Consider the following 72,089-nt stretch of genomic DNA (forward strand, 5'->3'; position numbering starts at 1 on the left):
GTCCTGTATGGACTGTGGTTCTGGCTCTTCCTCCAGCCCCATAGTACTGCGTACGGCAGCCACCAAATCCTCAACCCATTCTGAAGAGAAAAGATACTTCCTAGCTTCAGAGGTTATAGGGGACGTAGGTTCCTCCCGTCGACCCGAGGATGAGGCATAGGAGAGGTCTGATTCAGAATCCTCTTCCTGGATTTTTCTTTTTTTAGCTAGAGAGAGTGGCGGAGGGGGTGGAGGGTAAAGGCCGCTAGGGAAGATTGCACCTCTTGCTTGACCAAAGAGCGGATTTCTTCTAGTAAAGAAGGTTGCTCTGCTCTGACAATCTTGTCAGTACAGGTCCTGCCGAGTTTTTTCTCCCATAATGGTGGCAGCTTAATGTTACAGATGGCACACTTCTTTTTAGTAGTAGTTTTGGGGGCAGACTTTTCTCCCTGCAATGAGAGGGGAGAGAGTCATGACTAATAATACCCCCAAGTTACTAACTAAGGACCCCTGTCCCTGCAGCACTTACTGTGGCAGGGGCAGCGCTGGGCTCTGCAAGCGCAGGGCAGGTACTGCTCTCCATGTCAGGACAGTCTTACCTGCGACGTTTTCTGGCAGGTTTTATGCACTATGGCATGTCCCTGCCCCCAGCGATTGCGAAAATCCTCCTACCCTCCATGGTCCAGGGTGGAGGACGCTGTCCTGCATGACACCGCCGGCGGAAGTGCCTCCAGGGAGCGCAGAAAAGACCGGAAGTGACGCGTGCGATCACTTCCGGGTCGCCAGCGGCATGTGGAGGAGAGGAGACCGGAGAGCTCCAGGAGGACTCCGGTCAGGAACACTAGCCTGCTTTGCCCTCACGGGGGCGCGGGAAGGCTAGGAACAGGTCCCGGGGACACCGCAGCGCGGCTCGACGGGAGCAGCATAAGGAGGGAGGTAAGGTATGACCCCATGCTGCCCGGTTTCATTAGGCCAGAGCCTGTGGATGCAGTAGTTACCGGCCACCACTGCACAAGAAGTAAACCTCTCCTGTCCCATGGGGAACAGGAAAGACACTGGTGAGAGGGCCCTTTAACCTCTCCATTTCCTGTTCCCCATTAGGGCAAAGAGGCAACCTCCGTATGCCGTCGTGGAAGGTGACTAGAGAAAATAAGCCTTCTCTCAACCTGAGATCATGAAAAATGGAGATGCGACGGATATCGGAAAATGGCACGATTCTTTTATACTTTACCTAAAAAAGAAGAGTTATTTTTACTGATAAATGTTTGTTTTGGGTCATTTATTTTCTGTTGGTATTAGGTTTATCCTATACAACTCCCATATAATATTCCATCCTTGAACGCACGCCGCGCGCATCATGTTTTTGTACAATTTGTCAATAATATACAGTGGGGCAAAAAAGTATTTAGTCAGTCAGCAATAGTGCAAGTTCCACCACTTAAAAAGATGAGAGGCGTCTGTAATTTACATCATAGGTAGACCTCAACTATGGGAGACAAACTGAGAAAAAAAAATCCAGAAAATCACATTGTCTGTTTTTTTATAATTTTTTTTGCATATTATGGTGGAAAATAAGTATTTGGTCAGAAACAAACAATCAAGATTTCTGGCTCTCACAGACCTGTAACTTCTTCTTTAAGAGTCTCCTCTTTCCTCCACTCATTACCTGTAGTAATGGCACCTGTTTAAACTTGTTATCAGTATAAAAAGACACCTGTGCACACCCTCAAACAGTCTGACTCCAAACTCCACTATGGTGAAGACCAAAGAGCTGTCAAAGGACACCAGAAACAAAATTGTAGCCCTGCACCAGGCTGGGAAGACTGAATCTGCAATAGCCAACCAGCTTGGAGTGAAGAAATCAACAGTGGGAGCAATAATTAGAAAATGGAAGACATACAAGACCACTGATAATCTCCCTCGATCTGGGGCTCCACGCAAAATCCCACCCCGTGGGGTCAGAATGATCACAAGAACGGTGAGCAAAAATCCCAGAACCATGCGGGGGGACCTAGTGAATGAACTGCAGAGACCTCGGACCAATGTAACAAGGCCTACCATAAGTAACACACTACGCCACCATGGACTCAGATCCTGCAGTGCCAGACGTGTCCCACTGCTTAAGCCAGTACATGTCCGGGCCCGTCTGAAGTTTTCTAGAGAGCATTTGGATGATCCAGAGGAGTTTTGGGAGAATGTCCTATGGTCTGATGAAACCAAACTGGAACTGTTTGGTAGAAACACAACTTGTCGTGTTTGGAGGAAAAAGAATACTGAGTTGCATCCATCAAACACCATACCTACTGTAAAGCATGGTGGTGGAAACATCATGCTTTGGGGCTGTTTCTCTGCAAAGGGGCCAGGACGACTGATCCGGGTACATGAAAGAATGAATGGGGCAATGTAACGTGAGATTTTGAGTGCAAACCTCCTTCCATCAGCAAGGGCATTGAAGATGAAACGTGGATGGGTCTTTCAACATGACAATGATCCAAAGCACACCGCCAGGGCAACGAAGAAGTGGCTTCGTAAGAAGCATTTCAAGGTCCTGGAGTGGCCTAGCCAGTCTCCAGATCACAACCCTATAGAAAACCTTTGGAGGGAGTTGAAAGTCCGTGTTGCCAAGCGAAAAGCCAAAAACATCACTGCTCTAGAGGAGATCTGCATGGAGGAATGGGCCAACATACCAACAACAGTGTGTGGCAACCTTGTGAAGACTTACAGAAAACGTTTGACCTCTGTCATTGCCAACAAAGGATATATTATAAAGTATTGAGATGAAATTTTGTTTCTGACCAAATACTTATTTTCCACCATAATATGCAAATAAAATGTTAAAAAAACAGACAATGTGATTTTCTGGATTTTTTTTTCTCAGTTTGTCTCCCATAGTTGAGGTCTACCTATGATGTAAATTACAGACACCTCTCATCTTTTTAAGTGGTGGAACTTGCACTATTGCTGACTGACTAAATACTTTTTTGCCCCACTGTATATAGGCTCTCCCCATCCTAGTTATTTTTGAAGGTCAACAAAATACGATTTTCCTGTGATTCCTTTCCCACACTCTAGGTATAATAATGACTTTTCCCTGTGTGGGATTTTTGCTGTTTATAAAGGTTGACAACTAGTTGGACAAGCCCTTCTCATTCCCCATGTCTGGTCCTGTTAAAATAAAAATCCTCATACAAACCTCCCATGGTGGCGCCGTTTCACTGGTGTTGGCGCTTGTGTTCTTGGGGCTCTTTTGAGGCTTTTTATGTCATGTGAGCCCTGTGCCCAATCAGCGCTGACGTCACTGTCCCCACCTTCAGACAAATCAAGCATCATGAGGCAGAGAGCAGCCGCGGCCCTGGCTTCCTGGTCATGTTCAATACATCAGAAGGAAGGAGCAGTGAAGCTGCCGCTGATCGGGTGCAGGGCTCTTGTGATGTAACAACCTCACATAAGCCTCGGGACAGTGAGACTCGACACGGCTGAAGTGAAGCCGGCACACCAGCGGGAGTATGAGTGTTTTTATTTTAATGAGGCCAAATATATATATATATATATATATATATATATATATATATATATACACCGTATTTTTTGGAGTATAAGACGCACCTAGGTTTTAGAAAAGGAAATTAGGAACAAAAAATAGAAGCAAAAAATGTGGTCAATACTGTACTTATATACCAGAAGAGGGGTTATTATGGTCTACTCACCCCCATCCTGATACACATGGCCCCTCATCCCTAGTCTGATAAACATGACCCCCTCATCTCTACCCTGATACACATGGCCTTCTCATCCTTAGCCTGGCAAGAATGATCGCCCTCATCCCTATACTAGTTTGCATGGCCCCCATTTCATCCTGGTATGATTGGCCCCATCCCTTTTCTGGTATGACTGGCCAAATCCTTATAACTGCCCGGATAACACTAAAGGTGCTGCAGCCCGCTTCCTCCCATCTACCTAGAATCTGACTTCATTTACCAGAGCCAGCTTCACATCTCATACCTGATGCTGCCACATGTCTGGGGTCTAACTGGAGGTAGCACCTGTGCCCCCCAGGTATTCCATTCTGGTCCTGTTTGAGAAATCTTACTACGGATACCTGGGGCTCCCTAGTTATGTGCTCTTCGGCGTCCCCCTGACCAAGGTCCCGAGGTTCCACTCAAAAAATAAAAAACGAATGTTAACTTCATCACCTGTGCCTCCGCTTCCAATCGTTACAAAACTGTTACAATACCAAACTAGGGCAGTCCCTATTGGAGAAAAACACACAAGAATTATCAAGAATTACCGTATATTGTATTTTCACATACTATCTATTCCTGACACTGGAGTGGCTTATAAACTTACGAAGTATTTCCGTTCGTGTTTATACCATTATTACTTGGAGTGACCTAGCTCCTCTTGTTTGGGTCGCTCTCTTTCAGAGGTTACCTCTTATGTATCACCAAAGGTCATACAGTCTCCCTGGATAGGGGATACCTACATCCGCCATTGATTTTTTTTTTCTTTCCAGATCTTGTTGGACTTGATTGAAAATGATTTTGACCTGAAAGTTATACTATTTCGGGACTTGTTGGTTACAGGTCTTGATATACAGTATAAACAAAACTTCCATATTGTATCATACAAGACGGAAACATGAAGAGATCCCACAAATAATAAGAATTAAAATGTATATTTTATTACACCAAAACATAAGACAAAATTAAAAAAGCAACAATACCGTTAATGGACACCGAACAGTTAAACCCATAAACCGATATAAATAGGTACTCCAATGGCTGCAGCCATAGATCATGATTTTAAATCTGACATGAAAACTACCATGTAGTAGCAATGATATACTAAGGTATGAGGGTGTTACTTTATACCGCCAAATCCTATAATACCCGGGTAATACCAGTATCTACAGATTAATTCCACAATGGGAGAGGCCATACTAACAATCCCTTTTCCTAATGTATAGCAACGATAGTCACCAAATAATCATGATGGTATATGTTCTTTCTTCCTCCACGTAGGATGCTGTGTGGATTCCAACATACGGCTAAACCTTCATCCACATCCCAGTAAACAGACTGTGTTGATGCTTAAGTCTTATTTATTAGGGTGATGATAACCAAAACTATAACGTTGAACAACAATGGTGGACAGTATTCATAGTAGATGATCGAATAGTGAATGATGTTGATGTACAAAGTGGATGTTCAGTGAATAATCATAGTGGATGACTGGTGAAAAACTGTAAAGAATAACAGCATTTCAGTATATGCACGTACAGGGTGCAATCACATAAATAACTGGGACATAACAGCAAGAATTATACAGAGTGCATTACACAGTAATTCTAACAGCACTGCCCTATTCTATAAAATAATGCATCTATCTAAATGCAGAGTACACATTAACCTAACTGCAAGCTGCAAAGCACATCTGCCTAACTATATCTGACTATAGGAGCTGCATAAGGCTTAAATACTAACACAAACATAAGATGCATTAAACCTTTATAAACGTACCGAGATCCGTTAGGACAGGGGTAAGAAAGTAAGCGAGACAGGAGCACGTGTGCCTCTCTGCAGATCTGAGGAAAAATGGCTACTGAAGCTTGTCTTCACAAGAAGAATGTGGGCGGAACTAACCCATAAGACATTGCTCTTAGGAGGGAAAGGTTGGTAAACAACATGAAAAGTAGGCAACTGATGACCTCCAGTGGCCACAACTTGAATAACATGATAATTAACTCTGCACATTAAGATGGGCAGAACAGTATATAAATGCCAGAAAAATGTAAACGTGCTCACCATAACTCATGCACGTGCATCTGTTCGGTGTCCACTCACCCCGACGTACGTTTCGCCGCCAGCTTCTTCCGGGGGCATGTCAGGGTGAGCGGCAGCCAGGTTTAAGTATAATGCTCCACCAATCGGCACACGGCGGGAGAGGTCAATCACAGCCTTAGTTCGCACATCGCGCATATGCGATATACAGTTGTATATGAGATTTCTTTTTGTTCAATACTTTTTATGTTGTTGAATCCTTTGTTCCTTGTTTGTTTTAAAGTTCTTTTCAATAAAAACCAGGTTAAACATAACTGACGAAGTATAGAGTTTGAGGTGGGATCTGCCAATATGTGGCTAGCTTTCTGATTGTTTCTGATGACATGATACATGATTTTATTTTTTTTTGTCTAGTTTCGCTTGAATATAGTTCAATCTATAATATAACGCTGGGAGCGTCACTCTGTCCGAAGCCTTTATAGACTGCGCAAGCGCCGGCGCAGTCTGGGCCTCACAGAGTGATGCTCCCAGGAGATTGCGGTATGCGTAAACACTGAACGCACACCGTGATCTCCAATGGAGAAGCAGGGACCGCCAGGAGGGTAAGTATGAGCTATATTCACCTGGCCCCGTTCCACCGCTGCGTGCCGCCATCTTCCCGGTCCTCGGCCTGTGACCTTCAGTTCAGAGGGCGTGATGACGCGCTTAATGTGCGCCGGCGCCGCCCTCTGACTAACCAGTCACAGCCAGAGGACCGGGAAGATGGCGGCGCGCAGCGGTGGAACGGGACCAGGTGAATATAGTAAGTGCTGGGGGGCCTGAGCTGGCGGCGATACCGGCACCTGACCCCCACAGCGCGCCGGTGTCCCCGCCTGCTCAGGCCCCCCAGCACTTGGCGCCCAGCGACCATAGGTGAGTATGGTATTTTTTTTTTTATATATATATATTGCAGCAGCATACGGGGCATATACCATGGAGCATCTTATGGGGCCATAAACCATAATGGAGCAGTGTACGGGGGCATATACTATGGAGCATTTTATGGGGGCCATAAACCTTTATGGAGCAGCGTATGGGGCATATGGATGGGAGCAGCAAATTAAAGAATGGTGGCGCAGGATGGGAGCAGCACATGACAGAATAGGGCAGCACATGACAGAACGGGGCCGCAGGATGGGAGCAGCACATGACAGAACGGGGGCGCAGGATGGGTGCAGCACATGTCAGAATGGGGGCGCAGGATGGGAGCAGCACATGTCAGAATGGGGGCGCAGGATGGGAGCAGCACATGACAGAACGGGGGCGCAGGATGGGAGCAGCACATGACAGAATGGGGCCGCAGGATGGGAGCAGCACATGACAGAACGGGGGCGCAGGATGGGAGCAGCACATGACAGGATGGGGACACAGGATGGGTGCAGCACATGTCAGAATGGGGGCGCAGGATGGGAGCAGCACATGTCAGAATGGGGGCGCAGGATGGGAGCAGCACATGTCAGAATGGGGGAGCAGGATGGGAGCAGCACATGTCAGAATGGGGGCGCAGGATGGGAGCAGCACATGTCAGAATGGAGGCGCAGGATGGGAGCAGCACATGTCAGAATGGGGGCGCAGGATGGGAGCAGCACATGACAGGATGGGGACGCAGGATGGGAGCAGCACATGTCAGAATGGGGGCGCAGGATGGGAGCAGCACATGTCAGAATGGGGGCGCAGGATGGGAGCAGCACATGTCAGAATGGAGGCGCAGGATTCACAAAACCAGGGATTCAAGCTTGAGGAGGCTAATTTGCATATTCCAGGTGCCTTCTGGGAAAAGCAGGGAGTCTCCCTAAGCTAGAAGATCGTTGGGTACAGCCGGGACCAGCTGCTTGGAAAGCATCACCAAACCAGGGATTCAAGCTTGAGGAGGCTAATTTGCATATTCCAGGTGCCTTCTGGGAAAAGCAAGGAGTCTCCCTAAGCTAGAAGATCGTTGGGTACAGCCGGGACCAGCTGCTTGGAAAGCATCACCAAACCAGGGATTCAAGCTTGAGGAGGCTAATTTGCATATTCCAGGTGCCTTCTGGGAAAAGCAAGGAGTCTCCCTAAGCTAGAAGATCGTTGGGTACAGCCGGGACCAGCTGCTTGGAAAGCATCACCAAACCAGGGATTCAAGCTTGAGGAGGCTAATTTGCATATTCCAGGTGCCTTCTGGGAAAAGCAAGGAGTCTCCCTAAGCTAGAAGATCGTTGGGTACAGCCGGGACCAGCTGCTTGGAAAGCATCACCAAACCAGGGATTCAAGCTTGAGGAGGCTAATTTGCATATTCCAGGTGCCTTCTGGGAAAAGCAAATTTTTGCCTGTAGGACATTATTGCAAGAGAGCTTGGCTGAGTAGATTACACAAGAAGGAAAGCACACAGCAAGTCAGCAGGATCTAGGAGCAACATGGCAGATGTGACAACCTACATGGTGAGCTGCAGCATGTGCTACATGTTCACAGATCGACCAGAAGAAGAATCAAATTTCACCTGTCAGAAGTGTAGACTAGTGGCCCTTTTAGAAGAAAAGGTGCGGGGTCTGGAAGAAAGAATAGCAACTTTGAAACTCATCAAAGGTCACAGAAGGTGAAAAAAGTGTCAGAGAACCTCCAAAAGCAGATGAGTGGAAGCATGTGACCAAAAGAAGCAAGAAGACCATGGAGAAATCACCAACCACGCAACTGAAGAACCGATATCAAATCTTTGTAGAGGATGAAGATGGCACACCTAAGGATGAAGCAATACCAGCAAGCAAAAAAGAAAAGGGCACACAGCAACAAGTGACAGCAAAAAGTACAGCCAAGAAGCAACGAAGAGTGGTGGTGGTGGGAGACTCACTACTGAGAGGCACAGAAGCAGCCATCTGCAGACTGGACATAACTGCAAGAGAAGTATGCTGCCTTCCAGGTGCGATGATCAAGGATGTGACCGAGAGGATACCAAAGCTCTTCAGCTCCAAGGACGTCCACCCATTTCTTCTGATACATGTTGGCACCAATGACACGGCAAGGAAGGACCTACCGACAATCTGCAAGGACTTTGAAGAGTTGGGGAAGAAAGTAAAGGAACTGGATGCACAGGTAGTTTTTTCTTCTATCCTTCCAGTAGACGGGCATGGCACCAGGAGATGGAACAGGATCCTTGATGTAAACAACTGGCTAAGACGATGGTGCAGACAACAAGGATTCGGATTCCTGGACCACGGTGTGAATTACTTGTACGATGGACTCCTCACCAGAGATGGACTACACCTCAACAAACCTGGGAAACACACATTCGCCAGAAGACTCGCTACACTCATCAGGAGGGCGTTAAACTAGAAGAAGAGGGGACGGGAAGAAAAACATTAGACTTGAACAAAGAAGACCCAGGAAAATATACTCAGAAGGGAGGCAAGAACATTTCTAAAACAATCCACAGCGAGGAGATTGGAACAAAACAAAATCCTCTAAACTGCATGCTCGCAAACGCCAGAAGCCTGACAAACAAGATGGAAGAACTAGAAGCAGAAATATCTACAGGTAACTTTGACATAGTGGGAATAACCAAGACATGGTTAGATGAAAGCTATGACTGGGCAGGTAACTTACAGGGTTACAGTCTGTTTAGAAAGGATCGTAAAAATCGGAGAGGACGAGGGGTTTGTCTCTATGTAAAGTCTTGTCTAAAGTCCACTTTAAGGGAGGATATTAGCGAAGGAAATGAGGATGTCGAGTCCATATGGGTCGAAATTAATGGAGGGAAAAATGGTAACAAAATTCTCATTGGGGTCTGTTACAAACCCCCAAATATAACAGAAACCATGGAAAGTCTACTTCTAAAGCAGATAGATGAAGCTGCAACCCATAATGAGGTCCTGGTTATGGGGGACTTTAACTACCCGGATATTAACTGGGAAACAGAAACCTGTGAAACCCATAAAGGCAACAGGTTTCTGCTAATAACCAAGAAAAATTATCTTTCACAATTGGTGCAGAATCCAACCAGAGGAGCAGCACTTTTAGACCTAATACTATCTAATAGACCTGACAGAGTAACAAATCTGCAGGTGGTTGGGCATCTAGGAAAAAGCGACCACAATATTGTACAGTTTCACCTGTCTTTCACTAGGGGGACTTGTCAGGGAGTCACAAAAACACTGAACTTTAGGAAGGCAAAGTTTGACCAGCTTAGAGATGCCCTTAATCTGGTAGACTGGGACAATATCCTCAGAAATAAGAATACAGATAATAAATGGAAAATGTTTAAGAACATCCTAAATAGGCAGTGTAAGCGGTTTATACCTTGTGGGAATGAAAGGACTAGAAATAGGAAAAACCCAATGTGGCTAAACAAAGAAGTAAGACAGGCAATTAACAGTAAAAAGAAAGCATTTGCACTACTAAAGCAGGATGGCACCATTGAAGCTCTAAAAACTATAGGGAGAAAAATACTTTATCTAAAAAACTAATTAAAGCTGCCAAAAAGGAAACAGAGAAGCACATTGCTAAGGAGAGTAATACTAATCCCAAACTGTTCTTCAACTATATCAATAGTAAAAGAATAAAAACTGAAAATGTCGGCCCCTTAAAAAATAGTGAGGAAAGAATGGTTGTAGATGACGAGGAAAAAGCTAACATATTAAACACCTTCTTCTCCACGGTATTCACGGTGGAAAATGAAATGCTAGGTGAAATCCCAAGAAACAATGAAAACCCTATATTAAGGGTCACCAATCTAACCCAAGAAGAGGTGCGGAACCGGCTAAATAAGATTAAAATAGATACAGTGGGGCAAAAAAGTATTTAGTCAGTCAGCAATAGTGCAAGTTCCACCACTTAAAAAGATGAGAGGCGTCTGTAATTTACATCATAGGTAGACCTCAACTATGGGAGACAAACTGAGAAAAAAAAATCCAGAAAATCACATTGTCTGTTTTTTTAACATTTTATTTGCATATTATGGTGGAAAATAAGTATTTGGTCAGAAACAAAATTTCATCTCAATACTTTGTAATATATCCTTTGTTGGCAATGACAGAGGTCAAACGTTTTCTGTAAGTCTTCACAAGGTTGCCACACACTGTTGTTGGTATGTTGGCCCATTCCTCCATGCAGATCTCTTCTAGAGCAGTGATGTTTTTGGCTTTTCGCTTGGCAACACGGACTTTCAACTCCCTCCAAAGGTTTTCTATAGGGTTGAGATCTGGAGACTGGCTAGGCCACTCCAGGACCTTGAAATGCTTCTTACGAAGCCACTCCTTCGTTGCCCTGGCGGTGTGCTTTGGATCATTGTCATGTTGAAAGACCCAGCCACGTTTCATCTTCAATGCCCTTGCTGATGGAAGGAGGTTTGCACTCAAAATCTCACGATACATGGCCCCATTCATTCTTTCATGCACCCGGATCAGTCGTCCTGGCCCCTTTGCAGAAAAACAGCCCCAAAGCATGATGTTTCCACCACCATGCTTTACAGTAGGTATGGTGTTTGATGGATGCAACTCAGTATTCTTTTTCCTCCAAACACGACAAGTTGTGTTTCTACCAAACAGTTCCAGTTTGGTTTCATCAGACCATAGGCCATTCTCCCAAAACTCCTCTGGATCATCCAAATGCTCTCTAGCAAACTTCAGACGGGCCCGGACATGTACTGGCTTAAGCAGTGGGACACGTCTGGCACTGCAGGATCCGAGTCCATGGTGGCGTAGTGTGTTACTTATGGTAGGCCTTGTTACATTGGTCCCAGGTCTCTGCAGTTCATTCACTAGGTCCCCCCGCGTGGTTCTGGGATTTTTGCTCACCGTTCTTGTGATCATTCTGACCCCACGGGGTGGGATTTTGCGTGGAGCCCCAGATCGAGGGAGATTATCAGTGGTCTTGTATGTCTTCCATTTTCTAATTATTGCTCCCACTGTTGATTTCTTCACTCCAAGCTGGTTGGCTATTGCAGATTCAGTCTTCCCAGCCTGGTGCAGGGCTACAATTTTGTTTCTGGTGTCCTTTGACAGCTCTTTGGTCTTCACCATAGTGGAGTTTGGAGTCAGACTGTTTGAGGGTGTGCACAGGTGTCTTTTTATACTGATAACAAGTTTAAACAGGTGCCATTACTACAGGTAATGAGTGGAGGAAACAGGAGACTCTTAAAGAAGAATTTACAGGTCTGTGAGAGCCAGAAATCTTGATTGTTTGTTTCTGACCAAATACTTATTTTCCACCATGATATGCAAATAAAATGTTAAAAAAAAAAACAATGTGATTTTCTGGATTTTTTTTTCTCAGTTTGTCTCCCATAGTTGAGGTCTACCTATGATGTAAATTACAGACGCCTCTCATCTTTTTAAGTGGTGGAACTTGCACTATTGCTGACTGACTAAATACTTTTTTGCCCCACTGTAAATCTCCGGGTCCGGATGGCATACACCCACGAGTACTAAGAGAACTAAGTAATGTAATAGATAAACCATTATTTCTTATTTTTAGGGACTCTATAGCGACAGGGTCTGTTCCGCAGGACTGGCGCATAGCAAATGTGGTGCCAATATTCAAAAAGGGCTCTAAAAGTCAACCTGGAAATTATAGGCCAGTAAGTCTAACCTCTATTGTTGGTAAAATATTTGAAGGGTTTCTGAGGGATGTTATTCTGGATTATCTCAATGAGAATAACTGTTTAACTCCATATCAGCATGGGTTTATGAGAAATCGCTCCTGCCAAACCAATCTAATCAGTTTTTATGAAGAGGTAAGCTATAGACTGGACCACGGTGAGTCATTGGACGTGGTATATCTCGATTTTTCCAAAGCGTTTGATACCATGCCGCACAAGAGGTTGGTACACAAAATGAGAATGCTTGGTCTGGGGGAAAATGTGTGTAAATGGGTTAGTAACTGGCTTAGTGATAGAAAGCAGAGGGTGGTTATAAATGGTATAGTCTCTAACTGGGTTGCTGTGACCAGTGGGGTACCACATGGGTCAGTATTGGGACCTGTTCTCTTCAACATATTCATTAATGATCTGGTAGAAGGTTTACACAGTAAAATATTGATATTTGCAGATGATACAAAACTATGTAAAGCAGTTAATACAAGAGAAGATAGTATTCTGCTACAGATGGATCTGGATAAGTTGGAAACTTGGGCTGAAAGGTGGCAGATGAGGTTTAACAATGATAAATGTAAGGTTATACACATGGGAAGAAGGAATCAATATCACCATTACACACTGAACGGGAAACCACTGGGTGAATCTGACAGGGAGAAGGACTTGGGGATCCTAGTTAATGATAAACTTACCTGGAGCAGCCAGTGCCAGGCAGCAGCTGCCAAGGCAAACAGGATCATGGGGTGCATTAAAAGAGGTCTGGATACACATGATGAGAGCATTATACTGCCTCTGTACAAATCCCTAGTTAGACCGCACATGGAGTACTGTGTCCAGTTTTGGGCACCGGTGCTCAGGAAGGATATAATGGAACTAGAGAGAGTACAAAGGAGGGCAACAAAATTAATAAAGGGGATGGGAGAACTACAATACCCAGATAGATTAGCGAAATTAGGATTATTTAGTCTAGAAAAAAGACGACTGAGGGGCGATCTAATAACCATGTATAAGTATATAAGGGGACAATACAAATATCTCGCTGAGGATCTGTTTATACCAAGGAAGGTGACGGGCACAAGGGGGCATTCTTTGCGTCTGGAGGAGAGAAGGTTTTTCCACCAACATAGAAGAGGATTCTTTACTGTTAGGGCAGTGAGAATCTGGAATTGCTTGCCTGAGGAGGTGGTGATGGCGAACTCAGTCGAGGGGTTCAAGAGAGGCCTGGATGTCTTCCTGGAGCAGAACAATATTGTATCATACAATTATTAGGTTCTGTAGAAGGACGTAGATCTGGGTATTTATTATGATGGAATATAGGCTGAACTGGATGGACAAATGTCTTTTTTCGGCCTTACTAACTATGTTACAATGTTACTAGGATGGGAGCAGCACATGTCAGAATGGGGGCGCAGGATGGGAGCAGCACATGTCAGAAATGGGGGCGCAGGATGGGAGCAGCACATGACAGGATGGGGACGCAGGATGGGAGCAGCACATGTCAGAATGGGGGCGCAGGATGGGAGCAGCACATGTCAGAATGGGGGCAGCACATGTCAGAATGGGGGCAGCACATGTCAGAATGGAGGCACAGGATGGGAGCAGCACATGTCAGAATGGGGGCGCAGGATGGGAGCAGCACATGTCAGAATGGAGGCGCAGGATGGGAGCAGCACATGTCAGAATGGGGGTGCAGGATGGGAGCAGCACATGTCAGAACGGGGGCGCAGGATGGGAGCAGCACATGACAGGATGGGGACGCAGGATGGGAGCAGCACATGACAAGATTAGGGCGCAGGATGGAGCAGCACATACCAGGATGGAGACCATATACCAATATAAATGCTCGCCACCCGAGCGTAGAACGGGTTCAATAGCTAGTATTAAATAGTCTCCTAATGAGTCACCTTTGGTGAGGACGATAAAACCCGTAGAAATGGAGAGTGAGTGTGTATACGTCACCTCACCTTATACACTGAACTGTGGAATACATGTTTTTTCTATTAGTCACCTACTGACTAACCTTCAGGGGGTAAATTATGGGTATAGTTTTACATTTGGAGTTAATAGAGTTTAGTTTTATCCTTTTGTCAGCAAACATGACAAGAGACAACAAATGTAAGTAGATTCAATTTTGCTTAAAACTATTCCAACATTATGAACATACAAAAGGCTTCTCCCCTATGTGACGTCTCTGATGTTTATTAACAGTTAATTTCCAAGTAAAATATTTCCCACATTAAGAATATGAAAAAGGCTTCTCTCCTCTGTGTGACTGCTCTGATGTCTAACAAAAAGCACTTTCCATTTAAAACATTTCCCACATTCTGAACAGGAAAAAGGCTTTTCCCCTGTGTGATTTCTCTGGTGACTAACAAGATCTGATTTCCGGTTAAAACATTTCCCACATTCTGAACAGGAAAAAGGCTTCTCCCCTGTGTGGGTTCTTTGATGGCTATCAAGATTCCCTTTCTGGTTAAAACATTTCCCACATTCTGAACAAGAAAAAGGCTTCTCCCCTGTGTGAGTTCTTTTGTGTGTAACAATCAGTGATTTATGTGCAAAACATTTCCCACATTCTGAACAGGAAAAAGGCCTCTCCCCTGTGTGAGTTCTTTGATGTCTAGCAAAATCTGATTTCCTGTTAAAACATTTCCCACATTCTAAACAGGAAATAGCCTTCTCCCCCGTGTGAGTTCTATGGTGAGCATCAATCAGTGGTTTATATGCAAAACATTTCCCACATTCTGAACAGGAAAAAGGCTTCTCCCCTGTGTGAGTTCTTTGATGTCTAACAAAATGCGATTTCTTGTTAAAACATTTCCCACATTCTGAACATGAAAATGACTTCTTTGCTTTAGGAGCAATTTGTTTTTTAATGCCTCTTTTGTGACTTTGATTTTCCTTAGTAATCAGTATTGAATCAGAAGATGAGACCTGTTTCATAGGATCAGATGACAGATCTTTTCTGTGAATGGATGATGATATATCTCGAGTAATGGCAATCACTTCAGTTGTATCTTGTAGGATCTCAAGATCATCAGATTTAAAAATTGAAGATGTCAGCTGTCCCTCTGATCTCCTGGTACAGTCATCTGCTAAGATAAACAATTATTTTTAATAAAATATCCTTGAGTTTTATATTATCGAACATTTCTACTTAAACTGTCCATAAAAATGGTAAGCTATGAAAAAAAAATTAATTACCGTATATACTCGAGTATAAGCCGAGATTTTTAGCCCAAAATTTTGGGCTGAAAGTGCCGCTCTCGGCTTATACTCGAGTCACGGTGGGCGGCAGGGTCGGCGGGTGAGGGGGAGAGGGCGCTGAGGCATACTCACCTAGTCACAGCGATCCTGACGCTGCCCCTGCCTGTCACACGGTCTTCGGTGCTGCAGCTCTTCCTCTATCAGCGGTCATGTGGGACCGCTGATTAGAGAAATGGCTATGCGGCTCCACCTCCTATAGGGGTGGAGCCGCATATTCATAGTAACATAGTAACATAGTTAGTAAGGCCGAAAAAAGACATTTGTCCATCCAGTTCAGCCTATATTCCATCATAATAAATCCCCAGATCTACGTCCTTCTACAGAACCTAATAATTGTATGATACAATATTGTTCTGCTCCAGGAAGACATCCAGGCCTCTCTTGAACCCCTCGACTGAGTTCGCCATCACCACCTCCTCAGGCAAGCAATTCCAGATTCTATATTCATTTTTCTAATCAGCGGTGTCGGTGACCGCTGATAGAGAAAGAGGCTGCGGCACCGAAGACCAGCTGTACGGGGGAAGGAGCCGGACGCCGGGAGCAGGTAGGTATTTTATATTCACCTGTCCGCGTTCCACCCGCCGGGTGCCGCTCTGTCTTCGCGTCCTCTTGCTCTGACTGTTCAGGTCAGAGGGCACGATGACGCATATAGTGTGCGTGGCGCCCTCTGCCTGATCAGTCAGTGCGGAGAGACGCCGGGACTGGACGCAGAGGAGCTGCGGCAGCGAGAGATGAGTATGGCTTTTTTTTTTTTTTTTATTGCAGCAGCAGCAATGGCACAGCTTTCTATGGTACATCAATGGGGCAATAATGAATGGTCCAGAGCACTATATGGCACAGCTATGGGGCAATAATGAACGGTGCAGAGCACTATATGGCACAGCTATGGGGCAATAATGAACGGCGCAGAGCACTATATGGCAGCTATGGGGCAATAATGAACGGCGCAGAGCACTATATGGCAGCTATGGGACAATAATGAACGGTGCAGAGCACTATATGGCACAGCTATGGGGCAATAATGAACGGTGCAGAGCACTATATGGCACAGCTATGTGACAATAATGAACGGTGCAGAGCACTATATGGCACAGCTATGGGGAAATAATGAACGGTGCAGAGCACTATATGACACAGCTATGGGGCAATAATGAACAGTGCAGAGCACTATATGGCACAGTTATGGGGCAATAATGAACGGTGCAGAGCACTATATGGCACAGCTATGGGGAAATAATGAACGGTGCAGAGCACTATATGGCACAGCTATGGGGCCATAATGAATGGTGCAGAGCACTATATGGCACAGCTATGGGGCCATAATGAACGGTGCAGAGCATTCTAAATGGCACAGCTTTATATGGAGCATCTATGGGGCAATAATGAACGGTATGAAGCATCTATTTTTATTTTTGAAATTCACCGGTAGCTGCTGCATTTTCCACCCTAGGCTTATACTCGAGTCAATAAGTTTTCCCAGTTTTTTGTGGCAAAATTAGGGGGGTCGGCTTATACTCGGGTCGGCTTATACTCGAGTATATACGGTAATTATTTACCAAGACAATGACAGTTCACAGTCTAATAGAAAACCTTGCTGGATGAACCAGAAGTAGGTGGTGTTCAACTGTTTGTTCATTCTGCCTCCCAAATATCGAATAAAAAGAAACCAATCAATGTTATGTAGGTGAAAATAATACCAATTCTCATCTCACAAAAACAAGTCACCACTCAGGTCCATCATCTGTCAATGGAAAAACAGAGGTTCCCACACTACTAGTGGCTCAAAGGCTGTTGAAAAGTAACAGAGTTTCTATAAACCAATCCAGCAAAAGCCGCTCTCACTTCTGAGTCTTGCAGTGTGCTCAAACAACATTTAGGATCCCTGTATTTACCAATATTATAGTGAGAAGAATCCACTTAATTTGCAGTGTGTGTCTCCTGGAGCACAATCTGGGCATTATGTGCTGGGTAATAAAATAGCAGATGTGTAAGTTTCACTCTCCAACATCCACTTCGTGCTAATTTCCAGAAAGTGGCAGTGGAGTCAAAATATTCATTCCTCCTACACACATGGTCAAAATTGTTGATACCCCTCGTTTAATGACAGAAAAACCCACAATGGTCACAGAAATAACTTGAATCTGACAAAAGTAATAATAAATCAAAAATCTATTAAAATGAACAAATGAAAGTCAGACATTGCTTTTCAGCCATGCTTCCACAGAATTAAAAATAAATAAAACTAATGAAATAGGCCTGGACAGAAATTATGGTACCCTTAACTTAACCGCTTCGTGACCTCCAACAGTAGATAAACGTCGGCGCTAGCAACACTTCCTGTGACCCCCGACCTCATCGAGACCTGATTGGTTCAGCTCCTGATGATGTCAGTGTCACACCAGCCAATGAGAGAAATCACTTGGAAAGTTTGTTGTAGCAACTTACTTTCCCGGTTGATCTGCCTCATAAAAACGCAGTTTCTCCTCAGATCTCCTGTCAGTGAGAGATTAGACAAGAAACAGTGTTACAAGTGCTGCTGGCAACAGCTGAGTCAGTCAGCGATCTTGTTATAAAGTAAAAAAAACAGATAAAGCAGGTTAGGGTGAGTGCTATAGTTAGGGTTAGTGTTGGGGATAAAGTTAGGGTTACTGTGAGGCTAAAGTTAGGGTTATGGATACTGTTAGGCTAAAGTTAGGGTTATGGATACTGTTAGGCTAAAATTAGGGCTACTGCTAGGTTTATGGATATTTTTAGGCTAAAGTTAGAGTTAGGATTTATTCTAAAGTTAGGCTAAAGAATTAGGCTTTTCTCAATTGTCTCCCCAATAATTTGGTCACCTCAGTCATATCACGTCAGTCAGTCAGGTCACATCAGAGTTTTCTATTATCGGGAAAAAAAAACAGTAAAATGGCCCGTCAGTATTACAGTGCAGAGGAGGCTTATGCACTTTTATGTTCTGATAGCGAAGATAGCGCAGTGCCGGATGGGGATTTCGAGGGCTTTAGTAGCAGCGACAGTGATAGCTCAGAAATGAGCAGTGATTCTGGTCCATCCTCACACACAAGGTCCAGTACAACAAGAAGGACAAATAGCGCTTCTGGGGAAATGTCTCCAACTCAGGGAACAATGCCCAGTACTAGCGCTGTCCCTAGTGCTCGTGACTTGGTGCACACCAATGTCCAAGGGGCTTTGCCTCTTGATGTAGCATTTCCCAGATGGAAGGCTTCAGATTTGGCTACTCCATTCATCCCTAATTTTAATGTCATTCCTAGTATAAATGTGGAGGTGGAAAATTTTGGACCAGTTAATTTTTTTACTTTGTTTCTGACAGATAGCTTGCTAGAGTATATTATCCTATAATCAATATATAACCAATTCATCAGCCAGAATCCACGATCCTATTATGCTAGGTCAAATTTATGGCCACCAACTAATGTCCTAGAAATGAAAAAATTTTTAAGACTTACATACGCTATGGGGCTTGTTAACAAAACTTCGGTCCTATTGGTACAATCGCCCTGTTCAAGCCACCCCAATGTTTTCTGCCGTTCTTCCTAGGACCTGTCATGAAATGCTTATGAGATTTTGGCATTTTAACAACGATATTCGATGCCTGCCCAGAGATGCCCCAGAACATGACAGACTATTCAAAATCAGACGCATCATTGAAGACTTGAGAGAAAAGTTCTTAAAGATTTACACCCCAACATTAAACATTTCCATTGACGAATCCCTTGTAAAATTGAAAGGAAGGCTGCACCTCAAGCAATTTATTCCTTCTAAGAGGGCAAGGTTCGAAATAACGCTCTATAAAATGTTCAACCGGATACACATCAGCTTTTCACATTTATGAGGGGAAAGATAGCCAACTAAACCCACCAGGATGCCCTACTTATCTGGGACATATGGAAAAATCATTTGGAAGCTGGTAACTCCATTATTACATAAAGGTTACAATCTGTATGTTGACAACTACTACACCAGCAAACCCCTATTTAAAAGTCTGGTTGAATATAACATGGGGGCTTGTGGGACCATTCGCAAAAACGGTCAGGGGTTTCCACAATCATTGGTCAATGAAAGGTTCCGAAAGGGGCAGTCAGGGGCTTCACGCAATGGAGAGATGCTTACCCTTAAGAATAAGGATAAAAAAAAATATATTTTTATCCTGAGCTCGATCCACACAGATGCCACAACGGCCACTGCAGACCAACAGGAATCCACTACTCCAAAACCTGTGTCTGTCATTGACTACAACAAATATATGGGGGTGTGGACCTTGCAGACCAGGTTCTACAGCCATACCAGGTATCAAGAAAATCATATATCTACTATAAGAAGTTAGTAATTTATTTATTTCCGGTGGCCTCATATAATTCTTTTGTGTTATACAAAAAAGCCGTAAATGCAGATACTTTCCTAGATTATCAGGAAAAGGTAATTGAAAATCTTGTTTTTGAAAATGTTGTTCCCGCCAATCCTTTAGAATCTGAAGATGTCAGAAGACTCACTGAGCGACATTTTATTGCACTCATTCCAGCAACTGAAACAAGAAAGAGCCCCCAGAGAAGATGTCGTGTATGTTCCAAGAGAGGAATGAGGCATGATACCCGCTATTATTGCCCACAATGCCCATCATTGCCGGACTTATGCCTCCATGACTGATTTATAATCTTCCACACAGAACCACGTTTTTAAACTGTTTTGACATTCAAGCATTTGGTTTATTTAGTAATGACAGAAAAAAGACTGGCACATCCTCTGGTGCATACCAGGAGCAGCTACCTCCATATTTAATATACAAGAAAAGGTTGCACTCTATTGTGCCAAAGCATGTCTAATACGAAATATGAATAGCAAAATGGCTTTTGAACATTAGAAAAAAATATTTGAGAGATGCTTTGCACAGGATTTGGCCAAATAGATAGAGTGCAACCTTTTCTTGTATATTATATATGGAGATAGATGCTCCTGGTATGCATCTATTCACACTAGTTTGGATGTGCCAGTCTTTTTTCTGTCATTTCTATGTTAGCTTACTGACTGAGCACTCCTCCCGTCACCATGTGTTTTTTAATTACATCTAATCACACTTGGTTCCGGCCAACCCATATGTAGGCTTTGTTGAGAGGTGTCCACATTCACCCAAGCATGCAGACGTTAGCCTTCGGTAAGTGTTCACATTTGGACAGGGAGGTCAGGGACCCATCGGTTTTTAATGAGACCACCTTGACGATGGTCGATGGGCTCACACTATTTGGCCAAACCCTGTGCAAATCGTCTCTCAAATATTTTTTCTAATGTTCAAAAGCCATTTTGCTGTTCATATTTCATGTATTTCATATTAGACAATGCTTTGGCACGATAAAGGTTGCACTCTTCTTGTATATTATATTTGGTTTATTTAGTGACAGACACATTTGAGTAGAGCTGACTTAACAATGTCTGGGGGTAGGTGGGGGGATGTCTCTAGAGACACAAGCTGGGTACAATATATTGGGCACTACAATGACATTTTTTGCTCTAAAACTTCCACTATGTGTTTCTGAAAATCATCCATGTAGTGGAAATGGTCACTATATCCATAGATAAATAACCAGAGGGGTGTCATTTCCAAAATGGGGTCACTTCAGGGGGGGATTCTGTTGTTCTGGCACTTACCAGCTCTCCAAAGTGCCATAACAGCAGAATCCCCCCCTGAAGTGACCCCATTTTGGAAATGACACCCCTCTGGGAATTCATCTATGGATGTAGTGACCATTTACCTATCTACCTATTTTCCAATGTTAAATCTGGGGTTAAAACAACATTTTAGTGGTTAAAATGTGATTATTTTTTCTTCACTGCCCAATGGTGTAATTTTCTATGGAACAGCTGTGGTATCAGTATGCTCACTGCACCACTAGAATTCATTCAGGGAAGTATTTTGTAAAATGCAGTCACTTTGGGGGGCTTATGCTGTTCTGGCAACTCAGGGGCTCTGACAATGTGACATGTCACCCACAAACAATTCCAGCAAAATCTGCTCTCCAATATGGCGCGCCTTCCCTTTTCGAGCTCTGCTATGCGCACAAACAGTGGTTTACCCCCACATATGGGGATTCAGCATACTCAGGACAAAATGAACAACTTTTGTGGTCCAATTTCTCCTGCTACCCTTTTGAAAAACAAAATTGAGGGCAAAAAGATAATTTTTTGTGGAACAAAAAGAGTGATTTTTGGTACTCACCGTGAAATCTCTTTCTTGGAGCCTTCATTGGGGGACACAGGTAACAATGGGTGTATGCTGCTGTCGCTAGGAGGCTGACACTATGCAAAAAAAAGAAAATAGCTCCTCCTCTGCAGTATACACCCACCGACAGGCAGGAAGTACCTCAGTTAGTGTTAAAGCAGTAGGAGAAGCAACCAAAACTCAACATATGTACCAACCAACAACGGAGGCACATACAGTCATGGCCAAAAGTATTGACACCCCTGCAATTCTGTCAGATAATATTCATTTTCTTCCTGAAAATGATTGCAAACACATTATTTGGTATTATCATCTTCATTTAATTTGTCTTAAATGAAAAAACACAAAAGAGAACGAAGCAAAAAGCAAAACATTAATCATGTCACACAAAACTCCCAAAATGGGCCAGACAAAAGTATTGGCACCCTCAGCCTAATACTTGGTTGCACAACCTTTAGCCAAAATAACTGCGACCAACCGCTTCCGGTAACCATCAATGAGTTTCTTACAATGCTCTGCTGGAATTTTAGACCATTCTTCTTTGGCAAACTGCTCCAGGTCCCTGATATTTGAAGGGTGCCTTCTCCAAACTGCCATTTTTAGATCTCTCCACAGGTGTTATATGGGATTCAGGTCTGGACTCATTGCTGGCCACCTTAGAAGTCTCCAGTGCTTTCTCTCAAATTATTTTCTAGTGCTTTTTGAAGTGTGTTTTGGGTCATTGTCCTGTTGGAAGACCCATGACCTCTGAGGGAGACCCAGCTTTCTCACACTGGGCCCTACATTATTCTGCAAAATTTGTTGGTAGTCTTCAGACTTCATAATGCAATGCACACGGTCAAGCAGTCCAGTGTCAGAGGCAGCAAAGCAACCCCAAAACATCAGGGAACCTCTGCCATGTTTGACTGTAGGGACCGTGTTCTTTTCTTTCAATGCCTCTTTTTTTCTCCTGTAAACTCTATGCTGATGCCTTTGCCCAAAAAGCTCTACTTTTGTCTCATCTGACCAGCGAAATTCTTCCAAAATGTTTTAGGCTTTTTCAGGTAAGTTTTGGCAAAATCCAGCCTGGCTTTTTTGTGTCTCGGGGTAAGAAGTGGGGTCTTCCTGGGTCTCCTACCATGCAGTCCCTTTTCATTCAGACGCCGAAGGATAGTACGGGTTGACACTGTTGTACCCTCAGACTGCAGGGCAGCTTGAACTTATTTGGATGTTAGTCGAGGTTCTTTATCCAACATCCGCACAATCTTGCGTTGAAATCTCTTGCCAATTTTTCTTTTCCGTCCACATCTAGGGAGGTTAGCCACAGTGCCATGGGCTTTAAACTTCTTGATGACACTGCGCACAGTAGACACAGGAACATTCAGGTCTTTGGAGATGGACTTGTAGCCTTGAGATTGCTCATGCTTCCTCACAATTTGGTTTCTCAAGTCCTCAGACAGTTCTTTGGTCTTCTTTCTTTTCTCCATGCTCAATGTGGTACACACAAGGACACAGGACAGTGGTTGAGTCAGCTTTAATCCATGTCAACTAGCGGCAAGTGTGATCTTATATATTGCCAACACCTGTTAGGTGCCACAGGTAAGTTACAGGTGCTGTTAATTACACAAATTAGAGAAGCATCACATGATTTTTCAAACAGTGCCAATACTTTTGTCCACCCCCTTTTTATGTTTGGTGTGGAATTATATCCAATTTGGCTTTAGGACAATTATTTTTGTGTTTTTTCATTTAAGACAAATTAAATGAAGATAATAATACCAAATAAGTTGTGTTTGCAATCATTTTCAGGAAGAAAATGAGTATTATCTGGCAGAATTGCAGGGGTGTCAATACTTTTGGCCATGACTGTAGACCAAATAATGGTACAACATATGTACCAATCCAACATGAAGACAAATAGATCAAATAATGATACAACATACCAAATAATGGTACCACATATGTGCCAATGCAACAACGAAAGCACATTAATGGTACAAACAGTTAGGGAGGGTGCTGTGTCCCCCAATGAAGGCTCCAAGAAAGAGATTTTACGGTGAGTACCAAAAATCCCTCTTTCTTTATCGCTTCATTGGGGGACACAGGTAACCATGGGATGTCCCAAAGCAGTCTCTAGGGTGGGAAACAGGAAGATTCAAGGAATAAATGGGCTCAGGTCGGTCAGTGCAAAACCGCCACCTGCAGCACCTTCCTTCCCAGGCCTGCATCAGATGAGGCATGGAATGAACCGTGTAAAGACTAACAAAAGAGGGCAAAGATGACCAGGTTGCGGCCTTACAGTCTGGAAAGCCAAATCCTGGTAACGAACAGCCTAGGAGGTCCCCACCGCAGGGCGGAGTGAGCCTTCAGCTCCGGAGAAGCCTGCACTGTCGGAAGAGGCCGTTTGTCCTGGAAGCGGACTGCCTCACGGCAATAGAGAAACTAGAAGCTAGGAGCCCTTTAAAGGCAACCTTCAGAGGTGATGAGCAGGGAATCAGATTGACGAAAGGGAGCAGTCCTTGAAAGGTAGACTCGGAGAGCTGTGACGGAATCCAGCTTGTAGAGGGACTTCTCCAGGGGATGGACGGGAGAGACACAGAAGGAAGGACAATGACTTCGTTAATGAGAAAGGAAAAGACCACCTTGGGAAGAAAGGAAGGGCCAGGCCCGAGAACCACCTTGTCCTGATATAGGATCAGGAGCAGGGAACGGCAGGACAATGCCGCTAACTTAGAAACTCTCCTGATGGACATAATTGAACAAAGAGAAATGTCATGTGTTGAATGGTCTAAAAACAGGGGCGCGCAGCGGCGTGCCTAAGACAAGATGAAAATCCCATGGATTTATCGAAGGACAATAAGGAGGAGCCAGGTGGGCAACTCCTTGAAGAAAACCAAGAATGAAAGGAAAACGGACATAGGGACCAGACCCTTGTCCATACTCCACCAAAAGAAGGCCTTTCTGTATTTGTAGTAGATACGCAAGGATGCTGGTTTCCTGGTCCCAATCATGGTCTGAATGACCAGACGGGGAAAAAGCAGCCTCCCCCAGGACTATGGCCTCAACGGCCATGCTGTTAAAGACAGAGACTATGCACTCTGGTTGAAGAGGGAACCTTGAGAGGATCTGGACGGTCAGGAAGCTTCCAAGGGGCGTCTATGAACATATTCACCGGGCCTTTCTTGGCCAATCCGAAGATAACAGGAATATAGGGATCCCTTCTTCCTTTATCCTTTTCACCACTCTCGGGCTAAGGGGAGAGACGGAAAAAGAGAGCAGATGGAATTGTGAACTCAATATTACTAGAGCATAGCAACAGGTGGCTCGCAAGTCCCGGGATCTGGCTACAAACCAAGGAACCTTGTGGTTTATCCAAGACGCCATGAGGACAACGTCCGGAGAGCCCCATTTCAGCATATATGGATAAAGACAGCGGGGCTGAGCCATTGGCTGCCCGAAGAGAGACCCAGATGGCTCAGAAAATCGATTGCCCATTTTCCTACCCTCGGAATGTGCACGGCTGATTTGGCAGAAACATTACGCTCTGCCTCTCGCAGAATCCTTGTTAACTCTGGTTTACTTAAACCTCGGCCGTGGCATTGTATCTTGGGCGTTCCAGTGGCTCTGCGCTGTGTGACGAAGAAAAAACGGCTCCGCAAAAGAGGAGACTGGCGTTGTTGGTGAAAACCTGCCACTAGAGAGGAAAGAAGAACGTCCTTTATAGGACTGATGCTGACGGCGTCACCAGATGAGGGACTGCCTCACTCAGAGGAAGAAGCACAGGATTGTCCGTGGAGACTACCAGAGAGCCCGCTGAAGGGGGCGGGCATGGAACTGGGCAAAAGGCGACAATCCATTTCCCCTAGAATTCCTATGCAGGACCATAGAAGAGAAGCTGATCACTTTAGAGTACAGAAAACCTCTGGCAGAGGGATGAAAAACCTTCTCCTTTGGAAGGAAGGGACGGGCTTGGGTCATGTCAAACCCATACCTAGACCAAGTACTGAGCAAAGGTGAGGGAGGACTTTTCTGTTTATAATCTAGCTGAGATGGACACGGATATGTAGAGTAAACTGAAGACTCTTGTTGCAGTCTCAACGGGACGGCTCATTGATCAGAAGATCATTAAAGTAGGGAAATATGAAAAATCCCTTGGATAGAAGAATGACCTGACCGCTGCCATGACGTAAATAGTCTGGGAGCAGAGGCTAGGATGAAGGGGAGGGCCGTGAACTGATAAGGACCCTCCTGGATCGCACATCATAGGAGCCTCTAAAGCTAAACACAAACAAGAATGTGAGGAACATTCTTCCGAGTCCATGAAAGTGATTACCGAACTTAGTTACATTGTTCTGAAAAGACAGGACTGAACGTAACCGGTAAACCACTCGAGGACTAAAAGAATAAAATAGAACCCCGAGAACAGTACGTTCCTGGGGACGGGTACGATCACTTCTGTGAATGGCAGGTAAAGACTGCCTGAAGAACTGCTGGGGCCTGCAACGTATGTCTTCACGGGCGAAAAAACAAAAGGAAACTTCTTCCTGGGGGAGAAGAACGGCCGATATTGTAGCCGGAAGTCGCTATCTCTCTCGAGGTTGAAGCAACCTTTTCCTATTAAAAGGACAGGTTTGGACTGGAAAAGCGAGGTGTTTTTTCCCCGCCAGTGGCATCCGAAACTATTGATCCAGCTTGGATCCAAAAGATCTAGAGACTTGGAAGGCAAAACCAGTGAGGTCAGAGAATGCGACATATGGCAACGATGCTGCCGGTAGTCATGACGGAACAACCAGCCGCATCAAAAGGGGAGTGGACACGAGATATTTGCTGGCATGGGCAATCTGATCAGCCAGATCTGGCCTCCCATCCGGAGGAGCGGCCGCTAGAATACCTTGACGAAGTATTCTTGCCCCGACAGACATGGAATTTGACACCCAGGTGTAGGCAAATGTGGGACAGAGACAGAGCGAGGCGCCAGCTGCCTCCAAGGCTGACTTAACCAAGTATTCAATCTGTCTATTTGTAAAATCCTTAAGGCTTAAAGTGCTCGTGAGCAGGAGCCTCATCCTCCCGTAGGTTCAGAAATTTAGTATTTTGCCAAGATGAGGTTATTGAGCATATCTTGCATCTTTCAGGTCTAGTCTGTATCGGACTCAGACTCAGACTGGGAATCCATATCTGACCCAAAAACCACCTCGGAGGAGGGGCATGGGATGAGGAATGCGTCCAGGAGAAAGTAGAGGGACCAGCCTGTTCTTTTGCTTTGTACGCGATCTGTTCCTGTGAAGGTCGCGGTCAGGTGCATGCGAATCACCGTGAGAGGTGTTCGGAGCACTGGTGGCAGAAGACAAACTTGAAGGATGCTCCAGGACCTGGACCAGGGACTGTGAGAGCTTGGTCAGATCTGAGACCGACTGTGACCTGGCAACAGCCCACTCCGGAAGGAGGGGAGTGCTCTCATCCCGGGTGTTAGAAGGTTTATCTGAATGCCACTCCTTTTGTACGGATGGCACAAGCATCGCAAATTATAGGGACAGGAATGGGCCTCCCTGAGATTGGGCATAGGTAGCAGGCTAGGGCTACAGCTGGGAGAGCTAAGCCCTTGTGAAGAGAGAAAATAACCAGTCTGAGCTGGTCCTACCTGATAACAGAGACGGCTGTCAATGTTCAGGCTGCAGTGTCCCCAGAACCAGTAGGGTAATGATGGACGCCTTTTGTGCCCTTCGGAAGGCGATGGTGGCTGCACGATTCTTCATACGGTTTCGAATCTTCACTCAACCTGCAGGCAGAGACACTATGTCCCCCCTGTGGGGGGGAGGAGCGTGTATCGGGAGAGAGGGATAGAGAAAAAACACTCTCTCATTAGGCCAGGAGACGGGGCCTCAGCGTACGGCGTGCCCTAATGAGCAGAAAGTCCCGTAATAGGGCGTGGCTAAACGGAAGGCGACCGCAGCTGCACAGAGTCGGGGGAAAAGGCCCCGATGCCGCTAAATTAACGGGAACATATAATTATGCAAAGCCTCCGCACCGACAATGACAGGACCGGAAATTGGCATTAAAGAAGGTCCTAGTCCGGTATGAAAAATTGGCCACGTCTGACAGTGTCAGGAAGTGGGGGCCCCAAAGTTGGGGACTAAAATAGCAAAGGAATGGAATTATGTGCAGTTTCGGCACCCGCAGTGGCAGGGCCGGTAAACGAAGGTCCTAGTCTGCGTCTGGTGGGAGTAGGGGCCCTTCCATTGACTGTGCCGCCAGAGGAGTGCACCGGGTAGGGGGAGGAGGCCCCTTGATAGGGAGAAAAGCGCGCCATAAATATGCGCGCTTAATGCGGAGGGCGTTAAAGAAGCAGTAGCTGAGGAAAAGATGGTCGTTGTTGTTCAGTGACGTGATGTTCTGTGCAGCGTTCTGCGGGTAAGCGGTGAGCTGCCAGGGACAGAGAAAAGGACATACCTGTAAAAGGTGAGTCCCGAATCCCTCTTCACTGATGAGGATTACATCAGGAGCCCTCAGGAAGGTTGAGGGTCACTGGAAACCGGGATCCTCCTTCCCGCACCGTCTCCGGACGGTGCAGAAGACGGCATCAACCCTTTACAAGGGGGAGGCCACCCCTGATGACCACCGTCTTCCTCTCAGCCCTCTCCGAGGAGAGGGGTGAGGAGGGAAATGGCAAGGACTGGCCACCGGAATCAGCCCTGGAGCACCCGTGAAGGTGACAGGGGATAAAGTCCTGCCAGCGGGCCTGAGAGTTGCGATGTGGGTGACACCACACTGCTCGCTCAGCCGCCTAATATGGGAAGGCACAGTGAGAAATTATCCCGTTTCCCTGAAGCTGTATCTGAAAGACAAAGGGAAATTGTTAATAAAACACAACAATACCTGTAAGGAAAAAAGGATTAGCTGCGGATCTGGGAACAGATCCAGGTCCGCCTCCTACAGACACTAAGCTTAACTGAGGTACTTCCTGTCTGTCGGAGCCTGTACACTGCAGAGGAGGAGCTATTTTCTTTTTTTTGCATAGTGTCAGCCTCCTAGCGACAGCAGCATACACCCATGGTTACCTGTGTCCCCCAATGAAGCCATAAAGAAATATGATTTTCTATTTTCACGGCTCTACGTAATTAACTTACAGTAGATTTCCCCACATGTGGAGTATCGGCATGCTCAGCAGAAATTGCACAACAAAATGTATAATCCATTTTCTCCTGTTAACCTTGCGAAAGTAAAAAAAAATTAGGTCTAAATGAAAATTGTTGTGAAAGAAAAGTAAATGTTCATTTTTTCCTTCCACTCTCCATTCATTGCTGTGAAGCACCTGAAGGGTTAATAAACTTCTTGAATGTGGTTATGAGCACCTTGAGGGGTGCAGTTTTTAGAATGGTGTCACTTTTGGGTATTTTCTGTCATATTGACCCCCCAAACTCACTTCAAATGTGAGGTGGTCCCTAAAAAAAATGGTTTTGTAAATTTTGTTGTAAAAATGAGAAATCGCTGGTCAACTTTTAACCCTTATAACTTCCTAAAATAAGAAATTGTGCTGATGTAAAGTAGATATGTGTGAAATGTTATTAACTATTTTGTGATACGATTGATATAAGAGCATGAAAATTTTGAAAATTGTGACATTTCAGCCAAATTTCCATTTTTTTTTTACAAATAAACGCAAGTTATATCAAAGAAATTTTACCACTATCATAAAAGAACAATGTGTCACAAGAAAACATTCTCAGAATTACCAGGATTTGTTGCAGCATTTTATAGTTATGACCTCATAAAGTGACACTGGTCAGAATTGACCCGGTCACGAAGGCAAAAACAGGCTCTGGCGTGAAAGGGTTAATATTTTGTTGCACCACATTTTGAGGCAATCACTGCAATCAAAGGATTCCTGTAATTGTCAATGAGACTTCTGCTCCTCTCGACTGGTATTTTGGCCGCTCCTCAAGAGCAAACTGCTCCAGTTGTCTCGTGTCTGAATGTTGCCTTTTCCAGATGACATGTTTCAGATCCTTCCAAAGATGCTCAATAGGATTTAGGTCAGGTCTCACAGAAGGCCACTTCAGGATAGTCCAATGTTTCCCTCTTAGCCGTTCTTGGGTGTTTTTAGCTGTGTGTTTTCGGTCATTATTAGTGATGGGCGAGTATACTCGTTGCTCGGGTGGTCTCCGAGTATTTGTAACTGCTCAGAAATTTAGTTTTTATTGACACCGCTGCATGATTTATGGCTGCTAGCCAGCCTGAGTAAATGTGTGGGTTGCCTGGTTGCTAGGAAATTCCCACATGTATTCAAGCTGTCTATCAGCTGTAAATCATGCAGATGAGACAACGAAAACTAAAGCTCCGAGCACTTACAACTATTCAGTTATCACCCGAGCGTGCTCGGGAAAACTTGAGCAACGAGTACACTCACTCATCACTAGTCATTATCCTGTTGCAAGACCCATGACCTGCGCCTGAGACCAAGCTTTATTAGGATTTTGACTATTCTGCTTTTATGTCATTTAGTTATATTAGGGCTTCTGCATATGGTGTGTCCAATCTCACCTGGGATCTGTTCCTGCTGTCCAGCTGGAGTAATCTGCTCCCTTCTTCAGCCAATTGGAAAGTACCACACCCTACCAAAGCTCAAAGCACATGGCCGGAATCTGCCAGAAACAGCGTTGTTCTCCTCTGGTTCAGTCCTCTGTGCTCAGCTTGCGGCTTGTGTATTGGTTTACTGTTGTGACCGTGGCCCGTTTACTGACTACTCTTGTGTCTTCTGATTCTGTCCTTCCGGTTCTGACCCAGCTACCTGACTATTCTTCTTGCCATCTAATACCACAGAATAGCAGGTAACACCATGGTCCAAGCCTAGGGGTCCCAGTGTAAGTCCAGATCCATGTAATGGTGTTAAAGGGCGATGAGCAAGGCAATCCTTGGGATATGGAAAGCAGAGAAGATAGTGCCAAGCATGTTCATGGTGGAGATCTTTTGAGCTGCCAGTTGACCATGAACAGTGCTCCCAATACATTGTGTCTGCAAACTATTCCAGCTAGATCTGCATTCAGACAGCTGTCAGGTAGGTGCCGTTATACTGATTACACTGATACCTGGTGATGAAATTTGTCTTGTGGTTGTTGTTTAATCTGTATTTGTAGTTTTCAGTTAATGAGATTCTCGTGCTCTGAGGCGGGGCTGTGGGCGGCCTGTGGGCGGGGCTTTGTGGTGCTCAGATTACATATGTATCTGTATTGGCTTATGACAGGTCGCTGGAACCTCACTACATGGGCCGACAGCCCCTCTGCCTTTGGATCTTTAACCCTGTGGCATGATGCGTGGTCCCGATCGCTGCCATGGAGACCCGATGTCATCATGACGACATCCGGGTCTCCAGACCTGAGAGGCTTCCTCTCATGCGCAGTGATGATCAGGAAGTCTCTCAGATCAGTGTATAGAAGGAGAATGTTGTGGTCTAGAGGCAAAATGGTGATCATGGTAATACGGGCGGACTACACCACCGATAAAGCAGCCACAGCCGGTGACTGAGAAGAATCTGTGACTTCTCTGCATTTAGTGGTTAGTACTCACCTGGGTAGCCATATGTGGGAATCTCCTCTTTACACCGCTCATCCCCCCTCACATATGTCTCTGTAGTATTAATATGGGTCAGATCTTCACCCTGAAACAAATATTATAAAAGTCACCGACAGATGGAGAAGTCACATCTATTATCAGCTCTAATCCTGCCATCTCCACCCTTCTTATTACACAAGTATAAAACATATACTGGTGGATAAAACAACACTGAGCACAAGACCTTCACTGGCGTCTACACATCATAGGGGAGATCTCCTGACACCTTCTCTCCATCTACCTGATGGTCCTGAGGAGCATTGGGATCTTCTTGGTTACAGTCCTGTGGAAGAAGAGGACGGGGACATCTCTCTGGTGTTGTCCTCTTACTGGATAGATCTGGAGGAAACACATACAGGGAGTGAATTCATTCTTTACATACAGATAATTATAGGCCGTGTGTATTTAGTCCTGTCTATTACCTGGAGATGTGAGGGGCTGGGGAACCTCCATTATGACGTTCTTGTACAGATCTCTGTGTCCTTCTAAATACTCCCACTCCTCCATGGAGAAATAGACAGCGACATCCTGACTCCTTATAGGAACCTGACACATACAATGATACCGTCACCCCCCGATCCCTTCATAGCATTACTGTATAATGTCCCAGCATTCCCAGCAGTGTCACCTCTCCAGTCAGCAGCTCAATCATCTTGTAGATGAGTTCTAGGATCTTCTGGTCATTGATGTCCTCATGGATCAGGGGGTGAGGTGGAGGCCCCGTGATTGGGCTCAGGGGTCTTCCCCATCCCTCAGACACAGGGTCCTGACAGCGATCACTAGAGGGCTTCTTCACCACTGTGTAATCCTGGTAATGGAGAGACACATTAATAAATCTCACTACAGACATTTCCAGAATCCTCACCTCTCCAGTTCTGTCCATCTGTTATTCCCATAGATAAGAATGATGTAATGTGACGTCATCAGAATCTCTCACCTCTCCAGTAAGCCTGAAGAGGATCTCTAGGGTGAGGTGTAATATCCTCTCCGCCATCTTGTCTCTGCCCATATCCATCTTTGATGGGTAAATCAAGAAAATTCTCTTTTGTAGAAGATCTTCACTGAGAGGATCCGATATTGTGGAGACCTGAATGAGAAGATGAGCCGATGTTCCATCATAAGAATCCTGTAATAATACAATTACTGGAGATAATAAGGGAAACATATGAGGAGATTTATTATTTTACAGTATTTAGTTTCCTTCTTTACATCTACTAATAAATCCTATATATTTAGGCCACAGACAACAAGCAGTTTCTTCCTCGGAGTCGGCAGCTGAATACGTTTCTCATAGACTCATCTTCCATAACGCTAATTCTCGTCTCATTTACCGACCCTGGAATCAGCATTAGCAATACTGCAGGAGATATTCATTACACGCGACATGAGAAATAACTACTTCATGGTGAGGACGACATCTTCATCTTCTACTATGGCTCTAGAAACAGATTAGTCCAGAGTCGGTCACTGACTCCATCACCACCGGCCGTCTATATGAAGGTTTCCCGTCTTCCCCGCACTGTAATCTTCTATTTCGTTAGATCTCAGGTCTGATTCACAAACAGAAGTTTGTTTATAGCCTAGGAAGAGGTAATACCCATGGAGCTTTCTAGGCTAGTAATATCAGCTCACAACTGTATACTTAGCCTTTAGTGGCTATTAAAATGGGGGACCCCCAAAAAAGTGACGTAGGGTTCCCCTATAACTAATGACCAGCAAAGGCTATGCAAACAGTTGCGGGTTGATATTAATAGCCTAGGAAGGGGCCATGGATATTGCGGCCCCAGGCTAAAAAATAGAATTAGGCTTACAGGTAATTCGGTTTCTAGGAACCTTCCACGACAGCCACTTCGGAGGTTGTCTTCCCCACCCTAATAGGGGACAGGAACACAAAGAGGTTAAATACCCCTCTCCTTCCTGCACCGCCAGTGTTTTCCTGGACACTAGCATGCATAATTACCACGAAAAATGCAGGAATCATCCAATAAGAAAAAACATCAGTTAGGGAGGGAAATTAGTGCTGTCGTGGAAGGTTCCTAGAAAACGAATTACCGGTAAGCCTAATTCTATTTTCTCTAGTCACCTTCCACAACAGCCACTTCAGAGTAATACCAACAGCTAATTTCTCTAGGGAGGGACCACGGCCTGCAGAACTCATCTACCAAATGTTAAATCCCTATTGAAATTTAGCCTGTAATGTCTGGTGAACGTGTGAATGGACGACCAGGTGGCGGCTCTGCAAATCTGCTGTGATGAAGCATTCCCCCTCTCTGCCCATGATGTTGCCATCGCCCGTGTAGAATGTGCCTTCAGAGAAGCTGGTGGATAAAGTTTCTGTGATAAATAAGCCAGGCAAATAGACTGGTTGATCTAATTTGCGGTCGTATTTTTTGCCGCTTTCTTGCCCTTGTTTCGGCCTGAAAATTGTATGAATAAATTTTATTGATTCGCCAGGCCTCAGTCTGTTGTAATTAGTGTAGAACCACCCTGCGGACATCAAGGGTGTGAAATGTCTTTCTTAGGGTTGGAGGGGTTTGGACAGAATGAGGGCAGCACAATATCCTGGTCCTTGTGGAAATCCGAGACCACTTTAGGAAGAAAATACTGATCTAGTTTCAGTATAATGCTGGAGGTTCCTGTATAGACAGGGCCTGCAATTCCCCTATACATCTAGCAGTAGTTATTGCGACTAAAAAGACTGTTTTGAGGGTTAGGTTTTTTATAGTCATTGAATCCAGAGGTTCAAATGGATTTTGAGTTAGACCCCTGAGAACGATGTTGAGGTCCCAGGGCAGGACTTCGCTACGGAGTCTGGGATACATCCTGGATGCTGAAATCATAAAGCGTTTGATCCAGCGGTGGCCTGCTAGGTCCCTATCAAAAAAGCTGCTAAGGGCTGATACTTGTACCTTGAGCGTGCTAGGAGTAAAGCCCATTTCTAATCCCTTCTGTAGGAAATCTAAGACCCGTGCAGTATTGGGATGAAAGGGGTCTGGGGATTCTGGGAGGCACCAGGATGTAAACCTTTTGCAGACCTTGGCGTAGATGGCATTGGTCACTGGCTTTCTGCTTTTTTGGAGGGTCTGGATTACTTTATCCGAGAGACCTCTGGCTTTTCAGATTTTGGCTTCAGTAACCATGCCGCCAGGCTGTTTGGGCAAATCCGGATGTAGTAGGGGACCCTGGTGAAGGAGGTCGACTTTCTGAGGTAGAAGCCAGGGTCCTTCTAGGGCCATATCCAGTAGGGTACTGTACCAGCTCCTGCCAGGCCATAATGGTGCGATTAGGATTGTGGTAACTCGGTCCGTCATGATCTTCTGTAGCGTCTTCGCCAGCATGGGAATGGGTGGAAAGGCATATGCGAGGTTGAACCTCCACCGCTGTGAAATGCATCTATCCCTTTGTCCGTTGGCAAACAGGTCCACTTCTGGGGTTCCCCACCTTGAGGTTAGGGACATGAACACAGTTTGGTCCAGGCACCACTCCACCGGATGTATGTCTTTCCGGCTGAGATAGTCCGCCTGAGTATTGTCTACTCCTCTGAGATGTACTGCCGTTACTGACAGAAGGTTCTTCTCTGCCCAGGAAAAGATTCTTGCGGCTATCTCTTTTAGACCGGCATACCTTGTTCCTCCCTGGTGTCATAGGTAGGCCACTGTGGTCATGTTGTCCGAATAAATTTGAACGTGGTGATTTTGGATTAACGCAGATGACGCTTTTAAAGCTTGTTCTACAGCTTTCAGTTCCCGTAGGTTCGAGGAACTGCTGCTGATGTTTGATGGCCATTGTCTCTGGAAGTGGTAACCATCCACCACTGTGCCCTAGCCCCGTTTGCTGGCATCTGAGCGAAGTGTCTTCAGGGGAAGTTGGTCCCAGCTCACCCCCTTTTAAAGATTTTGGTAGTCCAACCACCAGTTTAGAGCCGATATTACGTGGCCGGGGAGAAAGATTTTTTTTAGATAAGGGGACCTGTCGGTTCCTGGAGCGTAGAAGCACGTAAATCTGCAGAGTTCGTGTGTGAGCTTGAGCCCAGGAAACTGCTTGGATGCATGCGGTCAGGGAACCTAGAGCAGACATAGACTCCCTGAGGGTTGGTGCTCGCTGGTCTCTGAATTTGGCTATTCTCTGGACAAGGTCGATGTGACGATCTCTGGGTAGAAACGATGTTCTTTCTTTTGAGTCCAGAATAACCCCCAGAAACTTTCTCCTCGTGGAGGGACAGATTTCTGATTTCTCCAGATTCGGGATACAGCCCAAGGATCTTAATATCTCCAGGGTCTTTTTCAGGTCCACCTCCAGAAGGGGAGTAGATGGTGCCATAATGAGGAAGTCGTCTAAGTATGGGACTATACATATTCCCTGGCGACGGATGAAGACCATGGCTTCTAACATGATTTTTGTAAAAACCCGTGGAGCTGAAGAGATGCCGAAGGGTAGGACGCTGAACTGGAAGTGTTTGATTTGCTGAGACTGCGAATCTGAGGAATTTCCTGTGTTCTGGGTGGATTGGTGAATGGTAGTACGCATCCCTCCGATCCACCGTCGCCATTACCCAATTCTGTCTGATGAGGGGAATCAATGATCTGATTGATTCCATCTTGAATCTTCTGTAGCGGACAGATTCGTTCAATGGTTTTAAGTTTATAATGATTGTGTTTTTCCCCGACGGTTTTGTTACCAGAAAAAGACGTGAATAATGGCCACGTCCTTCCTCCAGCTTTAGTAACTGTGAGATCACATTTGACTGGAACAGATTTTGTAGATCTCTTAGTAAGGAGTTTTGAAGGTGTGGGGTTTGTAGGGAGGTTATTTTCAAGTATTGTGGGGGAGGTCTCTCGAATTCTATTTTTAGTCCATTTTGTATGGTACGAAGGACCCATTGATTTGTGGAGATGGACTGCCACTGGGTGAATAAGAGTGAGAGACAACCCCCGACCGGAGCAGCGTCATTGCTTATCTGGGGTCTGTTGAGTCCGGGGGACAAGGATGTTCCTGCCCTTGCCTCCTTTGGGGTAACTCCATCTCCCTGTTTTGCCCTTTCCCCTATAATCCTTTTGTGAAGATGGGTCACGGGGCGGGGGCGAAAAAAGCGTTTCCTGTGATTTCTCTGTTCAGGGAGCGACTTCTTTTTATCTGCTGCCTTATCCAGGATATCATCCAGGATAGGACCAAAAACATGATGGCCCTGGAAGGGGATGCTGCTTAACTTGTACTTGGAGATGAAGTCACCACCCCAGTATTTTAACCAAAGTGCACTCCTGGATGAGTTGGAGAGGACGGCCCCTTTTGCGGCCACGCGTACGGACTCAGCTGAAGCATCAGCTAGGAATCCTGTTGCTTTTTGCAGCAGGGGAAGGGAGTCTAGGATTTTCTCTCTTGGGGTGCCCTGTGTCAAATGATCCTCGAGCTTGCGTAACCAAATAAACAAGGATCTAGCTATGCACGTTGAGGCTATGTTGGTTTTTAATAGATTTGTGGAGGTGTCCCAGGACTTTCTTAGCAGGCTCTCCATCTTTCGATCCATTGGATCTTTGAGCTGCGAAGAGTCTTCAAATGGAAAGGCCGTTTCCTTAGTCACTCTGGACACATATACATCAACTTTTGGGGGTTTCCCATAAGGAGTTATCTCCGTCCAAGGGGACACTGTTTTCAGTTCAGAGGGGATGTTAAGACCTTTTTCAGGGAGACCCCATTCATGAATAATTAAATCCTGAATATTTTTATGTACAGAGAACCCCTTTTGATCTTTGGGCTTTAACCCTTCAAACATTGTCCTGTACAGTAAGCTTAATTTATTCATCCTCCACCCCCATGGTGCCTCTTACTATACTAATTAGGTCACCCATATCCTCAGAATTGAAGTAATACTTTTTGATCTCTGATTTAGGGGTAGGGGTGGGAGTGGAACCCTCATTCTCCCAAACGTCCTCCTCACCCGAGGATTGAATCTCTCCTGAGTTAGAGTCAGACTCCACTGGGGCCTTTTTCCTCTTTTTGGGAGGAGGTGGAAGAGGTACCGGAGTCTGGCAGAGGCTGGCCATAGAAGACTGGACCTCCTGCCTGATGAGGGTTTTTATGCTATCCAGGAGAGAGGGCTGCTCAGCGCGTAGGACCTCATCTGTACAGGACTGGCAGAGCTTTTCCCCATATGTAGATGGGAGTCTGGTTGCACACACTTTGCATTTGTGGCTGACCTTTCTAGGATCAGAGACCTTTTCTCCCTAAAAGAGAGAAAAAAGGTCTTAAGCCGCTTGAAAGTATATATATGTATATCATGGATAGCTAGGGATACCCTGTTACTTACAGTAGGAGGGGGTATGCTGGGTTCTGCAGATGCAGAGCCAAGGGGTTCGTCACCGTCCATGTCCGTCCGTCACGTCAGACAGGCCTTACCTGGTGGTCCCCCGTCCGGATCTTTTAAGGAGGATCGTGGGTCAGCGTGTTCTGTGCTCCTCCTCCTCGCAGCCCAATTGGGGGGAGTTCTTCTGAAAACGCCCCGAACGATGTAGGTCAAAAAACCCGCCACAGGCGTGCGAGTGCGCTCCATTGTGGAATGCACAGGGACCCACCGGAAGTGACACGCGCAGGAAGCGACGCGCCATGCTGAGACGTGCACCCTACCCAGCGAGCCCCAGCGCGGACCGCCCGGGATGCAGCAGGAGGAGGAGGAAGCCGGGGGGGCTACAGGAGGCCCCCGGCATGCACTTCACCGCCCCGCTTTACCCCCAAAGGAGGAGCAGGAGAGGCGGGAGGGTCCCGAGTCCTGAAGCTAGGAGACGGGAGCAGCATAAGAGGAGGAGAGTCAGGCCCCCGACCTCAGATGCCCGGCTAGTGAAAGGTAAATTGTGGAGCTCCAGTCGCTGGCCACGGCAGCCCCTTCAGATTCTCTTCATGCCCCATAGGGGACAGGAAAACAATGGTGGTTGCAGGAAGGGGAGGGGTATTTAACCTCTTTGTGTTCCCGTCCCCTATTAGGGTGGGGAAGACAACCTCCAAAGTGGCTGTCGAGGAAGGTGACTAGAGAAATAAGCTCTCAGCCACCCAGAAAATGCACATCTCTAAGATGCACCAATTCTGGCACTTAGCCTCTCTCTTCCCACTTGCCCTTTAGTGGATATCGCTGAAATTGTGATGATGGGAAGGAGACTGTGACCAATACCACACCCCACTGAGCCATGTCAATTCATAGGCATCATAGCAACCGAGTGGCTACCTTTATGGATGATACACTCCTGCCTATCCAACTATTGTATGGTAAATATCTCATAGATCGTGGGTTCATCAGTATCTGCACCAAGAATGAGGCTAAGTGAGTATTTATTCATTAACTGTCAGTGGTCGGAGGTAGTCAGTGAGGTGGATGGTACCATATTGTGCATGTGTGTGAGGGGTTGCCAGTCCTGTGGAAATATTATCCTGTGTCTGTGGGAAACCACTATTGTGAGAACAAAATACTGTAAGTGTGGTATGAAGGTACTGTAGGAACTTTTGTACTGTGTGGGGGTATAGCGGTACTATGAGAAGATTATACTGTGTGTGGTGGGATGGAGGTACTATGAGAACATTATACTGTGTGTGGGGGTATAGCGGTACTGTAAGAACATTATACTGTGTGTGGTGGGATGGAGGTACTGTAAGAAAATTATACTGTGTGTGGGGGTATTGCAGTACTATGAGAACATTATACTGTGTGTGGGGGTATGGCGGTACTGTAAGAAAATTATACTGTGTGGGGGGGTATGGCGGTACTGTAGGAACATTATACTGTGTGGGGGTATGGTGGTAGTGTGAAAATACCTTTTTTACGAGAGATGCCAGTACTGTGGAAACATTACACTGTGTGAGCGCCATCATATATATTGCATAAGGGGTGTAAAAAGGAGAGTCATAAAAAAGACTCCTCAGGGCTGTGCTGCATTTGTACAGACTGCTATCTGCCGTCCAGACGGGACCATGTGACATCAATGGGAAGAGAGAGGGTTTCCGGAGGGAAGAGTCTAGAGGGTGCACCTGGTCAGGAGACCTTGATGATGCAGTTACTGATATTATAAAAGCCGGAGCCCCAAAGGCAGAACAGATTTGGCGCCAACAAAGGAAAGGGGTGCGGGGAAGAATCTGAGGTACCGGCTCATGGTAAAGTGCCCGAGGCAGCTGGGTGTGGGGCAGAACCCTGCTTACAGGGCATAATGGGGGGCATTACACTGTGTGGGGCCAAGAAAGGGGCCCTGTACTAGGAGAACAATCCGCTCCCTCACTTCCTGTCCTCCATAGTTGGCTCGTATGTATCTATTACAGGAAACAGAACAACAACGTTATGATTCTTATAAAGAGTCTCAGTGCAGAAGGGGTTAATGTCCCCGGAGCTCAGTTATGGGGAATCTCCATATACCTCCACCTGCAGAGCCGCACTCCACATATATGGCTGCTCTGTGAGAACAGGACCTGTGATGAGGTCACAGGGGGGAGGAGTCAGGGGTCACGTGAAGACGCTACATGGAAACTTCTCAGTCAGTGACATTTCCACCATTATTCGCCCTCACTACTGGCACAATTACCTCATGCCGCCTTTTCTACACAATGTTCTGTGTGGAATGTAACGTGTGATTTGTCTGGAGACAAATAGACCCCACACATGAGGGAATTATTACCGATTACCGGACGTCTAGTATATGGTGGCATATGATTGTGCTATCGCCTCCACACCAGGAGCTAAAATGCCGAAATCTCGCTTATATACCCCCTTCCAGTGTCCAGCTAAGGCCGGCCTCAAACTACCGTGTTTTACAGACGTAAGAGAAGTGCTGAAAATACGGATTGCATACGGTACAATGATTCTCTATGCCCCTGCTCATATCAGCCGTATTTTACGGATCCGTATTATACGGTCTTCTACGGCCGTAGAACAATGCAGCATGCTGCGTTTGTCACCGTATTGCGCAAAAAATACACCAATTAAATTTTATGGGGGCCAGAAAAATACGGATTACACACGGACCAGCAGTGTGACTTGCGAGAAATACGACAGACATCTCCAGACATCGCCAGGTGCAAGGAATTGTGCCAAGCCCTCAATCGGGAAGCTCAGACATGCTAATTAGCTCAAAAAGCCACACAGTTATCCCGGAAGTCAGCCGCTCGCCTCCACAGAGTTGCAAGCAGCATGGCCAGCATCATAAACATGGATATGCTCCTCATCCTGGTCCAAGAAAGGCCAGAAATATGGGACCAGCGGGATCCTAATTATTCCAAGCGGGCCAGAAAAGAGGCAGCTTGGAGAACCATCTGTGGGATCCTATTCCCAGATTATGCCCAACGGCCACGTGCGGAGCAGACACAACTTTGTAAGTACACTCATGTATTCACAATAATTTACTTTGAAAGATGCTTTCCCTACATGATTACTGGAATCATCTTTTTTCTCTTACTATGTAATTTTTTTGCATTTTGCCCAAAAAACACATCTGATTAACATGATAAAGTGTTTAGATACATAGGTAATATTGATGTTGCGTTGGGTACTCTTTTTTTTTTTTGCCTCAAAGCTCGTCCAGAGGGGTGTTGACCCTGTGCTTTTTTTGTCAATAAATTTGATCTTTATGATAATTATTTAAGAAGGCATTTTCTTATCCTCGGTCAAATACTAGATAATTTATGTCCACAAGGACAGGGTCCTCTCCCCTCTGTACCGGTCTGTCACTGTAAAGTTTTTTACTGTGAACGATATCTAGAACTCTGCATGTAACCCCTTTTTCATCTACAGCACCATGGAAATAATGGTGCTAGATAAATAAAGAATAATAAGAATAATAATATATCACTGACAACTGGATTAAGCAATGTGCATAATGAGCTTCAACAATATTTGTTACCATGTAATTGCAGTGGATGATGTTATGACACGATGGCGCAGCATCCGGGACCAGTACCAGCGGAAAAGGCAGCAACGTGCAAGAAGTGGGTCAGCAGCCCCACCGAAAAAGAAAAAAAATATTTATTACGACCGTCTTTTTTTTTGGATAGCAGTATGGATCTAAGACAGTAAGTAATAACCACAGAACACATTTTTTCTTAAAAATAATCTTATTAAGATTATTTGTTATGGTTAGTCCATGGCGAACTACATGTAAGGATGGGTAAAGCTAGTCACAAAAATACACCCAAAAATGTAAAAATGGTCCTGGAGGAGAGAGGACCCTGCCCGCAAAGCCTCACAAGCTACAACAAGGGATGGGTGAGAATACAGTAGGCGAGGTTAGAGATGTTCATGCAGTGGTTTGGTCGATGGGTAGTTACTAAGGTTGAGCGACCTTGACTTTTTTAGAGTCGAGTCGGATTTCGCGAAACCCGACTATCTCAAAAGTCGAGTCGAGTGGAATCGGCCGATTATCGCGAAAAGTTGGGGATCGACCGAAACACGAAACCCAATGCAAGTCAATGGGGGAGCATAGTCGGCAGTGAGTGGAGGCCAGGAAAACACCTACAGTGCCCATTTTAATGGCAAAAAACATACATTCTTGTTACAGAAGCTTGTCAATCTAAACTTACCTTATAATAATAGTAAGGCATTGGAAATTGGGGGTCATTTGGCTAAAGTTGTGGGGGGTAGGGCTGGTTCAAGTATTTATTGGGCCCAGGAAATCTGGACCACGTCTCGGCAGTGGAGCAGGGAGAGGTAAGTATTTCATCTTTGCAAGTGCTGTGATCCTGAGCAAGCAGGGGGGGGGCCCACTCGTTGGCATTGGCACTGGCACAGGGCCCCTCAAAGTACGGCGGTGTGTTTGCACGGCGGGGGCGCCTCCCACCGGCAGCGACACTTTTGCGTACTATGAGGGGCCCTGTGCCAGTGACGTCGCCAACGAGTATTCCTCCCCCCACCTGCTGAAGGAACCTGCACCTTCATCTGCACCTTCCTCTTTGTCCCCGTGTAAGGTGGTATGGTATGCATGAAGGGGAACCTGACTTTCCGCAGGGTCACAATCCTGCAGTGTAGCGTGCACGGGGAATGTTGCGTTATGGGTCAATGTACCAGCAGACTCATCTATCACTGGCTGGGCAATGGGCAGGATGAGGGGGAAACAGATATGGGCCCAAAGAATAAAGTGGGCTAATTGCAGTTCAAAATTGGTAACAGGACTAACCAGGGGGCATTGCTTTGTTCAGTGGAGGACAACTGGAATGAGAGGCTGACACAGAGAGTAGGCCCAAATCAGTAAGTAGTCTAAATGCAGTTCAAAATTGGCAACAGTAGAAAACAGGCGGCACAGCTTTCTTCACTGGAGGAGAACAGCAAGGAGCGGCAGACACCGATAGAAGGCCCCAACCCAACTAGTCGGCCCACTGCAGTTTTAAAATTCCGATAGGCTGAAAACCAGATAATTGTAGGTCATTTTTTGTAAAGAGGACAGCTGTATTGAGTGGCGCAGCCAGACACTACAAGTAGGCCTTACACCACAAAGTTGGCTCGACGCAGGTTTAAAAAAGGTTACATGGGTACACGGTCTGCATTGGTGTGCTCAATGGAGGACAATTGGAAGGAGGGACCGCAGAAAGACTTAGTAGGCGTAAAATAACAAAATAGGCTGTATGCAGCTTAGATTATGTGGCAATCTGGAGAACACCTTGGAGCGGCAGACACCGTCTCTACGACCCAGACCCAACTTGTAGGCCTAATGCAGTGTTGTTTCAACAACTAATGAACGAGAGCTAGAAGATAGAAGCTATGGAGAGGCAACCTGGAGAACACCTTGGAGTGGCAGACACCGTCTCTACAACCCAGACCCAACTTGTAGGCCTAATGCAGTGTTGTTTCAACAACTACTGAACGAGAGCTAGAAGATCGAAGCTATGGAGAGGCAACCTGGAGAACACCTTGGAGCGGCAGACACCGTCTCTACAACCCAGACCCAACTTGTAGGCCTAATGCAATGTTGTTTCAACAACTACTGAACGAGAGCTAGAAGATTGAAGCAATGGAGAGGCAACCTTGGAGCGGCAGACACCGTTAGTAGGCCCTACCGAAGTAGTAGCCCCAATGCAGTTTTCAAATTCCTATAGGCTGAAAACCAGACTATTGACGCTCAGCTTTTTTCAGAGGAGGACAGCTGTATTGAGTGGCACAGACAGACACAGGTAGTAGGCCTTAAACACAAAATTTGGCTCAATGCAGTTTAAATAAGGTTACAGGGGTACACAGGCAGCATTGTTCTGTTCAGTGGAGGACAATTTCAATTATGGACCGCAGACAGACTTAGTATGCCTACTATTAAAAAAAGGATGCACTATGCAATTTAAAATAGGTTCCAGGGGTACACGGACAGCATTGGTCTGGTCAGTGTAGGACTATTGGAAGGAGGGACCGCAGACAGGCTTAGTAGGCCTAACATAACAAAAGTAGGCTGTAGGCACTTTAAAATAGGTTCCAGGGGTACACGGGCAGCAGTGGTCTGGTCAGTGGAGGACTAGTGGAAGGAGGGACCGCAGACAGGCTTAGTAGGCCTAACATAACAAAAGTAGGCTGTAGGCACTTTAAAATAGCTTCCAGGGGTACACGGGCAACAGTGGTGTGGTCAGTGGAGGACTATTGGAAGGAGGGACCGTAGACAAGCTTAGTAGGTCTAACATAACAAAAGTAGGCTGTAGGCACTTTAAAATACGTTCCAGGGGTACACGGGCAGCAGTGGTGTGGTCACTGGAGGACTTTTGGAAGGAGGGACCGCAGACAGGCTTAGTAGGCCTAACATAGCAAAAGTAGGCTCTATGCACTTGGAATTATCTTGCAGGGGTACACAGGCAGCATTGGTGTTGTCAGCGGAGGCCGATTGTAATGAGTGTTTGACAGTTAGTACTCACAAAAAATAAATAGATGTTAATGTCTCGCAATACAACAAAAACAAAAAACAAAAGAGTGGCATACTTAGGTACAGGGGTGGGTGTTATGTGTGCTAATGAAAGGTGTTATGAAGGCAATCCAGAGACACAGTGTGCCTAGCGATCAGAGCGCACACAGTGATCTGACAAATACCCAAAAACAAAAGAACGAGCTCTGAGACGTGGAAACTCTGTAGACTGCACACCTGATCCTATCCTAAACACAACTAAAAGCGGCTGTGGATTGCGCCTAACAACTACCTATGCAACTCGGCACAGCCTAAGAAACTAGCTAGCCTGAAGATAGAAAAATAGGCCTGACTTGCCCCAGAGAAATACCCCAACGGAAAAGGCAGCCCCCCCCATATAATGACTGTGAGTAAGATGAAAAGACAAAACGTAGGGATGAAATAGATTCAGCAAAGTGGGGCCCGATATTCTAGACAGAGCGAGGACAGTAAAGCGAACTTTGCAGTCTACAAAAAACCCTAAAGCAAAAACCACGCAAAGGGGGCAAAAAAGACCCACCGTGCCGAACTAACGGCACGGCGGTACACCCTTTGCGTCTCAGAGCTTCCAGCAAAACAAAGACAAGCTGGACAGAAAAAAAGCAACAAAATAGCAAAAAAGCACTTAGCTATACAGAGCAGCAGGTCACAGGAACAATCAGGAGAAGCTCAGATCCAACACTGGAACATTGACAAGGAGCAAGGATAGCAGCATCAGGCGGAGTTAAGTAACGAAGCAGTTAACGAGCTCACCAGAACACCTGAGGGAGGAAGCTCAGAAGCTGCAGTACCACTTGTGACCACAGGAGTGAATTCAGCCACAGAATTCACAACAGTACCCCCCCCCTTGAGGAGGGGTCACCGAACCCTCGCCAGAGCCCCCAGGCCGACCAGGATGAGCCGCATGAAAGGCACGAACAAGATCGGGAGCATGAACATCAGAGGCAAAAACCCAGGAATTATCTTCCTGAGCATAACCCTTCCATTTAACCAGATACTGGAGTTTCCGTCTAGAAACACGAGAATCCAAAATCTTCTCCACAATATACTCCAATTCCCCCTCCACCAAAACCGGGGCAGGAGGCTCAACAGATGGAACCATAGGTGCCACGTATCTCCGCAACAACGACCTATGGAATACATTATGTATGGAAAAGGAGTCTGGGAGGGTCAAACGAAAAGACACAGGATTGAGAACCTCAGAAATCCTATACGGACCAATAAAACGAGGTTTAAATTTAGGAGAGGAAACCTTCATAGGAATATGACGAGAAGATAACCAAACCAGATCCCCAACACGAAGTCGGGGACCCACACGGCGTCTGCGATTAGCGAAAAGTTGAGCCTTCTCCTGGGACAAGGTCAAATTGTCCACTACCTGAGTCTAGATCTGCTGCAACCTGTCCACCACAGAATCCACACCAGGACAGTCCGAAGACTCAACCTGTCCTGAAGAGAAACGAGGATGGAACCCAGAATTGCAAAAAAATGGAGAAACCAAGGTAGCCGAGCTGGCCCGATTATTAAGGGCGAACTCAGCCAACGGCAAAAAGGACACCCAATCATCCTGGTCAGCAGAAACAAAACATCTCAGATATGTTTCCAATGTCTGATTGGTTCGTTCGGTCTGGCCATTAGTCTGAGGATGGAAAGCCGAGGAAAAGGATAGGTCAATGCCCATCCTACCACAAAAGGCTCGCCAAAACCTTGAAACAAACTGGGAACCTCTGTCAGAAACAATATTCTCAGGAATGCCATGCAACCGAACCACATGCTGAAAGAACAAAGGTACCAAATCAGAGGAGGAAGGCAATTTAGCCAAGGGCACCAGATGGACCATTTTAGAAAAGCGATCACAGACCACCCAAATGACTGACATCTTTTGAGAAACGGGAAGGTCAGAAATGAAATCCATCGAAATATGTGTCCAAGGCCTCTTTGGGACCGGCAAGGGCAAAAGCAACCCACTGGCACGAGAACAGCAGGGCTTAGCCCTAGCACAAATCCCACAGGACTGCACAAAAGTACGTACATCCCGTGACAGAGATGGCCACCAGAAGGATCTAGCCACTAACTCTCTGGTACCAAAGATTCCAGGATGACCAGCCAACACCGAACAATGAAGTTCAGAGATAAGTTTATTAGTCCACCTATCAGGGACGAACAGTTTCTCCGCTGGACAACGATCAGGTTTATTCGCCTGAAATTTTTGCAGCACCCGCCGCAAATCAGGGGAGATGGCAGACACAATGACTCCTTCCTTGAGGATAACCGCTGGCTCAGATAAACCCGGAGAGTCGGGCACAAAACTCCTAGACAGAGCATCCGCCTTCACATTTTTAGAGCCCGGAAGGTACGAAATCACAAAGTCGAAGCGGGCAAAAAATAACGACCAACGGGCCTGTCTAGGATTCAAGCGCTTGGCAGACTCGAGATAAGTCAAGTTCTTATGATCAGTCAATACCACCACGCGATGCTTAGCTCCTTCAAGCCAATGACACCACTCCTCGAATGCCCACTTCATGGCCAGCAACTCTCGGTTGCCCACATCATAATTACGCTCAGCGGGCGAAAACTTCCTGGAAAAGAAAGCACATGGTTTCATCACTGAGCAATCAGAACCTCTCTGTGACAAAACCGCCCCTGCTCCAATCTCAGAAGCATCAACCTCGACCTGGAACGGAAGAGAAACATCTGGCTGACACAACACAGGGGCAGAACAAAAACGACGCTTCAACTCCTGAAAAGCTTCCACAGCAGCAGAAGACCAATTAACCAAATCAGCACCCTTCTTGGTCAAATCGGTCAATGGTTTGGCAATGCTAGAAAAATTACAGATGAAGCGACGATAAAAATTAGCAAAGCCCAGGAACTTTTGCAGACTTTTCATAGATGTCGGCTGAATCCAATCCTGGATGGCTTGGACCTTAACTGGATCCATCTCGATAGTAGAAGGGGTAAAGATGAACCCCAAAAATGAAACTTTCTGCACACCGAAGAGACACTTTGATCCCTTCACAAACAAAGAATTAGCACGCAGGACCTGAAAAACCATTCTGACCTGCTTCACATGAGACTCCCAATCATCTGAGAAGATCAAAATGTCATCCAAGTAAACAATCAGGAATTTATCCAGATACTCACGGAAGATGTCATGCATAAAAGACTGAAACACAGATGGAGCATTGGCAAGTCCGAACGGCATCACTAGATACTCAAAATGACCCTCGGGCGTATTGAATGCAGTTTTCCATTCATCTCCTTGCCTGATTCTCACCAGATTATACGCACCACGAAGATCTATCTTAGTGAACCAACTAGCCCCCTTAATCCGAGCAAACAAGTCAGATAACAATGGCAAGGGATACTGAAATTTAACAGTGATCTTATTAAGAAGGCGGTAATCAATACACGGTCTCAGCGAACCATCCTTCTTGGCTACAAAGAAGAACCCTGCTCCCAGTGGTGATGACGATGGGCGAATATGTCCCTTCTCCAGGGATTCCTTCACATAACTGCGCATAGCGGCGTGTTCGGGCACGGATAAATTAAATAATCGACCTTTAGGGAATTTACTACCAGGAATCAAATTGATAGCACAATCACAATCCCTATGCGGAGGTAGGGAATCGGACTTGGGCTCTTCAAATACATCCTGATAATCAGACAAGAACTCTGGGACCTCAGAAGGGGTGGATGACGAAATCGACAAAAATGGAACATCACCATGTACCCCCTGACAACCCCAGCTGGATACCGACATGGAATTCCAATCCAATACTGGATTATGGGTTTGTAGCCATGGCAACCCCAACACGACCACATCATGCAGATTATGCAACACCAGAAAGCGAATAACTTCCTGATGTGCAGGAGCCATGCACATGGTCAGCTGGGCCCAGTACTGAGGTTTATTCTTGGCCAAAGGTGTAGCATCAATTCCTCTCAATGGAATAGGACACCGCAAAGGCTCCAAGAAAAACCCACAACGTTTAGCATAATCCAAATCCATCAGATTCAGGGCAGCGCCTGAATCCACAAACGCCATGACAGAAAACGACGACAAAGAGCATATCAAGGTAATGGACAGAAGGAATTTGGACTGTACAGTACCAATGACGGCAGACCTAGCGGACCGCTTAGTGCGCTTAGGACAATCAGAAATAGCATGAGTGGAATCACCACAGTAGAAACACAGCCCATTCAGACGTCTGTATTCCTGCCGTTCAACTCTGGTCATAGTCCTATCACACTGCATAGGCTCAGGTTTAACCTCAGGCAATACCGCCAAATGGTGCACAGATTTACGCTCGCGCAAGCGTCGACCGATTTGAATGGCCAAAGACAAAGACTCATTCAAACCAGCAGGCATAGGAAATCCCACCATGACATCCTTAAGAGCCTCAGAGAGACCCTTTCTGAACAAAGCTGCCAGCGCAGATTCATTCCACTGAGTGAGTACTGACCATTTCCTAAATTTCTGACAATATACTTCTATATCATCCTGACCCTGGCACAAAGCCAGCAAATTTTTCTCAGCCTGATCCACTGAATTAGGCTCATCGTACAGTAATCCGAGCGCCAGGAAAAACGCATCGACACTACTCAATGCAGGGTCTCCTGGCGCAAGAGAAAATGCCCAGTCTTGAGGGTCGCCACGCAAAAAAGAAATAATAATCAAAACCTGTTGAATAGGATTACCAGAAGAATGAGGTTTCAAGGCCAGAAATAGCTTACAATTATTTTTGAAACTTAGAAACTTAGTTCTATCTCCAAAAAACAAATCAGGAATAGGAATTCTTGGTTCTAACATAGATTTCTGATCAATAGTATCTTGAATCTTTTGTACATTTATAACGAGATTATCCATTGAAGAGCACAGACCCTGAATATCCATGTCCACACCTGTGTCCAGAATCACCCAAATGTCTAGGGGAAAAAAAAAAATGAACACAGAGCAGAAAAAAAAAATGATGTCAGAACTTTTTCTTTCCCTCTATTGAGAATCATTAGTCTGTCTCCTTGTACTGTTATGTGTGCTAATGAAAGGTGTTATGAAGGCAATCCAGAGACACAGTGTGCCTAGCGATCAGAGCGCACACAGTGATCTGACAAATACCCAAAAACAAAAGAACGAGCTCTGAGACGTGGAAACTCTGTAGACTGCACACCTGATCTTATCCTAAACACAACTAAAAGCGGCTGTGGATTGCGCCTAACAACTACCTATGCAACTCGGCACAGCCTAAGAAACTAGCTAGCCTGAAGATAGAAAAATAGGCCTGACTTGCCCCAGAGAAATACCCCAAATGAAAAGGCAGCCCCCCACATATAATGACTGTGAGTAAGATGAAAAGACAAAACGTAGGGATGAAATAGATTCAGCAAAGTGGGGCCCGATATTCTAGACAGAGCGAGGACAGTAAAGCGAACTTTGCAGTCTACAAAAAACCCTAAAGCAAAAACCACGCAAAGGGGGCAAAAAAGACCCACCGTGCCGAACTAACGGCACGGCGGTACACCCTTTGCGTCTTAGAGCTTCCAGCAAAACAAAGACAAGCTGGACAGAAAAAAAGCAACAAAATAGCAAAAAAGCACTTAGCTATACAGAGCAGCAGGTCACAGGAACAATCAGGAGAAGCTCAGATCCAACACTGGAACATTGACAAGGAGCAAGGATAGCAGCATCAGGCGGAGTTAAGTAACGAAGCAGTTAACGAGCTCACCAGAACACCTGAGGGAGGAAGCTCAGAAGCTGCAGTACCACTTGTGACCACAGGAGTGAATTCAGCCACAGAATTCACAACAGGTGGGCTCCTCTGCTGAGTTTCAGACCTAGTAATTTGGCGCAAAGTATTTACTGGTGTAAATATAGGACACTGCCCCTATTTTAAGTAGCATCATACATGTCAACACAATGGTACTGTCAGTGCCAGGCATTGAAGGATGTCAGCGCATAGACTAAACATTGGTGCAGCTGTGAGAGATAATTTTGCAAGTGGTAGAGCACTGTTTGAGCTGGGGGGGAACTCTCTTGTGGCTGGCGGTACAGGCCCAGGGCCCCTTATGTTACAACGGTGTGTCTGATGTTGGGTGCGCACCACCACCGCCAGAGACACATTATTGTACTAGGAGGGACCCAGTGGCAGTGCCGTCGACCAAAAGCGTGCACACCCACCTCTTCAAACAAACGGCACTCTCACGGGTGCTTGCGCCAAGTGGCGAGACCACGGCCCCGTGGGGGGAGTTTGGCCATTTAGGGAGGTGTATACATGTCGTATGCTGGACAAACAGCTGCTGCAAATTACAAGATTGGAAAAGTCAGTCAGAGCATTCCACAAGCAAGACCTTTTCATAGGAAAGCTAGGTGTCTGCCGGGAAAGGTGGGGCAAAAGAATTCGAAATCCAGTAGTGGTTCATTTTAATGAAGGTTAGATCATCAACATTTTGGGTAGCCAGACGAGTCCTTTTTTCGGTTAATATTGAACCAGCAGCACTGAATACTCTTTCTGATAGCACACTAGCTGCTGGGCAAGCAAGCTCCTGCAATGCATATTCTGCCAATTCTGGCCAGGTGTCCAATTTGGATGCCCAGTAATCAAATAGGAATGACGGTTGAGGGAGAATGTCGATAAGGGATGAAAAATAGTTAGTAACCATACTGGACAAATGTTGTCTCCTGTCACTTTGAATTGATGCTGCAGTACCTGTCCTGTCTGCGGTCATAGCAAAATCACTCCACAACTTGGTCAGAAAACGCCTCTGTCCAACGCCACTTCTGATTTGTGCACCTCTAACACCTCTGGTCTGCTGCCCCCTGCAGCTCGTGTGAGAACCATCACCGGCGCTGTGTGCTGGGAATGCCTGAATCTAACGGTCTACAAGAGTTGATTGTTTGGTTGCTAATATTAGTTCCAAGTTCTCATGTGGCATAATATTTTGCAATTTGCCTTTATAGCGAAGATCAAGAAGGCAGGCCAACCAGTAATCGTCATCGTTCATCAATTTAGTAATGCGTGTGTCCCTTTTGAGGATACGTAAGGCATAATCCGCCATGTGGGCCAAAGTTCCAGTTGTCAAATCTGCGGTTGTGATTGGTTGAGGGGCAGTTTCAGGCAAATCTACGTCACTTGTCTCCCTAAAAAAACCTGAACCCGGCCTTGCAACGCCACCAGTTGCTATTGGCCCCGGAGCAGCTTCCTCATTAAAAAAATACTCATCCCCATCATCCTCCTCCTCCTGTTCGCCTGCTACCTCGTCCTGTACACTGCCCTGACCAGACAATAGCTGACTGTCATCAAGGCTTTCCTCTTCCTCTGCTGCAGATGCCTGCTCCTTTATGTGTGTCAAACTTTGCATCAGCAGACGCATTAGGGGGATGCTCATGCTTATTATGGCGTTGTGTGCACTAACCAGCCGTGTGCATTCCTCAAAACACTGAAGGACTTGACACATGTCTTGTACCTTCGACCACTGAACACCTGACATCTCCATGTCTGCCATCCTACTGCCTGCCCGTGTATGTGTATCCTCCCACAAAAACATAACAGCACGCCTCTATTCGCACAGTCTCTGAAGCATGTGCAGTGTTGAGTTCCACCTTGTTGCAACGTCGATGATTAGGCGATGCTGGGGAAGGTTCAAAGACCGCTGATAGGTCTGCATATGGCTGGAGTGCACGGGCGAACGGCGGATATGCGAGCAAAGTCCGCGCACTTTGAGGAGCAGGTCGGATAACCCCGGATAACTTTTCAGGAAGCACTGCACCACCAGGTTTAAGGTGTGAGCCAGGCAAGGAATGTGTTTCAGTTGGGAAAGCGAGATGGCAGCCATGAAATTCCTTCCGTTATCACTCACTACCTTGCCTGCCTCAAGATCTACAGTGCCCAGCCACGACTGCGCTTCCTTCTCCAAGAACTCGGACAGAACTTCCGCGGTGTGTCTGTTGTCGCCCAAACACTTCATAGCCAATACAGCCTGCTGACGCTTGCCAGTAGCTGCCCCATATTGGGACACCTGGTGTGCAACAGTGGCAGCTGCGGATGGAGTGGTTGTGCGACTGCGGTCTGTGGAAGAGCTCTCGCTTCTGCAGGAGGATGAGGAGGAGGAGGGGGTGCGAACGGCTACAGCCATTTGTTTCCTAGACCGTGGGCTAGGCAGAACTGTCCCAAAATTGCTGTCCCCTGTGGACCCTGCATCCACCACATTCACCCAGTGTTCCGTGATGGACACGTAACGTCCCTGGCCATGCCTACTGGTCCATGCATCTGTTGTCAGGTGCACCTTTGTACTCACAGATTGCCTGAGTGCATGGACGATGCGCTCTTTAACATGCTGGTGGAGGGCTGGGATGGCTTTTCTCGAAAAGAAGTGTCGACTGGGTAGCTCGTAGCGTGGTACAGCATAGTCCATCAGGGCTTTGAAAGCTTTGCTTTCAACTAAGCGGTAGGGCATCATCTCTAACAAGATTAGTCTAGCTATGTGGATTCAAACCCTGTGTACGCGGATGCAAGGATGAGTACTTCCTTTTTCTAACGAGAGTCTCATGTAGGGTGAGCTGGACTGGAGATCGTGGAACTAGCGGGGGTGCCGGTGGACATGGCAGACTGAGAGACGGTTGGAGACGGTATTCTTGCCGGTGCCCTACATGCAGTGTTTCCTACTACGAAACTGGTGATTCCCTGACCCTGACTGCTTTGGCCTGGCAACGAAACCTGCACAGATACTGCAGGTGGTGCGGAAAATGGTGGCCTTACAGTGACGGAAGGGATGTAGCGTTGCTGACTAGCTTCATTGGCCGAGGGTGCTACAACCTTAAGGGACGTTTGGTAGTTAATCCAGGCTTGCAAATGCATGGTGGTTAAATGTCTATGCATGCAACTTGTATTTAGACTTTTCAGATTCTGACCTCTGCTTAAGGTAGTTGAACATTTTTGACAGATGACTTTGCGCTGATCAATTGGATGTTGTTTAAAAAAATGCCAGACTGCACTCTTTCTAGCATCGGATACCTTTTCAGGCATTGCAGACTGAGCTTTAACCGGATGGCCACACTGTCCTCCAACAGGTTTTGGCTTTGCCACGTGTTTTGGGCCATATACGGGCCCGGCAGATGGAAACTGTTGCGATGTTGATGCCTGCTGTGGCCCCTCCTCCTCCGCTTCAGAACTACTGCCGCCTGCACCCTGTTCCCCCAATGGCTGCCAATCGGGGTCAACAACTGGGTCATCTATAACCTCCTCTTCTATCTCGTGTGCAACTTCGTCTGTGTCACCGTGTAAGCCGGTGGTATAGCGTTCGTGACGGGGCACCATAGTCTCATCAGGATCTGATTCTGGATCAGTACACTGCAAGGGCAATGTTGTGGTCTGAGTCAAAGGAACAGCATACTAATCTGGCTGTGGCTGTGCATCTGTGCACTCCATGTCCGATTCAACTTGTAATGGGCATGGCCTGTTAACTGTTTCACTTTCTAACCCAGGAACGGTATGTGTAAAGAGCTCCATGGAGTAACCCGTTGTGTCGCCTGACACATCCTTCTCTGTTGTTGCTTTTGCTGAAGAGGACAAGGAAGCGACTTGTCCCTGACCGTGAACATCCACTAACGACGCGCTGCTTTTACATTTACCAGTTTCAGAAGAGGAGGCAAAAGAGCTAGAGGCTGAGTCAGCAAGGAAAGCCAAAACTTGCTCTTGCTGCTCCGGCTTTAAAAGCGGTTTTCCTACTCCCAGAAAAGGGAGCGTTCGAGGCCTTGTGTAGCCAGACGATGAACCTGGCTCCACAGCTCGAGACTTAGGTGCTATATTGTTTTTCACACGACCACCTGATGCTTCACCACCACTACCATCATTACCAGCTGGCAATGAACGCCCACGGCCACGACCTCTTCCACCAGACTTCCTCATTATTTTAAAAATGTAACAAAAGTAACAGTATTTGTTACTGTAAAACAACTTACAAGGTGAACTCAAACTTCTGTAGGATTTAGATATCCCTTTATAGGGGGGTGAGACTGCAAGGAAAATCAGGCACAATGTTACACACTCGGTTTTCTGGGGCACAAAATGAGAGAGATGCCACACACGCAGGATTGTCACTCAAGCACAAATGCCAATATGAATCTACCAATATTTATTTTTTTTCAGGGAGAATTTAAAAACCAAAATAAAAAAAAAACACACTAGGCTTTCTGTGGCCCACAATTTGAGAGAGATGGCACACACACAGGACTGGCACAGAAGCACAAAGGCCAATATTAATCTCCCACTGTTTTTTTTTTTTTCAGGGAGAATTTAAAAACCAAAATAAAAACCAGACACTAGGCTTTCTGTGGCCCACAATTTGAGAGAGATGGCACACACAGGACTGGCACTCTAGCAGAAATGCCTTAATCTCCCACTACTTTTTTTCGTTAGGGAGAATTGCCAAGAAATCAGGGCCAGTATTACACACTAGGCTTTCTGTGCCCCAAAATTGGAGAGAGATGGCACACACAGAACTGGCACTCTAGCAGAAATGCCAATCTTAATCTCCCACTACTTTTTTTGGTTAGGGAGAATTGCCAAGAAATCAGGGCCAGTATTACACACTAGGCTTTCTGTGCCCCAAAATTGGAGAGAGATGGCACACACAGGACTGGCACTCTAGCAGAAATGCCAATCTTAGTCTCCCACTACTTTTTTTGGTTAGTTAGAATTGCCAAGAAATCAGGGCCAGTATTACACACTAGGCTTTCTGTGCCCCAAAATTGGAGAGAGATGGCACACACAGGACTGGCACTCTAGCAGAAATGCCAAGATTAATCTCCCACTACTTTTTTTTTATGGAGAATTAAAAAAAAAAAAAAAAAGGATTATAGACACTAGGCTTTCTGTGCCCCACAATTGGAGAGAGATTGCACACACGACTGGCACTCAAGCACAAATGCCAAGATTAATCTCCCACTATTTATTTTTTTTCAGGGAGAATTTAAAAAAAAAAAACAGGGACTGTCCTACAATTACTATCTCCCTGCAGTAATCTCAGCCAGGTATGGCAGGCAGCAGTAAGGAGTGGACTGCTGCACAAATTAAATCAAAAGTGTGGACAAACAAAAAAGATAGCTGTGCAGAAAGGAAGGAACAACAGGATTTGTGCTTTGAAAAAAGCAGTTGGTTTGCACAGCGGTGTACACACAGCAATGCAGCTATCAGAGAGCCTTCTAGGGCAGCCCAATGAGCTACAGCGCTGAGGGAAAAAATGTAGCTTCCACTGTCCCTGCAAACAAAAGGTAACATAGTAACATAGTTAGTAAGGCCGAAAAAAGACATTTGTCCATCCAGTTCAGCCTATATTCCATCATAATAAATACCCAGATCTACGTCCTTCTACAGAACCTAATAATTGTATGATACAATATTGTTCTGCTCCAGGAAGACATCCAGGCCTCTCTTGAACCCCTCGACTGAGTTCGCCATCACCACCTCCTCAGGCAAGCAATTCCAGATTCTCACTGCCCTAACAGTAAAGAATCCTCTTCTATGTTGGTGGAAAAACCTTTTCTCCTCCAGACGCAAAGAATGCCCCCTTGTGCCCGTCACCTTCCTTGGTATAAACAGATCCTCAGCGAGATATTTGTATTGTCCCCTTATATACTTATACATGGTTATTAGATCGCCCCTCAGTCGTCTTTTTTCTAGACTAAATAATCCTAATTTCGCTAATCTATCTGGGTATTGTAGTTCTCCCATCCCCTTTATTAATTTTGTTGCCCTCCTTTGTACTCTCTCTAGTTCCATTATATCCTTCCTGAGCACCGGTGCCCAAAACTGGACACAGTACTCCATGTGCGGTCTAACTAGGGATTTGTACAGAGGCAGTATAATGCTCTCATCATGTGTATCCAGACCTCTTTTAATGCACCCCATGATCCTGTTTGCCTTGGCAGGTGGTGTTGGACAGTGGAAATCGCTACTGCACAGGCGGTTTGGGGGTTAATGGACCCTGCCTAACACTATCCCTGCTTCTGACGAAGCAGCAGAAACCTCTCCCTATGCTCAGATCAGCAGCAGTAAGATGGCGGTCGGCGGGAACGCCCCTTTATAGCCCCTGTGACGCCGCAGACAGCAAACCAATCACTGCAATGCCCTTCTGTAAGATGGTGGGGACCAGGACCTATGTCATCACGCTGCCCACACTCTGCATCCACCTTCATTGGCTGAGAAATGGCGCTTTTGGCGTCATTGAAACGCGGCTTTGGCGCGAAAGTCACATACCGCATGGCCGACCCCACACAGGGATCGGGTCGGGTTTCATGAAACCCGACTGTGCCAAAAGTCGGCGACTTTTGAAAATGAACGATCCGTTTCGCTCAACCCTACTTGGCACTGCAATGGGGACTCGGGTAGCCCCAAGTTTTGCAAATCTTTTCATGGGGTGCTTCGAGTCCTCATCCCCCTTATGTCAGCTACCTTACTGTAACAATATATTATATATAGATACGCATCTGGGGGTGCACGCAAGCATCCCAGAAGCAAAGTGTCACGGAGCTAAGCATCGTGATACCGCAGTTATTCCATGGCAGTTAGTCAGGGCAGGAGTCAGGTAACCCACCCTCTGCACTCCCTTCTATCCATGTGCTTTATTCCTACCCTCCTATGTTCCCTTGCAATCCACTTTCACCAACCAATACCCCCTCCATCACGACTCATATACATCAGCTCCTCACTCCTTCCCTCTCCCATGTACAGCTCCCATGAACTTCTCACCTTTCTGAAAAACCTCAGCCAATCTTGCCCAAACTCTCTGCACAAAAAACTTCATACAATTCCAAAAGCTACTTGCTTGTTATCTTCCTACTCCTGCTGATTTCAGGGGACATCTCCCCCAACCCTGGTCCACTATCCACCAACCTCAACCCATACCCTACCTCACATAAAACCTTAATAATCTTACTAATATTACTTGCACTCCTTCATCTCCTTCTTTTAATTGTGCCCTTTGGAATCCACGGTCTGTATGCAACAAGCTTCCTTTCCTACACAATTACTTTCTGAAAAACTCTCTGAATCTGCTGGCCCTCACGGAAACCTGGATTCAGGATTCTGACACAGTCTCTCCTGCTGCCATTTCCCATGGTGGCTTACAATTCTCACATTCCCCGAGACCCACAAACAGACATGGTGGTGGAGTCGGCATACTTCTCTCCCCACAATGCACCTTCCAGGTCATCCCACCAACTTCATCACTCTCATTCCCTTCTTTTGAGGTCCACACCATCAGGCTCTTTTGTCCCCTCTCCCTCAGAGTAGCGGTCATATACCGGCCCCCAGGCTCACCCACCCACTTCCTGGACCATTTCTCTGCCTTGCTGCCGCACTTTATGTCCTCAGAACTACCAACCCTTATTCTGGGAGACTTCAACATCCCCATAAACAGCCCCACTTCCACATCTGCATCCCAGCTTCTATCACTAACCACTTCTCTAGGCCTCTCACAGCTTTCAACCTCTGAGACACACAAGGACGGTAACACCCCTGACCTGGTCTTTGCCCCGCTCTGCTCAATCTCCTACCTAGATAACTCACCGCTTCCCCTCTCTGACCACAACATTCTCTCCTTCACACTCACAAATCCTCGCCCACCCCAGCACACTCCTACCTACCGCACATTCAGAAATCTACATGCCATTAACCCTCATACACTTTCAGGCTCCCTACACTCATCATTATCCCCAATCTCTTCTTTTTCCTGTCCTGATCTGGCTGTACATTACTTCAATGACACTCTTAGAAGCACCAAGAAGCGCCCCTCACCCTCAGAACCTCCAAACACAGAGTGAAACAGCCCTGGCTCACATCGCAAACCCAATTTCTCCAGCGATACTCTAGGTGTGCTGAATGCTTATGGAGGAAAACACGCACACCAGAAGACTTCATACACTTCAAATTTATGTTAAGGACCTATAACTCTGCCCTTCACCTCGTCAAACAGACATACTTCACCACCCTGATCTCCTCACTAGCCAACAACCCCAAGAAACTTTTTGACACCTTTCACTCCCTCCTTAGGCCAAAAGCACAAGCCCCTATCACAGACAACTGTGATGACCTGGCCTCCCACTTTATAGAGAAAATAGACAATATCTATCAGGAAATCCGCTCCCAGCCACCAAGTTCAGTGACTCCCATCCCTCCCTGCATTTCCCCTGGCTCACTGTCCACATTCGATCCCATTACAGAAGAAGAAGTCTCCAGGCTCCTCTCTTCTTCTCGTCCGACTACATGCACCACCGACCCCATTCCCTCATCTCCTCTAGTCTCTCTCTCCAGCCGTCACAACTCACCTAACTACAATCTTTAATCTCTCCCTCTCCTCTGGCATTTTCCCCTCCTCCTTCAAACACTCCATCATTACTACATTACTAAAGAAACCCGCTCTCGACCCATCCTGCCCAAATAACTACAGACCAGTCTCCAATCTCCCCTTCATCTCTAAACTCTTGGAGCGCCTGATATACTCCCCCCTTACCCGTTACCTCTCCACTCACTCCCTCCTAGACCCTTCACAGTCCAGTTTCCACCCCCTACATTCGACAGAAACTGCACTCAAGTGACCAATGACCTTTTGACAGCAAAACGTAACGGTGATCACTCTCTGCTCATTCTTCTCGACATTTCTGCAGCTTTCGACACTGTTGACCACCCTCTCCTTCTCTCTAGGCTCCAGTCACTAGGCATTAAGGACACTGCTCTCTCCTGGTTCTCTTCCTACCTTTCTGACCGCTCCTTCAGTGTTCTGTTCTCTGGCTCCACTTCCTCTCCTCTTTCTCTCACTGTCGGGGTACCTCAGGGCTCAGTCCTTGGCCCCTTCTCTTCTCCCTCTACACGGCTCCAATTGGACAGACCATCAGCAGATTTGACTTTCAGTATCATCTTTATGCTGATGACACACAACTATACACGTCATCCCCTGACCTTACCCCCGCTGTACTACAGAATGCCACTGACTGTCTGTCTGCAGTCTCCAACATCATGTCCGCTCTCTATCTGAAACTCAACCTCTCCAAAACTGAACTTCTTCTGCTCCCGCCATCTACTAACCTCCCTAAATCTGACATTTCCCTCTCCGTGGGTGGCACCAGCAGGCGCGCTGTCTGGGTGTTATGTTTGACTCCGATCTCTCCTTCACATCCCATATACAATCTCTTGCCCGCTCGTGCTGCTTACACCTAAAGAACATCTCTAGAATCCGCCCTTTTCTCACCATGGAAACAAAAACCCTCACTGTTGCCCTGATCCACTCCCGTCTAAACTACTGTAATGCTCTATCATTTGGCCTCCCCCTCATGCGACTTTCCCCTCTCCAGTCCATCCTTAATGCAGCAGCCAGGGTTGTCCATCTGGCTAATCGTTACTCGGACTCGTCCGCTCTTCGCCAGTCATTACAGGATACAATTCAAAGTACTTGTTCTCACCCACAAAGCTCTCCACAGTGCGGCACCCCCTTACATCTCCTCCCTCATTTCTGTCTATCGGCCTAACCGACCGCTGCGCTCTGACTTTCGACTAACCTCTGCACTAATCCGTACTTCACACTCCCGACTCCAAGAATTCTCCCGTGCTGCACCAATCCTCTGGAATGCTCTACCCCAAGATATTAGGACCATCCTCAATTTCCATAGTTTTAGGCGCTCGCTCAAAACACATTTGTTCAGAGCAACCTACCACGTTCACTAATCAAACTCATTTTATGTTTGTGTGTGTGTAGCCCATTCACTATCCCCATCTATCCCCCACTCCCTGAAGATGGCTGGACCATCATTGTAAATACATCATTGTAAATACACACCTGTACTTTGTATCTCCCCCACCTCATTGTAGATTGTAAGCTCACGAGCAGGGTCGTTTTATTTTGCTTTAATTATTGTATTGTTAACATTGTTAACTTATGTCTGTTGTGTTTGATACTGTTAAACTGTAAAGCGTTGCGGAATATGTTGCCGCTATATAAATAAAGACTATTATTATGAAAATAATTATTATATTACCGACGCTTCACTGACGATTTATTTATATTCTGGAAAGGCACTGAAGGTGAAGCTCAAGAACTTATTGTGACATTAAACAGGAATGACTGGGGTATCACTTTTTTCCGCAGAGGTTAATAAAGAAAAAATACATTTTCTTGATCTATAAATAGCTCATAAAAAATAAAAAAAATTAGCACTAAGACGTACTTCAAGAAAACTGACACCAATGGTTTCCTTGATTGTCGGAGCACACACCATCAAAAATGGAAGCAAAATATTTCTTATAGCCAGTCCTGTCGAATCAGGAGAAAAAAATACAAATAAGAAAGATTATGTGGAATAATTGAAAATTTTGATCGATAGGTTTACAGATAAGAAATATCCAAAGCGATTAATTATGGCAGCATATAGAACCAATCTAGAAAGAACTCAGCAGGAGGGCTAATCCAGAGAGAATAATAAGAATAAGGAAGTTGAAGAAGGGATAACTAAGGAAGGAGGAGAAAAACCTGAGCAGATAACTAATAAAAACGAAAATAGGGATAGAAAAAAAAGATGGGTGGTAGTATAATTTTATCACCGCTTTTAATCGCAGTAATATAGAGATAAGAAACATTTTAAATAAATATTGGCACTTATTGAAAAAAGAGACATTTTTGAAAAAACTTACCAGATAAAACCAATATCACTTTTCGTAGGGGCCAAACAGTGAAGGGTATAATTGGCCCTAGGAGTCTCAGAATGACCAAAGATGACGAATGGGAATGTATAAAGAGAAAAGGAAAAAATTTGGATAAAAAAACAGAGGCTTCCAAACCGGCAATTTATTGGTGTGGTTCCTGAAAATGCTGTACCTGCAAAATTATCACCCATATGACTCATTACATCACGTCGTATAGTATGGGTGAAACCACAGCGATCACACAAAAACTACCGTGTGATATATGTCATTACCTGTGCCTGTGGCCTGCAATACGTGGGTCGCACTATTCAGTCCTCACGATCCCGTATGAACGGCCACAGACACAATACTAAAAATGGCTTTTTATACAGAGCTTATCCCTGAATTTATGCTTGAAACATAAGAAAACATTCAATATTTCCGTCACCCCGGTGGAGCAAATACCTGAGAATTGTACTAACAGAGTACAAAAGTTACACTGGAAAGAATCATATTGGATCTTCCGTCTGGGAACATTACACCCAGATGGACTAAATGACGTTATAGAGGGTATATGATGTACAAAGCAAATAAATTGACAGGTGCAAAATTGCATATTAGTTTTTTTTGTTTTAGTTTTTACATGAATTAAATATCTGAAAATTCTCTTTGGCACAAAAAAGGAACGTTTTTTTTTGTTATAATGTATATGTTTGTAGGATTTTACATTTTAGTATGAAATCACACTTTAGTATGTTTAATAACATTTTAAAAGAAATTTTATATATAGTATAATGATATTTATAGTGTTTTTAGAAAATAAAAAATCCTGTTAGTGAAAAATTTGTGTGTAAATTTTTTTTTACCTTGTGTGAAAAAACTTGTGTATGAAATTTATTTTGTATATGAATTTTGTTAGATTCCACAGAGTGCAAAATCCTGCATATCTGAGTATCTGGGTGTGTCTGACAAACAGATCTTTCAGCCCCCACCCAAATTGACATGCAGGGATATCTGCTATAAAATGTGTTCAGATCGATCTGTTTATATGCATCACCATATACCAGAGGAAGACTCCAAGAAGTCCAAACCGGTTGTATTTTAATTTGAACTAAAAATCATCCTTGAGTCAGATTATCGAGTTCCATCATCCTCCTTCGCGAGCGCATATTGCTGGGAAAAACATTCACAAAGAATTTTCAAGGAATGTTTGCACAGTTTTTGCTCTATGGCAGGATGCATTATCATCTTGAATAATGATTTCATCTTCCCCAAACATCCTTTCAATTGATAGGATAAGAAAAGTGTCTAAAATATCAACATAAACTTATGCATTTATTGAAGATGTAATGACAGCCATCTCCCCCAGTGCCTTTACCTGACATGCAGCCCCATATCATCCATGACTGTGGAAATTTGCATGTTCTCTTCAGGCGGTCATCTTTATAAATCTCCTTAGAACAGAACCAAACAAAAGTTCCAGCATCATCACCTTGCCCAATGCAGATTCGCGATTCATCAGTGAATATGACTTTCCTCCAGTCATACACAGTCCACGATTGGTTTTCCTTAGCCCAGTGTAACCTTGTTTTTTTCTGTTTAGGTGTTAATGATAGCTTTAGTTTAGCTTTTCTGTATGTAAATCCGATTTCCTTTAGGCGGTTTCTTACAGTTCGGTCACAGACGTTGACTCCAGTTTCCACCCATTCGTTCCTCTTTTGTTTTGTTTTGCATTTCCTGTTTTGGAGACATATTGCTTTAAGTTTCCGGTCTTGACGCTTTGATGTCTTCCTTGGTCTACCAGTATGTTTGCCTTTAACAACCTTCCTATGCTGTTTGTATTTGGTCCAGATTTTAGACACAGCTGACTGAACAACCAATAAGGATTGAACTAGATGGACTTAAAGTCTTCCTTCAATAATAACTATGTTACTATGTATGTAACATCTTTTGCAACATTGTGTGATAATTTACCCTCTTTTAAGAGATTGATAATCCTTTCCTTTGTTTCAATTAACATCTCTCGTGTTGGAGCCATGATTCATGTCAGTTCACTTGGTGCAACAGCTCTCGAAGGTGTGATCTCTCCTTTTTTAGATGCAGACTAACGAGTAGATCTAATTTGATGCAGGTGTTAGTTTTGGTAATGAAAATTTAGAGAGTGATTCCATATTTTTTCCCACATAATTGAGCGATTCTATAATTTTTTCCCTCTGCTTGTTCTAAAAAAAGTAACAATTACTGACTACAACATTTTTTGTTCTTGATTTCTTTTAGTGTCTATTAAAGCTAGAAATTTGAAATGACTTTGGTTTTGTGCCATGTCTTTGATCTGCTTTTTTCTACATAATTAAACAACTGAATGAACATCCAAGGCCGGTGATTCCATAATTTTTGCCAGGGGTTGTATAACCCTCATATCCTATGTTTGACAAGTTCTGTGGAAGCCAATCCGGAAATGTCCAACCAGCCCCCCACCCAGATATTCTCATAGTAGTTCATCTTGGCACTTTTCATGTATACGCTTCGCTCCATAAGGATTAAAAAATTAACTCTATTTACAAATTCTTTCCTAGTAGGAGGATTTTCATCTAGCCAGTGCAATGTGATAGTCTTCCTTGCAACATAAAGCAGTCTGGCTATTGGTAGCCTATCCCATTCATCCGACGCCACCTCCTCTACATATCCTTAAATACATGTCAATGGTTCTCACTCGAGTAATAGTCGTTTCCGTCACTCTTTCCACTAAGTTTAGGACCACTATCCAAAATGCCTGTAATCTTGGACAAGACCATAGCATATGAAGAATGTCAGCTTCATCCATAGTACACCGTGGGCATCCAGAGTCTGCCCTTAGTCCAGCCTTTTATCCACACAGGTGTCCTGTATACCCTAAGTATAGTGAATAACTGCGACACCCTCCCAGATTCACTTATAGATATTTTACGGACATATAGTAAAATCTACTCCCAAATCCCTTGTCCATTTAGATCTAGCCATCAATGGGTGTCTGTCCAAAAAAGTATCCAGCAGTCCCCTGTAAATTAGCGATATAAAACCCTAATTCCCATCTGTGAACCAAGTATATTCAATATACTGTCACTCTGTACCACTATCGGTGACCTTCTCCACTGTCTAGAGAATGCGTGTCACAGCTGCAGATCATGAGACTATTTAATATTGAACTATATTCAAGCGGGACTAGATGCAGAAACCCCTAAAATCATGTTATCCTAAACAGTCAGAAAACAAGCCACATACTGGCAGACCCCAGACCTCAAACTATATACTTCATAAGTTTATAAGCCATTCCAGTGTCAGGAATAGATAGTATGTGACAGTACAGTATATACCGCTCAGGGAACACTTAATTTCCAGAGATAATCTCCATATTCATACTAAATAATGGCACCGATCTTCCAGACATTATGATTGCACACATCCCTAGTCTTTATAACGATATTGCACTCATTCCTTGACAGACCGCAGCATGGCCATTAGTTAGAAGCTGCTATTAATCTTTGGAGCAGGTAAGTTTTCACTGAGTGGTACATATTGGGCCGTCTGAAAATGGAGTTTAGTCCAGGACAATTTGTCTGCACTACTAATTAACAGCTAGGGCAGTACCTATAAGAGGAAAAACAAAAGAATTAAGGTACCTTCACACATAATGATATCGTTAACGATATAGTTGCAACGTCACTCTTTTTGTGACATAGCAACGATCCTGCTAACGATCTCGTTAGGTGTGAAAGCGACCAACGATCAGGCCCCTGCTGGGAGATCGTTGGTCGTGGGGAATGATCAGGACCTTTTTTTGGTCGCTGATCACCCGCTGTCATCGCTGGATCGGCGTGTGTGACACCGATCCAGCGAGGTGTTCACTTGTAACCAGGGTAAATATCGGGTTACTAAGCGCAGGGCCGCGCTTAGTAACCCGATATTTACCCTGGTTACCATTGTAAAAGTAAAAAAAAAAAAAAAAAAAACAGTACATACTTACATTCTGATGTCTGTCACGTCCCCCGCCGTCAGCTTCCCTGCACTAACTGTCACGCCGGCCGTAAAGCAGAGCACAGCGGTGATGTCACCGCTGTGCTCTGCTTTACGGCCGGCGCTTGACACAGTCAGTGCGGGAAGCTGACGGCGGGGGACGTGACAGACATCAGAATGTAAGTATGTACTGTTTTTTTTTTTTACTTTTACAATGGTAACCAGGGTAAATATCGGGTTACTAAGCGCGGCCCTGCACTTAGTAACCCGATGTTTACCCTGGTTACCCGGGTGCTGTAGGGGGACTTCGGCATCGTTGAAGACAGTTTCAATGATGCCGAAGTCGTTCCCCTGATTGTTGGTCGCTGGAGAGAGCTGTCTGTGTGACAGCTCCCCAGCGACCATACAACGACTTACCAACGATCACGGCCAGGTCGTATGGCTGGTCGTGATCGTTGGTAAATCGTTTAGTGTCACGGTACCTTTATATTGTATTTCCACATACTATCTATTCTTGACACTGGAGTGGCTTAAAAACTTACAAAGTATATGGTTTGAGGTCTGGGATCTGCCAATATGTGGCTAGCTTTCTGACTGTTTTGGATAACATGATACATGACTTTAGGTTTTTTTTGTCTAGTCTCGCTTGACTATAGGTCTCATGATGAGTTGCCTTTGGTGAGGATGATGAAACCCGTAGAAATGAGAGGCTTGGAGACTGAGTGTGTATATGTCACCTCACCCTATATACCGAACTGTGGGGAACATGTTTTTTTCTATTAGTCACCTACTGACTAACCTTCAGGGGTTGAATTATGGGTATAGCTTTACATTTGGAATTAATAAAGTTTAGTTTTATACTTTTGTTAGCAAACATGAGGAATGACAAGAGACAACCCATTTAAGGATATTCAATTTTGGTTAAAACTATTCCAACATTATGAACATAAAAAGGATTCTCCCCTATGTGACATCTCTGATGGTTATTAACAGTTGATTTCCAAGTAAAATATTTCCCACATTAAGAAAATGAAAAAGGCTTCTCCCCTGTGTGACTGCTCTGATGTCTAACAAGAAGCACTTTCCATTTAAAATATTTCCCACATTCTGAACATGAAAAAGGCTTCTCTCCTGTGTGGGTTCTTTGGTGTGTAACAAGAATCCCTATCTGGTTAAAACATTTCCCACATTCTGAACATGAAAAAGGCTTCTCTCCTGTGTGGGTTCTTCGGTGTGTAACAAGATTCTCTTTGTGGGTAAAATATTTCCCACATTCTGGACATGAAAAAGGCTTCTCTCCTGTGTGGGTTCTTTGGTTGGTAACAAGACTCCCTTTCCGGTTAAAACATTTCCCACATCCTGAACATAAAAAAAGGCTTCTCCCCTGTGTGGGTTCTCTGGTGTCTAACAAGATTCTCTTTGTGGGTAAAATATTTCCCACATTCTGGACATAAAAAGGCTTCTCCCCCGTGTGAGTTCTCTGGTGACTAACAAAAGTCCCTTTCTGTTTAAAACATTTCCCACATTCTGAACAGGAAAAAGGGTTCTCCCCTGTGTGGATTTTTTGATGGATTTTAAGATCTATTTTCCGTTTAAAACATTTCTTACATTCTGAACATGAAAAAGGCTTTCCCCTTGTGTGAGTTCTATGGTGACGAACAAGATGCTCTGTCTGTTTAAAACATTTCCCACATTCTGAACATGAGAAAGGCTTCTCCCCTGTGTGGGTTCTTTGGTGTGTAACAAGACTCCCTTTGTGGGTAAAACATTTCCCACATTCTGGACATGAAAAAGGCTTCTCCCCTGTGTGAGTTATTTGGTGTCTAACAAGATTCTCTTTAAGGGTAAAACATTTCCCACATTCTGGACATAAAAAAGGCTTCTCCCCTGTGTGAGTTCTCTGGTGACTAACAAGATGCCCTTTCTGGTTAAAACATTTCCCACATTCTAAACAGGAAAAAGGCTTCACCTCTGTGTGGATTCTTTGATGTTTATCAAGATTCCATTTGTAGGTAAAACATTTCCCACATTCTGAACATGAAAAAGGCTTCTCACCTGTGTGACTTCTCTGGTGCATAACACAATTTGATTTATGGCTAAAACATTTTCCACATTCTGAACATGAAAAAGGCTTCTCCCCTGTGTGAATTCTCTGGTGGCTATCAAAATGAGATTTCTGTTTAAAACATTTCCCACATTCTGAACATGAAAATGATTTCTTTGCTTTAGGAGAAGTTTGTTTTTTAATGCCTCTTTTGTGACTTTGATTTTCCTTAGTCGTCAGTAATGAGTCAGAAGATGAGACCTGTTTCATAGGATCAGATGACAGATCTTTGCTGTGAATGGATGATGATATATCTGGAGTAACAGCAATCACTTCAGTTGTATCTTGTAGGATCTCAAAATCATCAGATTTCAAAATTGAAGGTGTCAGCTGTCCATTTGATCTCCTGGTACAGTTATCTGCTAAGATAAAAACATTTTTTAATAAAATATCCTTGGGCTTTATATTATTGAACATTTCTACTTAAACTGTCCATAAAAATGGCAAGCTATGTAAAAAATATATATTTATCAAGATAATGACAGTTCAGACTAATAGAAAACTTTGTTGGATGAACAAGTAGTGCATGGTGTTCAACTGTTCATTCTGCCTCCCAAATATCGAATAAAAAGAAACCAATCAATGTTATGTAGGCGAAAATAATACCAATTCTCGTCTCACAAAAAACAAGTCCCCACTCAGGTCCATCATCTGTCAATGGAAAAACAGAGGATCCCACACTACTAGTGGCTCAAAGGCTGTTGAAAAGCAAGAGTTTCCATAAACCAATCCAGCAAAATCTGCTCTCACTTGAGTCTTGCAGTGTGCTCAAACAACATTTAGGATCCTTGTATTTAGCAATATTATAGTGAGAAGAATCCACTTAATTTGTGGTGTCTCCTGGAGCACAAACTGGGCACTATGTGCTGGGTAATAAAATGGCAAATTATAATTTTCACTCTCCAACATCCACTGCTCATCGGAACCCGACGTACCGTGAAACGAGGGGATTCCGGAGCACAACACTTCCTGTGACCCCGACCTCATCGAGCTTTGATTGGTTAAGGTGCTGATGACGTCAGCATCACACTAGCCAATGAGAGAAATCACTAGGAAAGTTTGTTATAGCAATGAATTTTCCCGGGTGATCTGCCTCATAAAAACGTTGTTTCTCCTCAGATCTCCTGTCAGTGAGAGATTAGAGGTCAAACAGTGTTAGAAGTGCTGCTGGCAACAGCTGTGAGTCAGCGATCTTGTTATAAAGTTAAAAAAAAAACAGACAAGGCAGGTTAGGGTTAGTGTTTTGGCTAAAGTTAGGGTTAATGTTAGGCTAAAGTTAGGTTTGCTGTTAGGTTTACTGTTAGGCTAAAGTTAGGGTTAATGTTAGGCTAAAGTTAGGGTTTATTCTAAAGTTAGGGTTAGGCTAAAGAATTAGGCTTTTCTCAATTTTCCTCACCTACTGTATTCTCACCTATCCCTTGTACATTGTGAGCCTTCGCGGGCAGGGTCCTCTCTCCTTCTGTACCAGTTATGACTTGTATTGTTTAAAATTATTGTACTTGTTTTTATTATGTATACCCCTTGTAAGATTACGCTACCTGAGTGTGTTGGGGGACACTCGCTTGGCACAAGATTCAAGCACTCAGGCACGGTACCTCACATGAGTCTGGTTTATTAAACTGCATAAACCATATGATGTACAGTCCATTGCAATACATTCCATGATACAACAAGCACCTACAGTTTATGAAGGTACCTGACGGGAGCTCCTGCTCCACCTGCTGACTCCTTGTCAGTCCTCTGGGAAAGCTGCCTTACGGGGTTCACCAACTTGCCTGGCCGACACACATCAGTCAGTCCAGAGCCACCGAAGGACTGTAGCTTCCTCAAACAGTAGCTGTCACTGGCTCTGCAGATCCCGATCCTCACCTCGTGTTATTCAGGGATCCGGTCCTACTCCCAGGACTTCCCAACACCCAGGTTACACAGGATCACACAGGTGGCCAGTCTGGGTACTATTCAGGACGTCCATCCCCAGCTGGGACCGTCCAATACCCAGGCCACCAGTAGCAAAGTCCCACCATGTGCTATTCAGGAAATCCCAGGATTATCCAACACAGGCTTCCAGAGCCTTGCACTTGCACCATTCAGATCCAAACACATGAACCCTGTGACCCACACCCTGGTCACATTACATACCTGTAACCACTCCCCTGGGTGGGAGTGTGGGTGTGTGTGGCTAGTCTGACCCTCCCATCTCTCATGACTAGCCCTGCCAATCTCCCATTAGAACTTACACATTTACATGTGGGACTACAGGTCCCAGACCACAACATAACTTTAGACTGACAGCGCAGAGTATCCTCCTCTGCGACACACATACCGGCCATCTACAATTCTGCTGGACTTTGTCTCGTCACAACTATGCCTCCAAGTGCATCTTGAAGTGCACACGCAGCGCCCCCTGGCTGTAACATTAGTCACTGCACCACACCCTCCATACATGTAAAGAGCCATGGAATAAATGGCGCTATAACAATAAATAATAATAATAATTGTCTTCCAATAATTTGGTCACGTCACATCAGAGTTTTCTATTCCCGGAAAAAGAAAAACAAATAAAATGGCCCGTCAGTATTATAGTGCAGAGGAGGCTTATGCACTTTTATGTTCTGACAGTGAAGAATGTGCTGTGCCGGATGGTGATGTGGATTTCGAGGGCTTTAGTAGCAGCGACAGTGATAGCTCAGAAATGAGCAGTGATTCTGGTCCATCCTCACACACAAGGATCAGTACAACAAGAAGGACAAATAGCGCTTCTGGAGAAATATCTCCAACTCAGGGAACAATGCCCAGTACTAGCGCTGTCCCTAGTGCTCTTGAATTGGCGCACACCAATGCCCAAGGGGCTTTGCCTCTTGATGTAGCATTTCCCAGATGGGAGACTTCGGATTCGGCTACTCCATAAATGTGGAGGTGGAAAATTTTGGACCAGTTAATTTTTTTAATTTGTTTCTGACTTGCTAGAGCATATTATCCTACAAACAAATTTATATGTGTCCCAATTAATCAGGCAGAATCCACGATCCTATTATGCTAGGTCAAATTTATGGACACCAACTAATGTCTTAGAAATTAAAAAAAATTTAGGACTTACATTCGCTATGGGGCTCGTTAAAAAAACGGGCATTCGGTCCTATTGGTCCAACTCCCCTGTTCAAGCCACTCCAATGTTTTCTGCTGTTCTTCCTAAGACCCGTTATGAAATGCTCATGAGATTTCGGCATTTTATTGACAATAGTCAATGCCTGCCATATGGGGGGTGTGGACCTTGTAGACCAGGTTCTACAGCCATACCAGGTATCAAGAAAATCATACAACCTGGTATGTAAAGTTAGTCATTTATTTGTTTCAGGTGGCCACATATAATTCTTTTGTGTCATACAAAAAAGCTGGAAATGCAGATACTTTCTTTAATTATCAGGAAAAGGTTATTGAAATTCTTGTTTTTTTCACTGAGCGACATTTTATTGCCCTCATTCCAGCAACTAACAAGAAAGAACCCCCAGAGAAGATGTCGGGTATGTTCCAAGAGAGGAATGAGGCATGATACCCGCTATTATTGCCCACAATGCCCATCATTGCCGGCCTTATGCCTCCATGACCGATTTATAATCTTCCACACAGAACAACGTTTTTAGACTGTTTTGACATTCAAGCATTTGGTTTGTTTAGTGACAGACACATCTGAGTAGAGCTGACTTAACAATTTCCGGGGGTAGGTGGGGGGATGTCTCCAGAGACACAAGCTGGACACAATATATTGGGCACTCCAATGACATTTTTGCAATTTTTGCTCTAAAACTTCCACAACGTGTTTCTGGAAATCATCCGTGTAGTAAACATGGTCACTATATCCATAGATGAATTCCCAGAGGGGTGTCAGTTCCAAAACGAGGTTACTTCAGGAGGGATTCAGTTGTTCTGGCACTTTGCGGCTCTCCAAAGTGCCATAACAGCAGAATCCCCATGAACTGACCCCATTTTGGAAATGACACACCTCTGCGAATTCATCTATGGGTGTAGTGACCATTTACCTATCTACCTATTTTCCAATGTAAGATCTGGGGTTAAAACAACATTTTAGTGGTAAAATGTAATTATTTTTCTTCACTGTCCAATGGTATAATTTTCTATGGAGCAGCTGTGGTGTCAGTATGCTCACTGCACCTCTAGAAAAATTCATTCAGGGAAGTATTTTGTAAAATGCAGTCACTTTTGGGGGCTTATGCTGTTCTGGCACCTCAGGGGATCTGACAATGTGACATGTCACCCACAAACGATTCCAGCAAAATCTGCTGTCCAATATGGCGCTCCTTCCCTTCCAAGATCTGCCACGCGGGGTATCGGCGTGCTCAGGAGAAATTGCACGACAAATTGCATGGAGCAATTTCTCCTGTTACCCTTACGAAAATGCAAAATATGGAGCTAAAAAGATTGATTTGTGAAAAATTTAATTTTTTTTATTTCCATGGCTCTACATTATAAACTTCTGTGAAACACCTCTGGGTTCATGGTGCTCAATACACATCCAGATAAGTTCCCTAGGAGGTCAAGTTTCCAAAATGGTGTCATTTGTGGGGTGTTTCCACTGTTTAGGCGCATCAGGGGCTCTCCAAACGTGACATGGCAAACGCTAATTATTCCAACATATTTTCCATTAAAAAAGTCAAATGGCGTGCCTTCCCTTCCGAGCTCTGCCGTGCACCCAAACAGTAGATTTCCCCCACATATGCGGTATCCGGGTGCTCAGGAGAAATTGCAAAACAAAAGGTATAGTCCATTTTCTCCGGTTACCCTTATGAAAGTAAAAAAATTAGGTCTAAAGGAAAATTTTTGTGAAAGAAAACTAAATGTTTATTTTTTCCTTCCACTTTCTATTCATTCCTGTGAAGCACCTAAAGGGTTAATAAACTTCCTGAATGTGGTTTTGAGCACCTTGAGTGGTGCAGTTTTTAGAATGGTGTCACTTTTGAGCATTTTCTGTCATATTGACCCCCCAA

At 45.1% G+C, this 72,089-nt stretch overlaps 1 protein-coding gene across 1 annotated transcript; it reads right to left on the reverse strand.

Moving 5' to 3' along the window:
• Window positions 1–14,492: 14,492 nt before the first annotated feature.
• Window positions 14,493–31,488, reverse strand: LOC138662958 (gastrula zinc finger protein XlCGF17.1-like). Its single transcript, XM_069748975.1, has 2 exons — window positions 31,400–31,488; window positions 14,493–15,449 (listed from the first exon to the last, which is right to left on the reverse strand). The coding sequence occupies exon 2, from the start codon at window positions 15,298–15,300 to the stop codon at window positions 14,566–14,568; it is 735 nt and encodes a 244-aa protein (XP_069605076.1). The 5' UTR covers window positions 15,301–15,449; window positions 31,400–31,488; the 3' UTR covers window positions 14,493–14,565.
• Between the last annotated feature and the right edge of the window lie 40,601 nt (window positions 31,489–72,089).

This window comes from Ranitomeya imitator, chromosome 2 (genome assembly GCF_032444005.1).
Source record: "Ranitomeya imitator isolate aRanImi1 chromosome 2, aRanImi1.pri, whole genome shotgun sequence".
NCBI classification, from domain to species: Eukaryota; Metazoa; Chordata; class Amphibia; order Anura; family Dendrobatidae; genus Ranitomeya; species Ranitomeya imitator.

Coding starts and splice junctions, on each gene's coding strand:
- LOC138662958 (XM_069748975.1), bottom strand. CDS start 15,300: ATGAAACAGGTCTCATCTTCTGATTCAATACTGATTACTAAGGAAAAT.